Source organism: the organism of the source record quoted next, unplaced genomic scaffold (assembly GCF_019419815.1).
Source record: "Pyrus x bretschneideri cultivar Hongxiangsu unplaced genomic scaffold, Pyrus_bretschneideri_v1 Contig1, whole genome shotgun sequence".
Classification (NCBI taxonomy): Eukaryota; Viridiplantae; Streptophyta; class Magnoliopsida; order Rosales; family Rosaceae; genus Pyrus; species Pyrus x bretschneideri.
In genome coordinates, this window is record NW_025999390.1 from 16770380 (window position 1) to 16840624 (window position 70245).

The following is a 70245-nucleotide window of genomic DNA, read 5'->3' on the forward strand; positions in this document are numbered from 1 at the left end:
TCTACAAGGACTAATTAGAAAGAAAACATTATTATATTGGAATACGACATAAGTTGATAAAAGGACCCAAGAGGAGTCCAGCATAGCATAAGATAGTTATATTTTCATAGTACACCAGTGAAATATAACATAATACAAAATATATTAATTGTCCTCGTCATCGCTGCTTAAAATCTCAACGGTAACATTCTGCATATTTCGTGAGCTCAACTGTGGGACAGACAGACCTCTAGGACGAATTTGTGCTTGATAAGTGCGTGGTTCTTCAATACTAACGACATAATTGGTAGACTGTTCAGTTGTTGTTTCAGCAGAAACCAAATTGACAGGATATTGTTCTGTCCTACCTGGGTTTGCCCATGCTGGCAATACACGTCCTTGAGGTGCGCGTACGCATCCGTTATTGAAGGGTAATGCGTAGCCAAGGCGACCATCAACAAAAGTAGTAAGAATGTACTGATTATTAAAAGGACGAGGCATGCGCCCGGCATTAACAGGTTGTCGTGGACGTTGAACTGGAGGATTCGTTGTGGAATTTTCTGTTGTAATGTTGGAAGCAATATACGAATGTGATGCTGGAGATTCAGTTCCAATTCTAACTCCACGACGTCGCCTGTCCGCCATTGTCAATGATGTAGAACTTGCTCAAATTCAAAAGAAACATATGTGTATGAAGCAACCTTCTTAATTTCCATATACAAATTAGTAAGGGAGTGTGTGGACGTTTTATAGTAGAATAAAGGCACAAATCCATAATTGTGCCAACATATTCTTTTGCTATAGAGTATTTATTATTTATTAATATTTACTGGACACAATTTCTAACATTTGTGTCAGAAAAGAGGAATTTATAATTATTAAAATATATTCTCTATTTGAAGACCCAATGAGAAGTAGAGTGATTTATTATTTATTAATATTTAGTGGACACAATTTCTATCATTAGTGTCATAAAAAGGAATCTACAATTATTAACTCATTTGTCTATCTGAAGACCAACTAACTTTTGCACAGAGACCAACCCTAAGGGCACAATTGTTGGTTATGTGTCACTGCAGGTAGGACTTTAAAACCAAAAACCATATCACCAAGTATAAAAAACAAACCTGCAAGAAGATAACAATCCAAAAAGCAATTCAAAAAGATACGAATCTAACAAACATTCATTGCACCTGGAAATGATCCTTTGTAAATCTAAAACATGCCACTTAGTACTATGGTGTAGTGGTATTCTTCTTTACTTGTAAGTGAGAGATCTGAGGTTCAGCTTTCGGGAAAAACAAATTTGAACAACATTATTGCTAACTTATTTTGAGACTAAAATATTGCACGGTAATAAACAGCTTCATACCATTATTTACCACAATTTTATAAATTTTAATTATTGGTGTGCTAGTGGAGGTAAAGACAAACGAGAGAGAACATATAGTGCCTTTGACAAATAATTTTTATAGACACAAAATATTTTTTGTGCCCATTTTCAGTAAAAAAGTTGTCATGTGATCCCACTCGACACGATTTCCGTGCCCATTACTGTTTTGTGTCTGCTTTTTTTAACATTGGGCACAATAGATGGTGCCCTCTATGGAATGGGAATTGTTTAAGCTTTTTGGTGGTCAAATTGACACAAAATTCTCAATTGTGCCCTTTATTTTGTACCCAAAGCTCATTTTTCTTGTAGTGTGTTAACTTTTTAACTGGGATTGATGCATCTGATTGTCCAATGGCGATTGTTATATCACTGTGTTTCGACTTGGACCGGACACTACTGTGGGTTCCGTTCAGAACATGAACATGATTTGTCTTTTTCTGATCATGTTCTGACCGTTCAAAACTTCAGATATTTCTGCATAGTTTGGTCCCTTAATTTTATTTCTTCTAGTAAATAATTTCTTTGTACCAAATAATTGAAATTGTATTGTTTGTGAACTTCCAATCTGTGAATTTAATGGGCAGATGGAATGTTTTGATCATGCATGCCGATCGCCATGCAGTTTATAGAAGTCTCACGGGTGACGACATGGAGGGTTTCTGCTGGTCAAACTAGTATATAAATATACATATACTGTCAGGCTTAAATTCGTATTATCAACAGAGGGAAAATAAATTTAAAAAATGAAAAACAAAGTACATGGATTTGTGTAATTCCATTTTTATCTTTGTTTGTATGTTGTAAATTTTTGTAGCTTTATCACATGGTCGATATTCCTCTTGTGTTACAGCTTTGAATGGGTTCAGTTTTCTATAAGTTGCTACTGCAGAAAATATATCTAATATATCAGTCTAGCTACAAGTCAAGAAACTGGACGTGGGGATGACTGATGAGGAACAAATGTAGCCTCGTTGGGTTGAATATTGGAATGAAATTGATAAGTTACTATATTAAGATAAATTAAAGAAAAGAAAAAAAAAAGAAGAAAATAATGTGAGCAACTTGTTTGGATTAGATGGGAGAAGTTTATCAATTTCAATCTAGTTCGACAATCAAACAAGGCCTACATGTTTTAATTATCCCGTGCTAAATATCATTCAATGAAAGCTTTATGCTAATTTTCGTTTGACAAAAAATAAAGTTTTATGCTTATTTTATCAACCATCTGTTTAAAATTGAAACAATAGATAGATGAAGTGTTTAAATTACTTACGAATAGACCAATTAGTTCGTTGTTTGGAGGCGTGTCTCTTCCTAAAATTGGAAAGTGCCTCAAATTTGAGTTACAATATCCCTGTCCATTGATAAGAAAGAATGTGTGACAACCCAACCCTAATTTCACGATTTTATACATTTTAAAAGAGTGATTTACGAAAATGCCCTTAGAGGCGAGGATGTTTGACTTTTGTTGCCCGTCTTTTGTGACGTGTACAAGCTATTCTTTTTGCGAATTCTCAAAGTACTCGACGATACGAACACGTGGGCGCAAAAGGAACGCAATTTGGAGTTATAACGAAAGAGTTATAAATGAACAAATGTAGGGGCAAAATAGTCATTTTGCAATGAATTTGGAAGACTCTAGATTTGTGGGAGCCTTGTCTTGGTGGAAGGAAGCCACATGAGTGGTTGGGGATAAAAGAAAAGAAAAGAGAGAGGGTGAAGAAGGGTTTGCCTAATCAGAAGAAGGGAAAGGAGAAAAAAGAATGGAAGATGGACGAATCATAAGAGAGAACATGAGGGAAAAAAGAGGGAGGTTGGGCAAATGGGGAGAAAAGAAAAGGAGAAAGGGCAAATCAGGAAGGAGAATAGGGAGGGAAAGGAAGGAGTGGAGAGGCACATAACCAAGACCCTTTTCCTTTCACCCATTTCTAAACCGTGACCCAGCCTTCGAACCAGACCTCCCCGAGCCTTTTTTTGACGATCTCTGTTATTTTTCTGGTAATTCAGGACTCTTCAACACCTGCAAACATCACCACACCACTCCTCCTTCATTGATCATTAAAGATTCGACAGGATTAGGCTCGTTTCGTGGTGTACAACGGCGATGACATCATGAGGTTCTTAATGGCAATCCGCCAATTTTGAATGAAATTCCCTTCATCTACACCACCATTAGACTTTCCTTGAGCCCAGGAACAAACCCCAAACAACCTTGGAGGCGGCGGAGCACCGGAGAAGTTGAATTAAAGCCACCCATTTCTAGTGTTTTTGATGAGTTTGAGGGAAATTGGAGCTTTTCCTGGCCAAATTGAACTTGGTCAAAGGTATAAAACTTGCTCTACTCATTGAGATATTCATTTATGTGAAATTTGGTAATTTTTGGAAATAGTTGATTTTTTTGGCGAGTCGAGGTGGCCGACCATCGCGTGCGACGACGGGTGGGCCGAAACCTTGCCTGACCATCCTAGGCTAATTTGATGCTCCGATTCCATAATTGCATCCATTTAGTGAAATCCTAATGTTTTAGTATAGTTTCGTAGTAGACCACCTAGTTGGCCGCCACTTGGTTATTACATGAATGGACGATCCGACCGTTGGATCGGCACCAAACTTTAATGCATGATAGTACGTAATATTTGTGGATATTAGGAACTTACGGATTGGCAATCTGAATTATGGATCTTCCTAAATTGAATTTCTAAAGTTTGTAAAATCCAACTTTGCCCGTCACTTGAATTTGCGATTGGCGAAGATCCCACCGTTGGATCGTAAAGAAGTTTTATGTTCTTCTAGAAGCATAGTGTGGACTTTGCGAAGTTACAGATCGGAAATCCATGGACGGATGTTCCAGATTCACTTGTGTAGTGTTGTGGACCCTTCTTAGCATATTTCAACGAACTAATTCCAAATCCGTCGCCCGTTTTCTGAAATTCGACCGTTGTAGGATAGCTCCTTTATTATCCATACTTTATACAAAAATGCATAATTTCATCAAGATGTTATATTTACCTAAATGGTTTCTTTTCTAGGCAAAATGGATCGCAAAGACTCTCGATACTACAAGACAGGTTTGACTCGGCGACATGATCTGTGAGTGGGTATTTTCTTTATATATAATATATATAGGGTAGTTTCCATATGTACAAGCATTAATAAATTCTTTATGTGATTGCCATGATTAAATTAATGTTTATAAGAAATACCTTATTGTTGGGAAATGATGAAATAATCATACAGGATGCATAAGTAAGCTTACTATAAGGAGATGCCTTGATTATATTTATGGTCATGAATAGTACGATATTGATTAGAATTGTTGAATGGTTGTGGCATGACTATGTTGATGTTATTTGCTCATCGTTTGCTACACTGGTGTTGGTACTTGCCTGGGCTAGGGCCAGTCTTTCACGTGTATGTGCACATTGCACCGTACGCTCACTTTGGATCCATAGTAGGTGCCAGTCATGTTGTACAGGTTGTCATAGGCAACTCCGACTCTTATGTGCTGCGCATAACGTCAGTCTTCATGTGATTGTAGTACTAGAGCATATATCATTGTTACAACCAGTCATGTTCATGCTAGAATACTTCTGCATGAACTCGTGTGTCAGCATGTGTCGATGAGCATCCGATATGATATGTTACTTATGTGAGATTTTGTGATTATGGATGTCATGCCCTTATTTTTGAGGTATTGTGCTGTAATGAATTCTTGGGATTTTGCATACTACGGTAAGTATTTTCTTACTATACGTAGTATGCATATTTTGGAAACTATACTTGTTTTAGAGCAGAGGTTATTATGTTTTACAGCGAGAGCTTTTTTTTTTTTTTTTTTGGGAAAAGGTTTTACAAAGATTTGTTTCTAGGTCCACTTACCCTTGTTTTTCGCCCCTCCAGGTTTTATTGCTGAACTTACATGTCGACGAGGATTCTTGGCAAATCTTGGTGTAGACGACTACCTTCGATGGTATAATTCTCACTCTATCTTACTGTACTGTACTTATGTTCTGACATCAAGTGTGACATAGGTTCATTCCCACTCATAGTGCACTTTTATATTTAGGCACTTTCATGTTTAAATTTATTCACATTTTCCACTACACTACACATTATGGCTTTGTCACCTTCCAGGTGTCGGCCAGCACAGCTCGATTCAAAGTTCAAGTGGACATTCCGAATCAAGATGTGTTAGTTTGGTATCAGAGCATAAGTTTGTGCAATATTGCGTTCATCACATGCGTGATGTAAGAATTTTCGATTCTTGAGCCTAATTTTGAAACTTGCCACCTCGTCAAGTACGAAAAATGTGTTATCTTCTTCTAGGTTTTGAGTGACTTATTCGACTTATCGACCTTTTAAAAGAACATTTTGGGGACCGCCTTTGGATTTAAACAAAGAACCTTGTTGCCAAGGAAAATTCCATTTTGGAATGAGTTGATGGCCCTGAAATAGGCCTAACGTATCGATAAAAGTGTGCCACCAAAGATTTACCGATCAATCCCATCACTATTCTCCAGTCATCATTACCAAACCTTTTGAGATAGGAAACCAAGAATAGTTTTGATTCCTTGGCAGTACTCATAGTATTCCACCTATCAGAATTCCTACTAAGTTCTAGTTTTCGTCAAAATTTCCAGAAATGTCCCAAATGACAATGTGGTGCTAAAGGGGTAGTACTCGAAAGAAGAACTTCTGGGGGACAACCACTTTTGGTCCCCGATAACACTAATCTTCTTAAACGCACTAGTTATCATTTCGGATCTTCGAGAGGAAGATCGACTTTCGTTTAAGTTCGTTCTAAAGAAGATTAATAGCAAATTCCTTTTTCTGGTCTTAAGACGTTCTAACCAATACTAGTTTCCCGAATTTTTTTTGGTGATGTACTCATCAATTCGACCAGCGTATGCACAGGTGTATGAGTTGTTATACCTACTGTCAGTAGAAATCCCCGAAGTAGTAAGTATTTTCCGTAAATTAATTAAACCACCTCACCAGACCAGTTCCTTAACAATTGTCTGAAACCATCCACCCAAGCGGACTCTAATTTGTAATCAACCTATGGTGGCGCTACTAATTGACGATACTGTCCAATATCCATGAACCGTTAACCAATATTCAGGCGGTATGATTCCTGACACCGGACACATGTACTAGTATCTAAGAGTGATACCCTTATGCCAGAACACTGGTTCACAGCTTCAAGGTAGCGAACAATATCAAAATAACATATGTGCGTTAATTAGCGGTGCGACTAATGGACCGATTAACAGTGACTACATGAGCCGAAGAAACTTAGGAGCAAACTTTGTATTAGGACAATAAACTCATGGTTATTTTTACCTTATCACTTGTCTAGGTAAACAAAACCTCTTCGACTAGCCACCTTTTTAATCACTTTTACATGTAGACAGTAGAATCGAAGTGCGAGTTAATTTCCCATTGTCATAGTGAATTAAGTATCGAGAAAACTGTGAAGACCTTTTAATTCGTGTCGTAGAGTTGGGAAGTAGTATGGTATGTTTCGAGGACATACATCTAGGCGTCATATTCCAAAATCTTACCTAGATTATCACCAAATGGTGAAGTGAAGTACACCAACAATCCACTATCTCGTACTACATCAGTTTTCCTTGTGACTTTTCGAACAAGGCCTACATCATTGAGAAAACTTAGTTACAAAAGCTTACCGATTAGGAATTTATCCAACCAAACATTTTATCTAGGGAACTTAAACCTATCCATGAAGGCGAAATACTGAACCTTAAGATCATACCTAGATTTTAGCAACCTAATCGGGTGATGATTAAAACCGTTAATACCCATACTTCGAATTGATGGTCTACTCGACCAACTTTTTGAGTCTGAGTTTTCTTCCATAACCTAACGAATTCGTAGTGGTCTTACTGATAGTTTTCCCACTTATCCCAGCAACGAGATTAAATTCTCTAAATATCGGCAATCACCTTTATACCAAATTTCCACAAATGTTGGCCTTGTTTAAATGGGTACGTTTCTTGGGAGACGTGCTCTTAGTGGACGATATTCTTTTCATTTCCCAAAAAGGTTGTGAAATTCGATACATCCTTGGTCTTGTTGATTTCATCAATAATTTGTTAGCGATTTTTCGGCTATAGTGTTTTTCCTCACTTAACAACCAAGGACAGTTAGATTAGTTGTGATGTTGATTATGAATAAAGTTTCTGACAACTCAACTATTGTCTCACCTCACCTTTGTTTTATGCCTTTATGACATCAATCATTTCGAAATCCATGATGACGTGTTCTTTGGATGTTTCGGCTGTGTAGAGGTAGCATTGCAGAGTATTGCTTATATTTCCCAACGTGTAGAACCGTTCGAAATGAACCATCTTACCCATGACTTAAAGTTAGCAGTTATCATCTTTGCTTGAAAACCGGATGACACTTCTCTGTGGAGAAACGTGTCCATAATCTTTACCAACCTTAGATTTCTTAAATACATCTTCATTTGAGATAAGCTAAAATTTTTGATAGCGAGGATGGAAGAACCAAATCAACACCTACGATTGCACTATCGTGTATTACCCTGGTTGTGTAAACGTAATTACTGTTCACCGAAGTAAAAGATATATTTACCCTTAAACATTTCCAGCCTTTCCTATCCCATTCCAGCTGGAGTTCACAAACATTGATTTGACGTTATGTCCAAATTATCAAGAAATTATTTGAGTGGTATAATCACTTCCTGTATATGAATAAAGTTGGGAAAGATCATCATAAACTCCCGATACGAGGTTTCTCGTACATGTGGAGAATATGATGATGTTCGATGGTTACTGATCGACTTGACAAGTCAACTCACTTTCTGTTGTGACATAGGTTCATTCCTACTCACAGCGCACTTTTATATTTAGGCACTTTCAGGTTTAAATTTATTCACATTTTCCACTACACTACACTTTATGGCTTCGTCAACTTTCAGGTGTTGGCCAGCACAGCTTGATTCGGAGCCCAAGTGGACATTCCGAGTCGGGATGTGTCAGAATGAAAGTAATGTTTTATTAGGTTTATTTTAGAAATTAATTAGAGATTTGATTTATATTGTATTAGGGTATTTTTGGCATTAACGCATTAGGGTTTCTTAGGTTTATATCGCTATAAATATAGCTTGTAAGGTAGTTTGAGAGGTAAGTTAGTCAAAATGTAGTCTTTACGGGTTATGTAGCCTTCTTGTCACTTTCAATATTTTCAGTTAATAAAGTATTATTTTATATTCTGCTTATTCACTGCTTAGCCTAATTTTCAACTAGTAATACTTGTTGTTAGGCATTTCAATAGTACTTACACATCTAATATAACATGAGACAAAATTAAAAGGATAGTGCAAAAGGTAGAAGGAGGATAATAGAAATTACTAAAGAAATTTTATTCAGACTCATTTATTCTCTTTTTACATTTAATTTATTATTTTTTAAGGAGATTAGATTCACACACCCCAAATTACTTCTCTCACACCTTTTTAATTTTTTAATATTTTTTTTATCAAGTGTTAGTGGTGTGTAGAAAATGTTAAAAAATTAAAAAGGTGTGAGAGAAGTAAATTAGGGTGTATAAATATAATCTCTATTTTTTATCTTAAAATTCTGAATGTGTTCAACAATTCTCGCTTTACACCCAAAATGAAAAAAAAAACAGAAAATAAAAATAAAATTTCAGCATTAGAAAACTCCGACCATCCCATCTCTCCAAATCCCAACCACCCTCAATTTCTACCCCTCCCCAACCCTCCACCCCCACCTTCCCTATCACACACAACGGCTCCCTCTTCCACACAGTCCTTCTAACATCCCCGAATTCTTTGAAACTATTGACTGGTCGAATCTAACGCTTTACTAGAAGTAGGATTAGAAATTAAAAATTATAAGTTCAAAACTTCAAATCATGTGGTAATCCTAAAACATATAAACATTAAAACTCAATCGCGGAAAATTATTGACTATCATTTGAACAAGATTTGATAAGAAAAAGGATTAATCAACTAATCCCAATAAAACCCTAAAATAGTTGTAACCAATGAAAGGTTTATTCAGAGTCATCCCATGAATTATGCATTTGCCTACAAGCTATTAAGTATTGGTACAAATGCAAATAAAGGTCTATGTTGGAGCAGTTCTTGCATTTTGTATGGGAGAAATTAACCAAGTCTACACTCTTGTTGACTCACTCTCAAGTTCCTTAACATCTTCACTTGTGACAAGTTAGAGTGAGTGATGGCTGAGATCGTTGGGGTTTTCATTGTGCGTGGTAGCGGAGGTCACAAGGGGGGAGGGGGTTGGAGAGGGGTAAAAATTGGGGGTCGTTGGCGTATAGAGAGATGAGGTGGCCGGAGTTTCCTAGTGCTAGAATTTTAATTTTTAATTTTTGTTTTTTTCATTTTGGGTGTAGAAAGAGAATCGTTAGGCACATTCGGAACTTCAAGTTAAAATATGAAAAATTGGTGTAAAAAGAAGATAAATGGGTCTGAATAAAATTTCTCAAATCACTGTCGTAGCTAAAGAGCATCTCCAATGGGTATGTCAAATTTTTTTATTTTTTTGGTCAAATTCCTAATTGATGGTTAATGTGGCATTTTGAAGAATGATGTCAAATTTCTTTATATTCCAATTATTTTACTATAATATAGGGCCCAATTTAAAATAAAATAAATAGTAAAATTATTTTTAAAGCTTTATCTTGTAGTGGATGATGGGCCCCACCAATTAAAAATAAATAAAATAGAAATAAATGTAGCATCAAAATTGATGCTAAAGGTCTTGCTGTCATTCCAGGTTAGCTAAAAAACTGTTCAATTGAAGCAATATTTACTATCAAAAGTGATTAGTTGACATTCTACCTGATTTGGCATCTCATTTGAAGATGGTCTAGTATGTCAATTGACTTCACATTTACTGCTAGCAAGTTTTGATTTAACAACCTAATTTTACAAAGTCACGTGTTATAATATAACTAAGAAGACAATTTCGTATTCTCAAAAAGAAGACAATGTCGTTGATATGACATAAATTTGACTGTATATGTAATACTATTCCAATTAGGAGGTTTCACGTCTCTTCTAGTCAATGGTTGCATCATGATTGTAATGTAACATCCCATAGTTTAATCTAGGGTAAATTACAAAAAAACTACCTCAACTATTGGGTTATTAACAGTTTCATACCTTGTCTTCAAAAAATTTCAATGTCATACCTTATCTTGCGAATTTGTTGCAATGTCATACCTTCCGTTAGTTGACTGTCAGTTCTTCAGTTAAATGCTAACGTGGCGTGTAACGTGGCACACTTTCTATTAAAAAATTAATAAAATAATATTAAAAACTTAAAAAAAAATCATTTAATATTTTTTAAATATTAAAATAATAATTAATTTAAAAAAAAACCCCTCACCCCCTGCAACCCAAAAAGAAAGAAGAAGAAGAAAAAAAAAAAAAAAAAGCCCCAAGTTCGTCTTCCCACACCCCATTCTCCCTTCACCCCCTGCAGCCCAGAAAGAAAGAAAGAAAGAAAGAAAGAAGAAGAAGAAGGAAAAAAAAAAAAAAAAAAAACCAAGTTCGTCTTCCCCCCACCCTCTGCAACCCAAGTTCATCTTCCCCGACCCCCTTCCCTACAACCCACCCTTTTCTTCCCCCTCCTGTCTTCCCCTTCCCTCCTCCTCCGCACCCACTACCTGCAACCCAGAAAAAAAAAAAAAAAAAAAAAAAAACCATCTTCATCTTTCCCGACAGATCCCATCTTCCGTCGATTCCACGAGTGGAGAAATTGGGCACGGAGAAAATGGGGGGAATGGGTGTGGATTTAAGGAGTGTGGTGTGTAGAGGAGGGAAAAGGGTGGGTGTAGAGGGAGGGAGGGTGGGTGCGAGTACGAAGGTGGGTGTGGACGGAGGGTGGGTGCAGGTGCGATGGTGGGTGCGGGGGGAAAACGAATTGGGTTTTTTTATTTTTTTTTATTTTTTCTTCTTCTTCTTCTTTCTTTCTTTCTTTCTGGGTTGCAGGGGGTGAGGAGAAAATGGGGTGGTTCTTCTTCTTTCTTTCTGGGTTGCAGGGGGTGAGGGGTTTTTTTTTTTAATTAATTATATTTTAATATTTAAAAAATATTAAATGATTTTGTTTTAAGTTTTTAATATTATTTTATTAAATTTTTAATAGAAAGTGTGCCACGTCACACGCTACGTCAGCATTTAACTGAGGAACTGACAGTCAACTGACGGAAGATGTGACATTGCAACAAATTTGAAAGATAAGGTGTAACATTGAAACTTTTTAAAGTCGAGATATGAAACTGTTAATGGCCCAATAATTGAGGTAGTTTTTTGTAATTTACCCTTTAATTTAATCCAAATGAAATTTATAATTGCAAATGACATTTTGATTTGTGTATTTATTTATCAATACTACCCCGAAAACGCGACCGTCACACTAATTTTTTTTGTAATGCATTGTATCATCCTTTTAACTATTTTTTTTTTGTTTTTTTCTCAACGAGGTCCACTCTGCGTGTGCATGTTTACTCATGTCCTAGGTCTATTTCCATGACTACACAGAAACTCCAACCCGGGGGAAAAGGACGAGGAGAGAAGAATAATAGTTGGGCTTATGGGCTTAGGAGAGAAGAATAATAGTTGGGCTTTGGCCAAGAATTTAGCCCAGAAAATAATTTGGGCCGGCTATGGCTAACGTCTTGTTCACATTCTATGTACTCCTGTCTTCTCCCGCTAGCTCTTCCTCTAAACCCTAAACCCTAAATTACCAGAAGCTTTATCGGTCACCAAAACAACCCTGTTTCAGCTCACAAAGCAGAGCCAAAGCCGACGAAGAACAATGGAGCCCGCTACGCTGACGAACTCAATGGACCTGAAGATTGGGGAGCTCTTGAAGTAGGTCCAGCGCGACTATTCCCCTGCATTCACCAAGGCCGTGGACGACACCGATTCAGCCATCAAAGACGCCATGGACAAAATCCCAGAAGGGTTCAATGTTCGTTTTCTTTCCACAGACTAACATTCGGCAGTCGGATTCTTAAACCTCTGATTAGTTGCTTATATAATCTTTCATTTTAACCCGAATTTTTGGAATTTTTAAAAAATTTAAGAAGTGGGATTTTACGTTTTATTTTCTGATGAAATTTTGCTTTACCATTTACCTTGAACTCACTGGTGGTGGTTGGATTGAAAACCGGGCAAACGAAGCTCCAGGATTCATCAGAGACATAGAAGCTGACAAGGTCGAATTCACGTTTAAGAAGCCGAATTCTATTGAAATTGGTGGGAGCTATGCCATACAGTGCATTGTAAAACCTGAGGTCAATGTGGACCTTCTTGTTCAAATGCCCAAGGTATTTGAATTGCTAATTTTGTAATTGTAATAATGTTGTTGTTTCGATAATCAGAAGAAAAATGCGTTTCTTGTTGTATTATTGATGCCAATTAAATGTTAGATCTTAGAATAACATAAATCATTTTCTTTTCCTTCTAAAAATTGAATTTCGCTGTTTCAGGAGTGTTTCCATGAGAAGGACTATTTGAATTACCGGCGAAAAGGTGCCTGTACCTTTGTGTAATTAAAAGGTTTTTGAAGTCATCTTCATTAGTTTACATGGTTGAATGGTCCACCTTACAGAATGAAGCCCGGAAACCTGTATTGATTGTCTATCCAGGTTGGTTTCCTGTAGCAGCGTTTTCAAATTCTGTTTTTCTTCCATCAACTTGAAAAAGCGAATGTATTTGTTTCTTTAGTGCCTGGTAAATGCGACTTTTGAATTACAAATAAATTGGTTTTGCAGCCATAAAACTTGCTGAAGTCCCTGGGTTTTGCTTAAGGATAATTCCTACACCCTTTTCAGCATTCCAAAGTTGCACCTAGAACGGAATAATGTTCATGCTTTAAATCAAGGTAACATACGTTAGTGCTTTTGAGCTATTTGGTGATGTTTTCAATTTTCAGATGCTTATATATCTTTTTAACTATTTTTGAAGGGGGCATTCCACAGGCTACTCCGAAGTACAATAGTAGTATTTTGGAAGACATGCTTATGGAAGAAACTGAAGAAATTCTCAAGAAAACTTTCCTTGGATGGAAGGAATTACAAGAGGCATTATTTTTGCTGAAGGTATAAGGCCAGCATTCCATGGCCACTTAAAAAGTACTAATGCAATAGCTGTGTGACAATGGTTTTTCTTATTGATGTAGGTCTGGGCTCGTCGGAGGGCACCGATATATGCTTATGATTGCTTGAGTGGATATCTAATCTCTGTCATACTGTCATACCTAGATGATAGGAATTGTTTTAAAAAGTCAATGACGACAATGCACTTTTACTTTGAGCTTCCTTGGTATGATTCTTTTTTCCTTGGCCACAAGAGACTTACTTAAATGACATCAAACCTAGTTGTAGATTCAGGTTTATCTTACGCATGTCCCATTTTGACTTACATGGACTTTTATCCCTTATCACAATCTATTTAATAGTGGGGATTGATGAAAATTGAATGGTTTTATTACATTTACTGTTGAGCTTGAAACAGAAAAAGGAAGCCATCTGCTGCAAACTATATAATGTCACCTGCCATTTATATAAGCGTATTTATCAGACATGCTATTTAATGTGAATATTGTTATTAGCATTTATCACTAAAAAAAGTCATCATGCTCTCCTCCCTCTCTTATTTATTTCCCAAGGGAGGAGTGCAGGATGACTTTTTGGAGTGCCAATAGCAGCCCCTTTAATTTTACAGGATTTTGTTCGTTTTTTATACAAGGAAATCTTGATCTAAAACTAATTTTAATCACAAATACAGAACCGTGATAATGATTATACACACAATTGCCATTGCATGTGCAGCGAATTCAGAACTTTGGAAACATGGGCTCTACTTTACACCGAAAGACCAAAATGCTATACTAAAGGAGGTCTGCTGTTTACTGGATCTTAACGCCATCAATTATGTTTTTCACTAGCCTTTTGTCATTACTGTCCACATTCTAGAGTCATTCTTGGTTTTCTTGTTTTAAGACTCTATCTGTTTTCCTTTGATGATTACCTAAGAAAGTCTATGAAAGAGAAAGACAACATGGGTAGCGAGATGAAATGACTATGTATTTCTTATATATGAACTTCACATTAGCCATTATCCATTATTATAGTCAGCCTTGAGACTTGAAAAACTATGTGCTCATTGAGAAGTTTGTTTATGTCTCTAATCAGTGGTAGTAATTTGAGAAAGTGCTTTTTTTTTTATTTTTTATTTGGAATGAAGCTGTGCAATTATCGTTACAAGTATCCCTTGTTGCTTGGATATTACTTCAGTGTCTATTTTGAACTTGTACGAGATGCTTTCCCTCTGTTGCATTTTATTGATGTTAGTTAACCATGATTTCTGGGATTGTTCAGAATGCTCTCCCCTCTATTGCATTTTACTGATGTTAGTTAACCATGGTCTCTGGGATTGCAGAAAAGGTTGCCACTTATAGAATCATTTCCAGTTGTTATGTGTAGTCCATCTACAAACTTTAATTTGGCCTTCCAGATGACAAGGGCTGGATTCCTCGAGGTACTAATTGGCATTTAAATATTGCCCCTTAATAATGGTAAGTGGTGCACACTCAATTAACCTCTTAAAAATAATGCATTTCTCTTCCTTGCAGCTCCAAGATGAGTCTGGCTTGACACTAGCATGCATAGACAAATGTAGAGATGGTGGATTTGAAGAAATTTTTACGACCACGGTGGACTATCCTGTAAAATATGACCACATCATAAGGTGTATATATATTAGATATAGTATGGTTCTTATTGAAGTTGTCTTTTGTGTGTACAATGACCTTGCGTCAGCATTGAATGTGGTATTGCATTATACCTTCTTTTCTTTCCTGCTTGTGGTTTGATTTACCCGTTTTGTTTACATGTTTGCTCTTTTAGGTTGAACTTAAAGGGGAACAGTGTAGTTTATACATCAGGATTTTGCTTTGATGATGAATGTTGGAGATTGTATGAGCAGAAGGTGCAGAGTGTTTTAATTCAAGGGTTGAGTGACAGAGTGAAGAATGTACGTGTTACCTGGAGAAATATGTTATCAGACCACATCATAAAAAATGTACGTCATCAAGTGTTTTACTTTATCATATTTTATCAAACATATGTTTATGTAGCAGATCAATTTGTTTAAATTTGACTTGTGACTCCAGGGATTGTCAACCCTGAATGCAGAACCATTGCTTATTGGAATTACCGTGAGCTCTTTAGAGAAAGCTTTTAGGCTTGTTGATATTGGTCCAGATGCTGATAATAAAGAGGTGGTATATGAGTACCTGTTTGGAATCATATGTTGATTCTTCTTTTGATGCATGTAATTTACTATGTTCTGTGTAGGCTCTCAAATTCCGCAAGTTCTGGGGGGGAAAGTCAGAGCTCAGGAGATTTAAAGATGTTAAAATTGCCGAAAGCACAGGTTAGTCATTTGTTTTGGCTTTTTTCCTTCTTTTTTACTTGACCTTAGTTGTATCAGTATCATTTACGTGCTTTCCTTGCTCTTGCCAAAATCAATTGTCAGGATGACTAAAATGTTGACACTGTTTGCACATCCTTAGTTTGGGAAAGTGAGCAATGGAGAAGACATATTATCTTAAAAAGGATTTCCGAGTATGTGCTTCAGCAACATCTTTCTGTATCAAAAGGGAATATAATGCACATCGTGGATCAACTTGATTTCTCTTTGCTATATGGTGCTGGAGGTAAACTAGAATAATTCGTTACTGTCTTTCTATGTGATTTCAATATAATTCTCATCTTTGTTTTATTTTTTGCTTTATGGTAACATTTCAACTCTTTCAGTTCCTATATCATCTTCTGGGAATTTGCTTGGGGAATTTGAAATTCTATCGAAGCGCTTGCGGCTTCTTGAAGACATTCCACTGAAGGTTTCTACTGTGCAGCCCCTTGATTCAGGTATAATTGCATGGCTGGAAAAATCAATTTTAAATGCCCAGCTTCAATTGTCAATTCCAAATATTTGATTATCCGTTGTTTTTTCACTATTATATTATGAGATTTGTGGATTGTGATATTCTGTTTGTTTGGGATAAGAAAGTTTTTAAGCTCTGCTGCATTTTTCTTAGATCAGTTTGTTGTTAAATGTTGTGATTATTAAAATCGATCCTCTTGTTTTCATAATTTTACTTTGAAGTTTTTTTTCTTGAACGCACTCATTATCTTATCCCATTTCCTTCTCTGTATAACTCGTCAAAAGTTTTGAAAGGGTTAGATTAAGGTTTCTTTCACTACAAATAAGCACACACACACACACACATTATGCTGTAAAGTGTTGGGGTAAATTTGAAACCTTTTTTTTTTTTTTCCAGAAAAAAGTAATAACAGTCATAGGACTTGTAAAAGTCACTACTCATTAGTAATTTCTTTTGAAATGATAATATAATTTGATTTTCAAATGGATTTTCCATCACCCTGTTCCCCAATATGCAGCTTTCCAGTTTTCATCTGTCTTCCCACCTGAATCTCATCAGCTTGCTAATGATAAGGGTGCTTTTGTAAGACTACATAGGTTCACTCCTTCCTGCATTCATCCGCTGGAAGTTATGATCCAGGCACGTCACAATACCCAATAACCGTTAATTACTTTTTTGTTTATTATTTTTCGGTCAGTTAATGAAGCCTTATTACTTAATCTAATTTAGTTGGAAGGTTCTGGAAACTGGCCAATGGATGATGTAGCAATTGAGAAAACTAAATCTGCCTTCCTTCTCAAGATTGGAGAGAGGTGGGCAAACTGGGATTACTAATTCTCAATTTGATTTTACTTTCTATTGAACAGTTATCTGATGATACTATCATATGGCAGTCTCCAGAATAATTGGGGGATGACGTGTACAGCTATGGAGGATGATGTGGATGTTTTTGTTTCTGGATATGCATTTCGCCTGAAAATTTGGCATGAGAGAGGCCTCACTTTGTTGAGACGGGAAAGTAAGAACTCTTGACTCATGTATCATTACATATTCACCACTGGGATGTTAGATTCTTTTTCTCTTTTTGAGAAGGATGATGTCTTCTTTTGATGCTGACCCCTTCGACTTCTTACTGGCTACAGATGGAAATGATCAAGTGAAGCAGGTCTCTAATACAGACAGAGAACTTTATTTCCAGAGTCAACATATGATTAATGGATTACAGGGTTGTTACGCAGCATATGGGCCAGTTGTTAGGTGAGTTATAGCATTTGCATTCTCATTTATCTCTTATTGTTTTATCTGTTACTGCATATAACTTTTTTTAGTTTCATGTGAAGGCTTGCAAAGCGGTGGGTAGCTTCACATCTGTTTTCAGCTTGCTTGAGGGAGGAGGCAATTGAACTATTGGTTGCATACGTCTTTTTGAAGCCTTTACCATTCAATGCTCCATTCTCACGAATCACTGGATTTTTGAGGTTGATATTTATATAACTCATTTCCAGGGCATTTTGATAGTTCTCACCGACACTTCTGCTTTAAAAGATAGATTCTCTAAATGGCTTGATTTCACTTTTGAATTATTAACATCAAGCTACATAATTCCAAATTAACTGGCAATTAGATATACACTATGATGTAGCACATACACTCACATGCACACAATAATTATTGTCAAACTTTAATAGTGTATTTCACGCTCTCATATTCATGGTAATTCTGTCAACAGGTTCCTGCGATTACTTTCAGTTTATGACTGGAATTTTTCTGTACTAGTTGTTGACATAAACAATGATTTGACTCCAAAAGATATGAAAGAGATAAATGTAAGTTCTTCAGCTAAGTAATAAACTCTGATCCATGTCGATCTCTTTGCTTTCTTGATTTTATTATTTCCTTTTTTTGGTTACAATTTTATTATTTTCTTGACTGCTACTATTTGGCTTTCGATTTCAGGAGAATTTTATGTCAAGTAGAAAAACTAATGAAAATGTGCAAAGTGTAAAGCCAGCAATGTTCATGGCTACAACTTACGACAAGGCATCCGAGGCCTGGACCAGATTCTCACTAAACTCAATGGTTAGTTTAATTGGTGTCTTTTTCAACACTGTTAATTTTCTTTAGTAAATTCTTGACGCTCCCTCTAGTAATCAGGCCTGTGATACTTTTCCCCTGAGCCGATCCAGGTTTTTTAATTTTACTGGCATTTCAATGCATTCCTTTTCTATAAGAATGCATTCTCATTTCTTCAGTCATGTCAGAATATTAGTTTGAAACTCAGTTCCATGAAATTGTTAATTATGGACATAGAGGACTTTCTTTTGTTATTTTGATGATTGTAATAAAAATTAAGATTTGTTGATACCATTGGCCGACAGAACATTCAAACGAAAAATCTCCCATAGAATTTTTGATTGCTGGCACTCTAGAAATCCAAGTGCAGCAACTCCTTTTATAGATATGTTATTTAGTATTGCTTATACATTTTGATCTTGTTGAATACGTAGGAGTTAAAAAGGTTGATGGCTTATGCTGGAAGCAGTGCAAACTTGTTGACCAAACTGATTTTGGAGGATCATAATGATAATTATAGATGGGAGGTGAGCCTGATAAATTTTATTGATAGTGATCCGTGAATTGTTTTACCTTGATGTATATTTGATATATGCAAAATATTATTGTTTACTTTTTGATTTGCAGTGCCTTTTTCGAACTCCTTTGAACAATTACGATGCGGTTATTCTTCTCCACAGAGAAAAATTACCTTACCCCCAACATCTTCTCTTCCCATCTTACCCCAATGTTTGCATGTCCTCAGCATTATGTTGTTCTCTCTCCTTTTCTAACAATGCCATATTCAAATTTTAGTATATCTGCAGAGTTTTAATGAGCATATTTACACAGGCGCAGGGGTACATGTGGCACGTGGGAATGCGAGCAAGGTTTTCCACCCATTTCTGTTGCCTGGAGACATGAAGGGAAACTCGGAGGCACTACGAAATAAGCTATTGGTACACTTTGATCCACTGAGGTGCTTTGTTGGGGATCTAGAGGCAAGTATTATGTGATGCCTTAGTTTTGACCATTACGCCATTGCTTTCAGTTTTATGTTTCTTGTCACTGTCGTCTTTGCTTACATCCTTGTGTCTTGAATGTAGAAAGAGTACCCCAACACCTTCAAGCTGTGGTATGATTCTCTGGGTGGTGATGCTGTTGGCATAACGTGGGGGAGATATGGTTCAAAGGTATAATTGGATCCGTTCTAACTGAATAAATGTGCATTCTAAAACGACATTGAAAGCTTTAAAAAAATCGTTTGCTATCTAGAATTCCTAATCAGTTGTATTTTCGGATCCTAATATTTGCAGAAACGAGGGCGGGAAGGAGAAGCAAAGGAAGTAAAAGATCCAACTGATTTATTAAACGACGCCGGTAAAGTGGGAACAGGGTTTGTGAGGGGGGTTTATCTTCTCAAAGCCCCAAGGCTCACGAGTTGGCTCTGTTTATACTCTAAAATGCTCAAAGCTTCACGGGTGACAACACTTTTCTCCGTGAGCTACAGCTGCTTTTCGACATGAAGAGCAATCCTTGGGACGCCCCTACAATACTCGTAACAGAGATGACTTCCCCAGTTAAGGCATCTTGTTTGTAATATGTGTATTATTTGGTTGACTGGTAAATGCAATATTCGTAATGAAGGTAAAGAAAATTATTTGTATAGTTGTATGTCAGCCATGAGAATTTCACTATCTGAAACTGTATCACGTTACAATTAACGCCTTGAGAGCGGCATTTTTGTTGATGAGAAATTCGATTAAACTGTTCGTTTCAAAGTTTATACTCGTATTCTTATTCTGTTTTGAAAGAAGATATTACTATCTGAAATAATGTATGTTTTCTTTTGACTGAGTAAAGTTGAGAGAGCGTTTACACTAGCACTCGAGGTGGAAAGAGCGTTTACACTTGCACTCGAGGTGGGCTTTTTCACTTACAATTAACCATGATACTCAAGAGAAGAATGATATATAAAAAATGACCGGGTGAAGAGTTTTCGGAAATTGTAGATTCATCAGCAGCTGCCATGTTTCGAATAAGAACCGGATCACTGCTCCACAATAGTTAGACTGCTTCCTGAATGAGTTTTTCTGTGAGTTCTGTAGGCAATCCCATAACCGTGTCAATCGTCCCTATCTGCAGCAAACCAAATGAAGCACATTGCAAACAAATTTGGATGGACAGATCAAGACGCAACTGAGGTAAACTACTTTGATCGACAAAATGGCATATGCAGGCCAAAACTCGAGCATGTTTGGTTGCGAGTTCAATCTCGGAATAAGAAAGAAAATTTAGAACCCATTAGCAAAGCGAACAAGGCTGAAAGAAAAGGAAGAAACAAAGAGATAAAGACAACGAGTCTGTAAAGATGCATCAAGCGAATAGCAAGAGCGGACATGAAATAGAGAGATAAGAGAGAGCTAACCACTGCTTCTACAAACGGAGAAATCAATGGATGTTCCAGCATCAAACCACCAGCAACATTAAGCGTAATTCCCTCCTCCATCTGGCCGAACATCAGACTCATGAACCATATTCAACACAGAATAATAGTTCACAACGAAGTGCCTAAAGTGAATTTGTATCCAAAATTTACCAGGCTGTCGATCACCTCCTCTGGTATGACATGAAAATAAACCTGCATCATAAAATCATCAAATACATGCCACTATGCTTCCCAACCCAACCATAAATTAAACAGTACAATTATCGGTATTCTTTGTTAGTAAAACCTTGAACAAACGAATAAGAAAGACAAGAAGGTTGCTTCAGGACAGGACAGTTAAAGAATGAGCTTAAGCAGTGAAAGGGCCAGTACCTCCGCTCTGCGCCAAACGCCTTTCTTTTTCCAGTTTTAAGGTTGGTTTTAAGTACAGATCCTATAACTGCTGCTTGACCACCAGAATAGCCTGCAATCCATCCATAAACACTTGACCACTACACATCCATCTGAGACTTTAACAAAGGGAAAGTGGTGGACAGTTTCCTTTTAAGCAAACCTTTGATAAAATTCCATGCTTCACACACCACAACCTCAAAATCAATAAAGATTTTGCAGTGAGATATAACCTCAACTGCAAAGCACATTCCCCACAAGAGATATTCACTAAAAAAGCAAAACCGTTTCGGGTGTTTTTTACCGGTAACATGTTCTCTGGATAGTGAAAAGAGAGTTTTTATTGTCACTTCAAAATAGTCGTCTTGCACTTCACATTGTTTTGGAGTGCTAATTACGGCTCTTGAGTGAGAATACAAATTAGGAATAGGATTAATGAGAGTTATGGTTACATGGGTCCTCTATCATTTAGGCAATATTGTGTGATTTTCACAATGGATGAGGATGAGAAAGCATCACGTTTCGAGTTATCATACCGCATTAGGACTAAATTGTGCTTAATTAAGTTAGTTCGATTTCCAACAAAAAGTTGAAAAATGAACAAATATTACTTCTAAACACTTACTGTGTCTGCAGTAATCAACATTGTAGCGGGACCTTCCCCATCCAATTGTCCTTCACTTTGGAGCCTTGAAAGAATGGCATCTGCCTAACAAAAAATAAAAGCAAGGCACACCTAAATCAAAGTCAGAAAAATAAATTGACTTCTTTTAAGAAGAAAATCACATAGAAAAAAATTAACCCACTTATTTAAAAAGAAAAAACTAAAAATTAGTTTATGGGTGGTTCAGGTGGTCATGACACTTGCCGAGTCTGAATCCAGATTAGATTAGAGTAGTTTAAACTATGAGAACTTTAATAAAAAACTCTTGATATTATTTACTTTAACGAAAAATCATATTATTCACTTTAATAAAAAGCTCACGATATTATTTACTTTAACGAAAAACTCCGATTAGATTAGAGTAGTTTAAACTATGAGAACTCGTATCCTATATTCCTATCTCCGCCAGTATTTGCCGGCGCGCCGCCGACGCCGACCCGAGTATTATCTGTCGCAAAAAAGATCAGAAATTGCCGCTAATTTTCACTTCCTTTAAACACCGAATCTAACCGTTCAAGCTAGAATGGCGAAGGGGATTGTCATTTATTCGGGATTTAGCGACGAACCTGAAATGACATCTTTGTCTGTCTGTTTTCACTTTCTGCTTTCTCGGAGAGCGAAGAATTTGCAACAGTATTGGCTATGACTGTGCATTTTGCGTTTTGGGCCTAACGGGTTCATGTTGGCCCGATTCAATTCGAATCTTCCACCGAATATATCCTATCCTGCAGAAGAAACGACGTCGTTTTTATCCGTTGCTGCCTTTACATTCCGCCCCAAGTCCGCGTCAGTTTGGAGTCTTTACCTCCTTTTTAACCTTCTCCCACCTTTCCGCTCAGCCCCTTTGTGCTCCAAAAACCGCACCGACGTCGTTTTCAGGTTACCTAATTTTGAAATTAAGGGCGCCGATGAGTTCTTGTAGCAGGAAGAAGAATTTCGGGAGCGGCAGCTTCGTATCGAATTTGAGGGATCACATTCATGAATTTCTTCATGCTTCCATAGATGAGCACAGAACTTGCTTGAAAGAGACGGTGCGGAAGGTACGATTTTACACTCGCTCTCTCTTGTTTGCATTGCAATGGCAGATTCCTGTTTGTGAATGATTGGGCAATTTGGGAAATAAATTTGATTTTTGGGTTTTGGTCCAAAGCAGATGTTTGAAAGGGCAAAACTTTACAGAGAAAAGAGTGGCGGCGGACCAAACGAAGGAGAAAAGCCCCTGCCTTTGCAAACCACTACAGATTAGGAAGAATTTGCAAGCTTTTCTATTTTCTGGGTTGCAGAGAAAAAAGAGTACTGTAAGACAAATTTGATATCTTTATCTTTAGCATCTGTATAGGTTGTGTTTGAAACAATAGTTTGACGAATGACATTGAAATGCTAGCGTCAATTACTCACGCGTTGGAGTTTCATTGATGTGGGTCTCATATTGACTTCATATTTCAATCATTTGCTAGAAATTGTCCATGCTAATGTGAGTGACTGGAGCAAACTTTTTGATGACTCAAATAGTCGTTCGTTGGATGGCATTGAATTTGATTTAACCGGTTATTTACACCCTTATGATACTAGTGTTTCGTGTGAATCTAATTTATTGTATTTTTTTATTTTTTTGAGCAAAAATTTATTGTATTAAGTTAAGGATTTGGTAGCCACTAGCCAATTATAGTAATATGCTATTTAATGCTTCCTTTCTTTAATTTTTAACCTAAGATTTCTGCCCCCTAATCCCAACCCACCTTGTGCAACTGGAGCTAATGATCATGTGCTAATAGTAATACATGCTCTCTTTAATTAATGATGATTATAAATAAATAAATAAATAAATAAGCAATTGCATCTGCAGAGATTCTTACTTGTTACATGTGCAAACAAGACAAAGAAAAGTATGCTGCATGTAGAAGTTACGGGAAAAAAGTAGGAGGGAATGGGAAGGGAGTGGAGATATAGGTTAACTGCTAATTTGCTAGATCCACTTCAAGAGGAAATTGGTGCTGTGTCTACTGCTGGAGGGCTCCTTTATAGCTTTAGGGCCTTTAGCCTGTAGAAGGTAAATGGAAGTTATTATACAGGATGCTTATAATTTTTTCTGAATTAAGTGCTTTCTAGTGCTGAAAATTAATTATCATTAGGAACATATGATATGAGCGAGGGAGTATAGGAACAAATGATATGAGCGAGGGGTAAGCAGTGAGTAGCTGAATAATGTCATTGTCATGTACCTTCATCAAATCGAGAAATAGGTACTGGAATTGACATTATATTCATGCTATTCAAAATCATTGGTAGTGAGTTAATAATGCATGTTGATAGTGCAACTCCACCTATGAAAAGTGAGGGCAATGCAAAATGAAGAATGAGAAGGTTAGTATCAAATTGTAGCCTGAGAGGTTTATGACCAGAAATTATTATATTTATATTTTGAGTAGGGATTTAATACAGAAGTGAGCTTCACTGATTTTGTTGGTTATATATCTCGTGGACATGAATACCGTAAGGTCTATATATGGTCAATTAAGGACTTACGAACAGTAATTCTAGTCTTCATCTTGTCAAGTAATAAGGATAAAAAAGTGTATTACCTCTTTTCTTCACTGCTGATGCTGCTTTCTCCGACTTTCCTGTACTTAGGAAGGGGAACTTTGCCTGACTCAATGCGGTTGATGTCCGCTAGAAGGATCTCATACTGCCTCTTCACTTCCTCCTCAGTCGTCCCTCCAACAACCCTGGCAATATTATGCCAACGATCAGGGGTTTCCCTATCATATGTTGCCAGAGCGATTTCGAATGATTTGTTTTGTTTGGCTGTCCAAGTTGAATTGGAGTGTGGAGAAGAAAGCGTGCTAGGTGCCATTTTTATGAGATATTAGAGCAAGATTAGTAGGGTGGAGCTGGAAGTGACGAGAACCAAGTTTCGGTAGGATATTTAAGAGAGAACGAATTTGGGCGATGAAAGGAATCGAAGAAATTTAAAGGGAAAGCCGGAGGCAGAGAAAACAAATAGTGTAGAAAGTAAAATATGAATAAAGGTAGTATAGTACTCCAAGTCAAGCGATTAGCGAAGATGAGACCAAAGAATTACAGTTCATACAAATGAGATGATGCAAGTTGGCAGACAAGACTTAAGGATAGCATATTATAAAACTTTATATGCTTAGAATAAGCAGCAGAAACTAGGAACAGATAGATCTCTAAGGACGGTAATTTGCTTCCCTTTCAAGTTTTTACTTTTTTATGATTGGAAGTACGATGATCTAATATAAATATTATATAAGCATGTGTGATTTCGTAAGTAGAAAGAATCAGTAAACATTGTCAAAAGAAGTGAACCCTCTAACCTTTTGAGAATTCTTAGATGTCAGCGTGAAGCCTTTTTTTTAAGTGAAAAATGCAATCCTATATAGAAAACTTGACAGAATAAATGAAAGCTTATATTGAATCATTCTACTCTTAATCGTATCAAGGTCTTTTGTGATAAAACTCGACACTTGCAGGGATGTGCAGATGGTTAGGTTGGGATAATATCGGTGTTATTAGTAGTGGGTTGCTTGACTGACTGAAATCTTGAAATTCTTTCCTTAAATTTAAATCATTGCAAAACAGTGTTGGTTAGGAGAATTTGGATATACCTGCTTTGTTAATTTCTGATGTCTTAGTTTCCTAGGAAATGAATGTAGAGCTGTAAAATCCAGTTGTGTGTTCCAAACAACTTCTTTCTTGATATTTATTGATACAAAAGAAGCAACTGTTGTTATAAACATGTGTATGTGTGCATCCTTGAAGCATTTGTTTCCAAGACATTTCCACTTCTTAGCTCAAATCTTCTGCATGTTTATGTCATTAAATAACTTCTCCCTGGTTTTCTGGAAGTGGCAGGACCACATTGTGGTTACTTACAAGAATCAAATCACATCTTTTTCCTAGCTACTATATAAAATTTGATGCACTCTAGTCCTACCTAAACATGCATTCTAGTTTCAGTGGAGAAAGACTTTCGTGCAACAGGGGTACTATTGTAGCAGTAACCCCAAGTCCAAAAGGCATTGCCTTGTGGGAATGTTAAAACGCATGGCAGTCCATGATTGACTTGAATTATGGCATCTCCATTGCAGGTAAGTTCTATCCTCTTTGTCACTCTACAGCCTAGAATTTGGTTTTTTGATTCACCAATGAGATAAAAAAAAATATGTGGAAGTGGTCCAAAAACGGACACAAATAAAACTTAAGAAAAATGATGTTTCTTTGTCAAGCTGCAGGTTTATAATATATACTATTTGATTAAGTGTGGAACATATCTTTTAAACCCCATGTGAAGTTTAATCACATTTTGGCTAAACTTTTCTTGGCCACCTTCCAAATCGGCGGATTTGGTAAAGGAAGTACTTCCTTTGTGTTTTTAACTTGTTCTTATGAGGTATTTTTATCCTCTTTTGGAGCAAATCGATTAGTTTAATTAGTAAAAGATAATCATGTTAGAGAATTTTAATTAAAATTATGTGATATGTCCTTTTGTGCTTATCTTGGGGCAATTCCCCATGAAAGCATCTTTTGGCTTGACTAAACTCTAAACATGTTAAACTGTGTACCCTAGGCGTAGCCCTGAAGGAAACTAAAACCAAAAGTGATGATCTCCTTTGTAATTTACTTTCAGGCTTTAGACCAACTAGAAAGATACTTAATGCTTAAGAAATAGTCATTTGATAAGTTCAAACTAAACTCTATGAGAATGCATCAACATTTTCTAGCTCACAAGGACATTCAAAGGATGAAAAAGTAAGTGGGTCGTTTATCTCGTATCGATTCGCTTTTATTTTCACTCATTCTCATATCTATTCGATTCGCTTTTATTTTCACTTATTCTCATATCTATTCCTTTTTGTCCCCACCAAGTAAGAAAACATGCCCTTAATACCATGTGTTGGTAAACGCATGGGAAGTTAAAATTCTAAATACTTTTACGCTCATCTTCTTAAAGAAGGGTTTGTGTTCAAATAACTTTACAATAAAAACCCTAAATTATCCTTAATTTATAAAGACTAGTGCTATCCACACATCCATTTTTACTTCAAACATACCCCTTTTAATTTTCAGCTGCGGGATCGAATGAATTGAAGAAGATCAATGGCTACAATTAACAAGGGTGTGTGGGAGTTAAAAATTGGTGCATGAATAGAACTTTCCTTTATAAATTAAGGATAAATTAATAACTTTTAAGGCCTACAAATGGTGGATTGCTTTGGTAGATGGAGCGTTTCTCTTCATGTCTGGTTCGAACGCTCCTGTCTTAGTGTAATTTAGAGTAAAATATTGCTTGTATTAAAAAAAAGTTATGGCTTTAAAGAAGCAAACATAAGAAATACTAGTACCTGGACTAAGTTTGTACTTGTTAACTAATTGATATCATTCAATGCATAGCTAGTGTACACAAGAGCCTCCTGAAAGCCCGCAAATTATTCCAAATGCAACATCTTATTCAATCGACAAATGACGGAGAGATGCAAGGGTTTCTAAACTGGGAAGAGCCTCTAGCTTAGGGCAACGACTTATTTCCAGATGCTCAAGGCAAGTACAAGACTGAAGCCCGTCAACCGGTAAGCACCTCAAATTTTGACAGTCATGGATACACAGCGAGCGAAGAGAAGTACAAGATCATAGTCCGCTCAGCATGCTTGTGAATCCATGGCACTCTACAATGTTCACTCGATGGAGGGATGTGCAACCGTGCAAAGATAACTCCTCCTCGTCAGGAGATGTAGTTTGCAGATTCTTTGAACCATGCCAATTCGAAATATGCAACTCGCAGAGGGAAGGTAAGTTGCGAATTGAAAGGGATGTCAATCATCTCATCCCAAACGGAACCACACACTTGTGGAAATAAACATGTCGCAAGTTGATCAAAATTTCCAGCTCTATTGGAAACATTGAACTCTCGAGAGATCCCGTCGGTGTCAACACTCTTAACGTCTGGAGGTTTTAGAGCTTGCCAATAGATTTGGGAAGTACCCTGATTTTTGTTCTAGAAATGTTGAGATACCTCAAGTGTCTTAGGTCACCAATTGAAATGGGCAACTCCTTAAGATCATAACAGAATAGATTTAACATATGTAAAGCCTTGAAGCTTGAGAAGAAGTTCCCCATTTAAATAGGGAGCGCACCTTCTCAACGTTTCTTTTCTTTGTTGTATTGAAGGAATATGTGGCTCCTTTAGGAGGTTCAGTTCATCTTCTCGATCAGATTTTGACGCTAGTTCTGCAAGATCATGTACGAGATCATGCATCTTGCATCTGATGATAAACCCGTAGCGATCCTTCGTAACATCTTGAAAAAAAGGAGTTAATAGACAGTTGAAATATTCATTACCTATATCCTCCATCTCTCGACTACTTGGAGAGCGGAGCAATCCTTGAGCCATCCACAGTTGGATTGAATCATCCCTTTCAAAGTTAAAATCTTTTCGAATATGGAGCAATATATATGCAAAACATTGTTTCGAAGGTGGTGATTTCACATTATCAAATCTTAGCTTTTAAAATCGACACGATTCTCTCATCTCCTTCCGGTAATTCCCATATTTTACTTTTCTTGAATTGATAACCATTCATGTGCACTTTCTTTTAGAACGCATCATGCTTCCCAAAACCTGTTTGCACGAAAGTCTGAATTTTAATCAATAAAGATTATAACAAGGTGCATAAGCAACATATAATTAATAGGAGGAGTAAAAAGTTAGAGAATTATTCTTAGCACTCTAAAAATCTCATTTGGCATTCCAGGAGTGTCGAATGAGATTTTTGTAGTGCTAATAACATTTTCCAGAAGTTAATTGAAAGTGAATAATTAATCTGCTTTACCGAAACTATATTTAATTAGTGGTAATACATCGATCAGGGCATACCTAAAATTATGCATTTTCAACTCCAAAAAATCTAATTAATATTTTGCAACAAAAAACTAATAAATCAATAAAAAATTTCTAAAATTATGCATTTCCAACTCCAAAAAATCTAATTAATATTTTGCAACAAAAAACTAATATATCAACATAAATATATTTGTAAAATATTCTACCTTAATTCAAGTAACAAATATATGTTCGAAACCTACTGCTGGTGTAGAAGGTAAATTTGTGGCCAAAAAGGCTGAAATACCTTTATAAATCTTCATGGCACCTGAAAAGAGTAGATAAATGTAACTTGCCACCAATTGCCCCTTAAAAAAAAAAAAAACAAATATATGAAAATGCTACTAGTTTTCAAAATTAAAGGTTGAGTTTTCCCTTTTTGGAACGAAAGCAAAAGCCAATCCCAGTAGAGGAAAAAAATGTGGCGGAGGAGCTTTAGCAGCAGCAGCAGCACCGGCACCGCCGCCGCTACAACCGCGTTGAAGAACAAGAAATGGGACGCTCTGGTCATCGGAGGCGGCCACAACGGCCTCACAGCAGCCGCATACCTCGCACGCTCCGGCCTATCCGTCGCCGTCCTTGAGCGGCGGCACGTGATTGGCGGGGCCGCCGTTACCGAGGAGCTCGTTCCCGGGTTCAAGTTCTCTCGGTGTAGCTACCTCCAGAGCCTCCTCCGCCCCTCCATCATCAAGTAAAACACATTTGTTCATCTCTTCATTTGTCTATTTGTGCATTTGCATCGTAGAAATGTTCGAATAATTTAATTTTCTACCAAACTATGCCTTGCGCCTCCTTCTAACAGAGAATTAGAGCTGCCGCGGCACGGATTGAAGCTGCTGAAGGGGAGTCATTCGTCGTTTACACCCTGTTTGGATGGAAGATATCTTCTTTTGGGGCCAAACAAGGACCATAACCACTCTGAGATTTCCAAGTTCTCCAAAAGAGACGCCGATGCTTATCCAAGGTCTATACTTATACTATCTGTAGTCCGTATCCTGTATTTTGTGTTTTGTATTCTGCATTTGGTTTCGATTCGCTCTGGTTTGGTTTTGAATAAATTGATTGTACAGATATGGGAATCAGCTGGGGAATTTTTTTGAATTTATGGACCCCTTGTTGGATTCAGCTCCCCCTGAATCTTTGCAATGCCAGTCATCTTGCAGTGTTAGTGATCGGTTTAAGAATAAGATGCACAATTCGATGTTTTGGGCTCGGTGTCTAAGACAAGCGGCCGCCTTAGGCCAAAAGGACTTTGTGTAAGAATCATTAATTTTCCTAACAATGTTATAGCTAGAACCAGCATGAATTACTATGGTTATGGAGGTAGGCTAATTGATTTCGGTTTATGATTGTGTGATTATTGGGTTTGACAGGAAGTTTATGGACCTTTTGTTATCCCCGGCTTCCAAGGTTTTGAATAACTGGTTTGAGGTGATCAACTCATTTCTACATGAGAGTTATCATTTATGATTCGTCCAAAGTTCATACATTGTGAAGTTTTTGCATATTATTTTGTTGGTCTTCTCTCTAGTTGATTTTGCTGTTTGCAGTCAGATGTTCTGAAGGCAACCCTTGCAATGGATTCTGTAATAGGAACTACGGTAAGACTTCTCATGAATGGTGGGAGATTCGTTACTTCAAATTTTTTAATACTTGTCGTATATACTGGACATTTTGTGTGTGTTTTTTTTTCTTCTCAAAAGGACTTTCCTACTGTTGTTTAGTCATTTTTCCACGCTGTTTCTTATCTAGGGAAGTGTCCATACACCTGGGAGTGGATATGTTCTGCTACATCATGTGATGGGAGAAACTGATGGTGAGCGTGGAATTTGGTCGTAAGTTACTCTATTGCTTGCTTGACATATTTCTGCCCTTTTTTTTTTTTTTTTCCAAAATTAGTTTCACATGATACTTTGATAGAAATTCTTGAGATATTCTTTGTTCTTTTCTTGTCAGCTTTCATTTTCTACAATATCTTTCATTAAACATTTTTGGTTTATCCCTATTTAGACTTGCTCTTAGTATTGGAAACCCAATTTTCGCTATAGGTTTGTTGAAGGTGGGATGGGTTCAGTATCCTTGGCTATCGCTAATGCCGCTAAGGAAGCTGGGGCTCGTATTGTAACATGTGCAGAGGTATTTATGTCCAGAAAGGAGCTAGCTTTTGTTTATGCTTCAGTTCTCAAACTTTTTGCGTTTGACAATTCTTTTATATTGTCTCTCTGTATGACTTTATACATTATGCGGTTGTCTTGTCTATAGCTACCTTTAACTTTTCAATTTTTGTTGTTCAGGTTCAGCAATTGTTGATTAATGACTCTGGCACTGCGGACGGGGTTAGTTTCTTCTTGCTTCCTGAATGAGGTAGTCTTGAAACTTAAATCTAACTTTTTCAATAGTTTACATGTCTTGTTGTAGGTTTTGCTGACTGATGGCTCACAGGTGCATTCTTCAATTGTTTTATCAAATGCAACCCCTTACAAAACCTTCAAGGTAAAATACTAGGCCTGCATATGTAAATTCAAATATATAGAGAAGACTTGGGCTGTGAGAAATTAGATGGGAAATAACACCTGTGTAAACCTTCAAATTTTTTATAATAAATGCATTTTTAATCTATATACTATAGGTTTCCATTATATATGACACAGGAGTTGGTACCAGATAATGCTCTTCCTGATGGTTTCGTCCGTGCAATTAAGTATTCTGATTACAGCTCCGTAAGCTCCTTTTATTACTTCTTTTGCTGGGTCGTTCGTCTCAAATTTTCCATTTATAATCTTTCCCTTAACTTGAGGTTACTTACCTATCCGCAGGGAACTACAAAAATAAATTTAGCGGTTGATAAATTGCCCCTGTTCAAAAGTTGCAAGATAGGTCATCCAGATGCAGGTCCTCAGCATGTGGGCAGCATTCATATTGGTTCTGAGAGGTATGCTTTTATCTCACCATTATCATTTCCTTGATTCCACATGCTGTGCTTTCTCATTTTGTTTCCGTCTCTATTCTAAAGCATGGAGGAGTTTCACTTAGCCTGGCAAGATGCTGTCAATGGATTGCCATCGAACAGACCAGTTATTGAGATGACAATTCCCTCTGTACTCGACAAAACTATTTCTCCACCTGGTACATAAAACTTCTTTGCCTTGAACGTGTGTATCATATGTCTCGTTCCTCTAGAAAGCATTCTAGTTTTCATACGACATAATTCAACTCTTTGTAGGCAAGCATGTGATCAACTTGTTTACTCAATATACACCATATAGCCCCTCAGATGGCCACTGGGGAGATACTGTTTACAGAGTGAGTTTTTAATTTCTTTGCAAAGATGAGGGGGAAACTCTGTAAGATGTTGGAGAAGCGAAATATCTATCTTTTTCTTTCTAGATGAGGCAGCAACTCTTTTTGCTTTCTTTTTTGTGGCAACTTTACTTCTGATGGAATACTTTTGTGGTGACACAGAAATCTTGCTCTAGGCCTCTGACTAATTCTTTCAAAATGGCATGGTGCCTTTGCAGGAATCATTCGCACAAAAATGTTTTAGCTTGGTTGATGAATATGCGCCTGGGTTTAGTTCATCAATCATTGGTTACGACATGTTGACGCCGCCAGACCTTGAAAGGGAAATTGGTTTGACAGGTACTTCAAAACTCAAATCTTTGTAGAAATGTAAGCAGAAGGTTCAGCCAAATTTAGTTCACCATAAATGATATTAAGGGTTTTGGCTGGAAATGGCAGCCGTTGAACATCACAATACAGAGATGGGAAGTTTGTCAAACAAGCTTGATCTAACTCAAAATGTAGTTAAAGTGTGAAATGTTAAAATAGACCAAACATTTTCTTCTTTCTATGCATAATCGACGAGATGGCTCATCGTCTCAGCATGATTGCAGCACCGAAAAACTCACACTGACTTGTAAATGTTTTTTGACAGGAGGGAATATCTTCCATGGTGCTATGGGATTGGATTCGCTCTTCCTCATGCGACCTGTGAAGGGATGGTATATCTTATGACATCTGATTTTACCTTTGACAATCTTTCCTGCTATAGCGATGCCTCATGTTTCCTTGTGTAAAAAGTCTATCTGTTTATGTTAATTTGGCATACACGATCCAGGTCAAATTACAGAACGCCGCTGAAAGGGCTGTATTTGTGCGGGAGCGGAACCCACCCAGGGGGCGGTGTGATGGGTGCACCCGGGCGTAATGCTGCACGCGTAGTTCTTGAAGATGTGAACAAGCCATTAAAATGATTCTAATCTGACTGGTTTCAATTTGTAGCGGGTGTGCTCCGAAATTTCCAGGCATACGTGGTCGTGTTTGTATCTTGTATCTTCATCCAGCATAGAAAGCGAACAATATGAGACTGCATTATACCTGTTCGTGTTAATTATCTTTTGATCCCTCAAAATTCTTTGGTTTTCCTGCAAATCATGTTGACAAGAAATGGTAGTTTGAAATAAGGGCGGGCAATGGAGCCGAGAAAACCGAGCACACAACCATACTAAACCGACGCTCCGTTTTGGTGGCATATGCTGCCTCCTTGGACCGTACAAGGTGTCTCAAAGGCTCAAAACCGAAAAACACACATGCTCAACAGCTCAAGAAAACAGAATATATATAACACCGATAATTCAAGCTTGTCACGCGTTTCTTTTTCTTTTTTTCATGCAAGTATTAAGCCATCCATCAAGCATCCAAATATTCACAAACATCGCGCTAAAATTGCAAGTGCTCTGCAGTGATTCCTATCAAAGAAACTTGGAGGATCGGTGTGTGATCAAAAGACAAATGTTATAACGAATCACTCTAAACTGCAAACTATCGACTCCGCCAGGAGGAAACAGATTTTGGGACCAGTGAGATGGCATTTGAGGCAGATTCTAACCTGCACCAAAAGTTTAGTGAATCCGTTAACTTTTCAGATGAAAATAAGCAAGCAGACATTCAAAATAGTCAGCAAAAGAATATTGACAGATACAAGGGGAGAGGGGGCGGGAGGGAGAGACGAGAGAGCACCTTGAGATTTCTTCAACGGCCTTCATAACTTCAGTAGAACTTGTTTCCAGCACTTGACCTCCAAAAATGATCTCATCCAATACGGTATGCATCTGTGAAAGAAAATAGTTACCATAAACATATATTGACATTTGGTTTACATAAATGATCATTTTTCAGTAATGACGACATATTAATCATATATCGACGGCACAATGATGACATAATGACAATACAACGATGATATAATGACGACATAATAAACACTCATCACTTCTGCAACAAAATGTCAAAATATGTTTATTGTGGCTAATTGCCCAAAAAATAATTGAAGCACAGTTTGAGGGAAATGGTTTCACGAATCAAAGATCACAAACATTTTATTCAGCTACATCTCCTAAACAATAATGAAGTAATCTAACACCCACTCTTTTACTCGAAGTATCAAAGTACATGCAACAAATCACAAGTAAACAATAGTCACGCCAAAACAAAGGGAGCAATTTACCTTGCTGTAATTGAGGACCACATCAAGCTCGCATACATTTTTGAAGCATTTGTCCAATGTTTCCACAAAAACTGAAACAATGAGAATCGAAGTAAGCAAATCATTCAATCAAAGCACCCCGTAGCACAAGCATTAACTTTGAGAAATAAGCTAATCATTGCCATGTTCGGTTTTAATATAGGGAGGGCGTGAAAGCTTAGTCTATTGTTCAAGTCAGGACCATATACACAGTAATCCCCATTTCTCATCGAGTCGTGACAAATTAACTGTAACCATAAGGTTTCTGCAAGCAAATTCTCTCCTATTTCACACATTGCATTTCCAATTGGCAATAAACATCTCGAAATTTCAATTTCCAACACTAAAATGCTTTCCCAATGCCTTCTGATTTCAACTAAAATTGCAAGCAATCAATTTGAGAATTCTCTACTAGCCAAATGTACGGTAACTTGTAAATTCGAAACTTTGCAATTCGGTAGCAGCTCTATAAATAGGGATAACGCTAGGTACCTTGAATGAGGTCGAGCATGGCAAGCTCGTTTTCAGAACTATCGAATACAAAGACGAAGTACAAAGTTGCAAAGTGCTTGTACACAAGGCGAGTATCCTGCACAAGAACAAAAAATGATTCATACACAATTTGAGTAATCATTGAGAAAGGAGTAGGAAGAAACGGACTAACTGCTGCAATTCGGATCATACAGAAACATAAAAAGTAGGAAGAATTTGAGAATTTGAGGGAAGGTTAGCTAAAATACCGGGCCGAAAATAGACTCGGCGTCCACGAAATTGCTCACATTCTCAGCTCTACTGGATAACACTGCAGAAAAGGAAACCAAACATGTAACCCTAATTTGAATATAAAGATCACAACAAATTGCGTGTCAAGCTAACATCCACATGATTTGTGCAGTAAATGAAGCATAAATCACAGTAGAGCGAGAGAGAGAACCTCCATAGACGCTGCGTATAAGCTCCTGTTGCTTCTCCACAGGCTGACCTTAAACACTGTAAAGTCAGCCATTTTTATACAACGATCGTAAAAATAAAAAAATATAATTTTACAGAAAAAATAAAAAAATAAAAATTGAAAATTGGAAGGAGGAGGTGACCTGAAATTCGTAGAACTTGGCAAGGCGAGGCTTCCCCTGCGTGTTTATCACCATCACCGATCGTATCATCTTCTCCAGAAATAACAAGCAAAAAACCGTTTCTTTCTGTACTTTTAGTGAATTTCCACACTAGAAAAATGAGATTTGATTTGAGATCCATGCTGGTGCGGTCCCTTGTAATTATGTAAATAAGTAGGGGCCTACTCGTAAATTCGTATGCGGGGACGCATGGCAGGAGATCCAAATCCGCGCAAGTAGGCGGTTTAAAAAGTATAAATATCAAATAGTGCGCCAAACAGTCCCTACACCACCCTAGTCCAATTGAAGTCAAACCGCAACCAGAATCATCGGCGGCGCATCAATGGCGGATCAAGAAGGTGGTGATTCTGAAGACGATGCAATACTGATCCCCGAGACCGCAACGCTCCTTCCATTGACTCAACATTGCCTCCACTCCATCAACTCAGTCGTCTTTATCCGGGAGCTCCGGTCTCAAGGCCTCTCTTTCCAGCTCTGGCCGGCCGCCACCACGCTCCTCACTCTCCTCGACGGCCACCACGGTGACCCTAACACCAGTCCCCTGGGACCCACACTCTCGGCCTTGGACATGCGGAAGCGCCCTCTCAAAATCCTCGAGCTCGGCTCCGGAACCGGCCTCGTTGGAATCGCCGCCGCAGCCACGCTCGGGGCTACCGTCACGGTCACTGACCTCCCACACGTCATCCCTAACCTTTTATTCAACGTAGAAGCGAACGCCTCCGTATTGGAAGCCAACGGAGGGATTGTCCACGTGGCGGCGCTGGGGTGGGGGGAAGCGGCGGACGTGGAGGTGATTGGGCGGGAATTTGATCTTATTCTGGCGTCGGATGTGGTGTATCACGATCATCTCTACGAGCCGTTGCTCAAAACGTTGCGTTTGCTGATATTAGGTGAGGCGAAGGAGAATGAGGAGGGAAGGGTTTTTGTGATGGCCCACCTGAGGCGGTGGAAGAAGGAGTCGGCTTTCTTCAAGAAGGCCAGGAAGGCTTTTGAGGTGGAGGTCTTGCACGTGGACCCCCCGTGCCATGGCTCCAGGGTTGGAGTTACTGTTTTCCGTTTTACCGCGAAGAAGTCGGGTCGGAAAATGTTGAATTCTACTCACAATACCAATGTCATTGCCTAACCATCAAATTCCATCTTTATTATTCTTGCGTTTTGGCACTTTTTAAATTCGAAACCAGTCTAAATTACAGGAGGCGAATTGGCATTCAACCTCGGATGGAAAGTGACGGGAACACTGACGTTACTAACTCGCGTAACTCATTTTTGCTTGGGTTTATATTCTCAGTTGCCACAAATACAATGCATTTTTAATTTGATTCAAAACGACGACTATTTTTACATCTTACAATCGTTACAAAGAAAGCTATAAATAACCAACAAAGAAAGCTCACAACCTCACTCTCACACAATCTACCCTGAACCTCTGCCGAACATCGCTCACGGTGGCCACTTTGAGCAAAACAAGCGAAACCCGGAATGCTTGGAGTGCCCGGCAAAGTGCAGAGTTAAACCACCGCCTTAAAGCTGAGACTTGTGCATGAATTTCAGCATCTGCTAACCAAAAATGGAGGAAAGCGTTTATTTGAGCCACATATGAATGCTTGATTTTCATCGCTTCCATAGCGGCGATCCTCTGCCCACAGTTTTCATACTTTGCGAGTCTCTAAAGCACACAAAGTGCACTAATGTTTTCCCGTTTGGATACACGGCAAAGACACTTGTTCCTATTTTCTTCCTGCAAAGGGAGCACATGCTATCACTGGTGATCTTCACCACCCCTTTCCTTTGTTCATAGAGTTCATCCTTAACCTGTTTCAGATAATCATTTATTTATTAGTTCAGGTGAACTACGTTTAAAATCGTTGACATAAATAACTCGTTGGGGAATCTCAACCTCATCAAAGAGCATTTTAAATGAGCACTTTATGATGGGACTAAACAAACAAAAGGACATGCGCCAAGGAGAAAAGGAGACTAAAGTAGAACACAGAACTAGGAGTTGAGTATCATCTGCAACAAGATCAAGCCTAAGATACCTACTCACTGCCGAACTAGATTCCAATCACGATATATTCATACCTGCAGGTTCTCACTTTGCCTCAAACTCTTGATCACTGAAAGGTTCCTGTACGCTTCACTGGATTTTCTCAACAGAGGTCCCATAAATGGAAGCAAGTGCTGCAGATCAACATAGACAATCATGAACAAACCAGATTAAAGAGAAATCGAAACCAATGCGTTAATCGAATATTTAAAAAACAGAATTCAAATATTCATTTCCTCAAACTCTTGATCACTATTTGCAAACACATTGCGTTGTGGTCGATAAAATCATATTCTATGAGAATTAATATGATGAATACCTGTAGCTTAGTTTCCCTTGGCAAAAGTTTAAGTGCCTGAGCTCCATTAATTCTGTCCCACCTTTGGCTCAACAAATCGAGGACCTCATCAAGCATGATTGTTGACCCTCCTTCCTCGCTATATTCCTCTGCATCTCCATCACTCCTGCCACTGTCAGTGCTACTTTGACTGACTCTTATGTCAGGTGCCACCTCTATTGCAGCAATTTTTTTAGCACCACGACCTCCTTTACTTTTAACTGTATTTGCAGAACCAACCTTTGGTGTACCGATATTCTGAGGTGATACTAAATTTGTAATTCGTTTCTCAAAGTTCTTGGTTGTTTTCCTCGGATTAAGATAAATTTGTAATAGAGTTAGGTATATATTGCCGGAAGATCTTGAAGATGGTTGATGAATTAAGGAATCATACACGCGATCACAATAGGACAGTGCCAGCTCAGGAACATGAAGCTACAAAAGTCAAGAACTTAATCAACTCAAACAGGATTCACATAATATACATACATAGTCTTTCTAGGATGTGAACATATAGAAAATACCTTGTGAACATAGAGAGATAAGGCAAGCTCATGTTGGTTCATTTTTCCCAACAACATTGCACGCTCTTCGTATAAAGCATCCGCTGGAAGACGTTTCAACAAAGCCTCCGGACTATATCCTGAGATACTCTCTAAAGCAGACAATAATTTCTTTCTTGTTGAGGAGTAAGTTTGCTCATCCCATTTCTGCTGAGCGCTTAAATCTGCATACCAATCAAGTACTTCTGATAGATAGATATGTACCTGCCACATGCACTTAATCCATTAGAATGCAGTTTTGACTGGTAAATACCGGCATACTACTTGTATCACCAATTTACAGAAATTACAACAGAGTTGCTGAAATTGGCAGCAGATATTTTGTTTCTGACAAATCTACCTTTTGAGCTTCTTGGCGAATCCAAATGACCCTTAATCCCAACTTATAATTGGCCTTACCATTTACATTTTGTAGATTATATTTGTGAACCATGTGTACATCTTACCATTTCATTTTGCAGATTTCCAGAGACCCCGTTTTCATCCATTGCAAGCATAAGCTCTAAGTATGTGGCCTGCATGTTTGGAGCATGCTGCTTCAAGTAAGAGTTGACCAGGTCTGCTGGAATATTCCCATTCAAAAAGAGCTGAATTGTCTGTGTTGGACAACTTTCAAGAACAAGCATTGAATACTCCAGGACAAGCATGGGATCAGTCCCACACAGAGGCTGCACATAAGAAAACAGGTCATATCTATTTAGGTATTTTACGTATATTTTGGATCCTAATCCTAATAAAACAAGTAATCTGATCAAATAACCAAGTTCCTAAAACAAAACATTCTCCAAAAAAAAAAAAAAAATTATGCTGGATGCTAGGAAATGAAACTCCATCCGTTGTATGAAACATTAAAATATAGTTCTATACTTCTGAAATAAACCCTACATCACAAATTTCAGTTCTATATTCCAAAGTATATGGAAAAAACATCAGATGACAGTAATGCTGAAAAAAATTGTAGTGTCCAGTGATATGAAAAATTTTAAATGGTCAGGCAACTTGTGGTTGACTTGGCATTCATAATATATACACCACGAATTTCTGTAATCCTACCATCTGGTTCCAGAGTCCAAATTCCAGTTATTGATGAATGTAAATCTTTCAAATCACTAACATGCTCAAATTTCTAGAATATGACTAGCATATTCAAGATCAAAGTCATCAAACAGATTGAGAAAACCTACCTTGAGATATTCAACAATTGACTCAGGCTTTAACTTTTGGATCAGTTCAGTCTGCACTTGGTTAGATTTAGAATCTTCTACCAATTGATGCAAAAGTTTTAGAGCTTCATGGTGCATTGAATTGCACCTGTAAAGTTCTAACAAAGCAGCGTAATGATTATTTTCCTGGAGTATCTCCTTGCATATTTTTACATCACAGTAGTTAAGACCTTTCAGTAATTCCAAAGCCACTGAAGCCTGTCCAGTAAGAAGTAGAGCTTGGAGTAGTGCCGTATCCAGGATTGTAGCCATCTCCCTAGCACCAGAGGTAACTGGAATACTGCCACGCCCCTTACGTACCAAAGACAACGTGAGTTTGTTGATATCACAATTTAAATAAAAGGTAGTGACCATATCAATATACATAGAGATATTCAAGTTGTGAAGATTCGGACAGGAATGTACACACACAAGGTCATCAATATTGGTCAATTGAGAAAAAGTAACTGCTGACATTTGAGTTATGCATGTTTGCCAAAGGCTAATCTTATCTAATATAACAATGCATGGTTCCTTTTGATAACTATGTGCTTCATGAGTAACCAAGCTAACTTTATGTAAGTAACCAACGCATAGCTTTTTGTACTAAAAATCATAAAGAAACAGGGTGGTAAAAACATAAATCTTTTGCCCACCAAAAGAGAAAAAGAAAGAACCATTTCTTAGTTTGCAACCAAAAATGTCACAATATCTGAGTTCTGACAAACAAAATCTGGAATGCTGGATTTGGTGACACAAAATTCTCATCATATGTTCATAACCCATATGAAATTTGTGTATCAATACCAGATCAATTATTGAAATCACATATAAAACAAATATAACTAGTTTACCTTGTTTGATTTCTTAAACCTAGATTCATAGGACACAAAATTGTCTCCAACAGCATCTAAAACAACCTCTTCTGTCCCCTCAGCAGTGGCCTTTTCAATTATGCCATATCTTTTTTTCTGTAAGAACTTTACGAGAGCCATGAGAGTGTTATGGCTCATTTTCTTGGACTCGAGTGCTGCACTCTCCTCAGATTCCAGTACAGATGGAAGAGAGTGTTCCATATCATCTGATAAACCAGACGAACCTCTTGAGAGGTATGATGAATCCCCAGAAATATCCATTAGCTTCTCTGGCACAGCAACCATAGTTGTCTTAGGAAGAACCATAGATGGATACAAAGAAAGAACATAGGTTATGTCTACTTGAGATGCTAAAAAGTGCTCCATGGCATCTTCGTAGGCCCCATTATCAAAAAGATGATGAGCATATCTGTAAACAATAACAAAAAAATTTAACATATAAAAAGAAAAGGCATTAAACTAGCATGATTTATATGCATCAGCAAGTGATGAATTCTTTAAATCCACTGACTGGTTCGCACAATTAAAACGTTTTTAGTGCTTGGTAAACTTAAGATGAAAGTTTACCAAGCATACTAAAACCGCTGTAATTGTGCGAACCAGTCAGTGGATTTAAAGAATTCATCACTTGCTGATGCATATAAATCAAACTTAAGCATTACATTAGCATCCTCGAACATGTAAAATATAATACAAAGACATAAATTTATTGCAAGTTTGGCCCCAATACATCAGTTTATTCACATAAGCAGAAAGTATTCACCTCATATGAATTGAGGCCTCCTTTGCAGCTCTAAGACTTGCTTCTTCTGGAGGAAGCATCTTACATAACGCCAACGCTTCATCAAAATCACCAGATGCTGTTAATTGTACAATCTGCAAGGCAAACACACAATTCACACCTCCTTACCAAAGAAGATGGTGCATCTACAATATAAGCTGTAGTCAGCACAGCAAGAGCATCAGGAATACCTGGGCACCAACAGGAACAGGGAAGAGACCATAAACAGCATTCTCTAATGCAACAATTACAGCATTGTTGCTCTGTAGAATACGACAAGCATTTCTAAGAACAACCGTCTGTATCAAAGGATAGGGATCCCGGAGCGACCGAACCTGCAAAAGGCATATCTTCCCTGTGTCTTGTAAAATTTTAAAAGCAGAAATAAGTACTTCTTTCTTTAGGAATATGAGGCCCAACGTACCTCAACATATCTTGGTAATAAAGCAATTGCATATGGCTTCTGAATAACAACAACATTCGGGGGATCCGACCAACAAACCCTGCCTTCTTGACAAAGCTTCCCGTTTTGGTCCACAAAAACCCCAATGTTATCCTAGAACACGAGAACACGCTTATCACTAATCAGTATTGCTTTTAGGAACCCTTCTACTATACATCAATGTACATACAGCCTTAAATTCAGCAAAGTATGCCATATATTGATGTTCTCTAAATTTTTTGCGCTTTTATTCCAAAACGCAAACCAAATGGGACACACGGCAAAAGCAAGTACCTTTCCGAGAAGAAGCTCTCCGGAAGGAAGAGAAACCACCAGCGGCGGCGCTATTCTCCCCGAAGGAAACACCTCAGACAATGCACCATTTGTAGAATTCAGTATCATATACTCTCTTCTAATCCCTATGCATATATTTTCTCCACACCATGACATCGACTTCACCACATCTGGGACCCCAAATTCCTTCACTTCCACAAACCCTCGTCCACCTAAACACATTCAATTCCCAAATGATTTCAAAATTCGAGCATTTTCAACTTAAATTCCTAAACACAAAAATAATAAGAATTAAAATTCATGTGAATTACCGTCGTGCCGGAAAATACAGACCCGCTTCTGCCTCGCGAAGCAGAGGAATCCTCTGCGGTCGTCCCACGAGTAGACATTGGCGCCCTTCGCCTTCGTGATCACGGCGATGGTGCCCAGGTTCGGGAGGCCGTGAAACGCAATCGACTCCGAGAGGGAAAGGAGGAGCTCTCGGGATTCCAGGACCTCCATTGAAACCAAGGGCTTCTTTGAGAAACCGGCGACGTTCCTCTCAAGCGCGTACGGTTCCCTCTGGAGCTTGTGCGCGTGGTAATCAGAAGGCGGAGTGCGGTCGGAGCCGGAGGAGTCTGGAGCGTAGATTTTGAGAGATCCATCGGAGCAGCCGAGGAGGAGCTTCGGACCGTAGGATTCGATGGCTTCGATCTTCGTCGGGCAGTCACCGATGAGCTCGAAGGAATCATAGGCACTGTGTACCATGTCGTCGTTGTCCTTTGCTCGGAATATTATGTTGGCTGTTATAGTGCTAGTGAGTCGTCCGACGCCGTTTCAGTTGTGTACACTATAACAACTAACTTTCAAACGCAATCCAGTGAAAACTTCAGACAAGGACACATACGTACCAAAATAACAGAATATTAGCTGATTTCAATTTCGTCGTAAAATATTTAGAACATTCCAAATAATTATGTAATGTTTCATTGACAGCAAAGCAAACATGAACACGTACTTTATGGACCTCTAAATTTTCACTATCGGTCATTTTATCTAAGCTAAATTTTAAATTTGTAAATAATTATGCACATTATCACTTAATGCTAGTGATTTAATTTTTTAAATCTTAAATAGTTATTTAAAATATTTTAGAAAAATAAGAACTTATTTACAATTTCTCGTAAAAGTTAAATATTTATATGTACTGAACCCCAATATTTAGTTTAAATTTTTTTTTTTCTCAAATACATTTCTAACACCACATCTCCCATAAAATATATATATATTTCAACACCAAGTTTATTGTTTTAGTTGGTTATGCTTAACTGTCTCAGACACTGTAAGAGGGAATTGGCTTAGAAAAAAAAAATTAAATAAATTGCTTTCTAATCCATCATCTATGGACGTGATTTCCACCCAAATGGATATTACTTGGGTTTACCAAAGTTAGTAATCAAAGGCCAGGGGAGTTAGCTCAGTTAGTAAGGTCTCTGCTTTGTATGCCACCGCATCAAAGTTTGAGTTCTGTTGCTAGCAATTCTCGTTGATACACAATCTATAAATTTTTACTTAAATCCATATCGGTGGCAACTGGCAATTAAGTGTCACGCATAAGTTCTTCATACTCGAGGTTGTGAGTATGTGCCCTAACGCTAGTGGTGAGAGTAATTAATCTTCCTATAAACTTTATGTTACCCAAAAAAAAAAGGTTAGTAATCAAAGATACTTCAAAAAGGGACTGTGTGAAAATAGCAAAATCAATGTGGGGAAAATGTAAAAGGATCGTAATCAAAGATATTAGCATGTGAATGGAAGAAAACAAAGTTTAAAAATACTTCCAATAAAAAAAGGGACTGTGTGAAAATAGCAGAATAAATGTGGGGAAAAATATAAGAACAAAAAAATTGGTCCCGGCGGGGCTCGAACCCGCGACCTTCGGCTCATAAGACCAACGCTCTAACCAACTGAGCTACGGGACCATGATGTTAACTTTTTACACAATATCATTAATGTACGTTTTCTTTTGTTCTGGTCCTTCTTCCCGCCTATGGTAAATTACCAGAAATTTTCAAACTAAAAAATTAAAAATTAAAGAAAAACTAACGGAAAATTCAAAAAAACTTTAATTTTAATGAAAAATGACAAATAAAGGTGCAGTGAATAGTATCAAAGAAAGGTAAAAATATAGTTTTTCGTTAAAAATGAACAGTACCGGAGAGTGTTTCATTAAACTCTCGGTAATTAATAATAGAGCTAAGGTAAATGTCCAAATTTTCAAAGCTTTTAACTTAGCAAAGTTAATTCATGTATACGAGGGAGATTCTGCTGTATAACTGTTTTTTATTCTTTCACTTTTATTTGTTACTAATAACAATATTATAAACAAAGTGATATGAGAAATAAAAAAACAAAATAAATAACTGATTACATGCAAGATTTTGTTGATACTACAAAATAATTCTTACCAAATTTCCCACTTTTAGTCAAAAATTTTCTTCTTTACAGTACACGTGGTTTAGTTGTTATGTACAATGATACATTTTTATATTGAGAAGTGAAAAATGAATTAGTTATGAACTCGTCATTTACGAGATTCAACCCTAAGACTTCTTAAATGAATACCAATATTACTTAGAGAATAATAGAAGTAGCACACGTGACTTATATTTAATTGCTTCTTATTGAGAAATTTGGAAATATAATCATTTGGTAACCTAATTTTTCCAATTCTTATAAAACTAACTAAAATTGACATTCAAAAGACTTAATTAGCCTTGGACTAAAATTCTATTTTTCTCCTAATGTTGTGATTTTTTTTACTCCCAACCCCATTGAACCGCTAGGGTCCAAATACAACTGCAATGCTCTGTTATCTCTACTAAAAAATATTGAACCAAGAGAACAACGCACCAATCACTTGACCCCAAGAAATTAAGGCCCTCTACCGCACGATGAGTTTCATGATTGTTACCCGATTAGTAATACAGTAGTTATTGAGCGATGTAAGAGTTTGGGATAAGTATTTGAGACCTCGAGTAGTAAATTCAATCTTTATAATATTACTTACTTTTTTGAAAATTGTGGAATATAGCCATTTTAGAGAGCAAGCTTATTAAAATATGGCTTATTTTTTCTAAATCTTGTAAAACTAACCAAACTTGCAATTCAAAAGACTAAATTATTGTAAGACTAAAACTTTCTCTTCAAAAAATGAGGTCTCGAGTAATAATACAAAGATAAATAATAAAATCTCACCCACTTGAGCTCTTGACCAGGTAAGCTGTGAAGCATTGAAAAAACTTGGACCGCATACTGTAAAGGGGAGGAAGAAGAAGAAGAAGATGACGTTGGGTCTGATCAATGCGAACCCCGTGGTCCACGCTAAGAAGGAAAGGGTTGCTCGCACCGAAGATCTCCACGCCGACGACGCTGTCGATCCTCTCGATATCTATGATATCCTTTCCAATTCCATCTCTCACTGCCTTACTCTTTTTTTATTTTATTTAATTTATTTTCTGATTTAATTTTGTAAAAGCTTGGTTAAACTTTTTGCGATCCTTGACTGGAAATTGTAAATTTCGTGAGGGATATTAGAGATCCGGAGCACCCTATTCGTTAGAGCAGCTCAGCGTGCTTTCAGAGGAGTCCATCACAGTGGATGACAAGCTCGGTCGTATTCTGTGAGTATTATCATTTCTCAGTTTTCAGCTTCAATTTTACTTTTTTTTGCTGGTGATGTGGATTCTGGGTTTTTAAAGAAATCACTAAAGTTTGGATTTTTTTTTATAATTTTTTGCTTGAAGGATAACTTTTACGCCTACAATTCAGCATTGCAGTATGGCAACAGTGATAGGTCTGTGCCTGAGAGTTAAACTAAAACATTGCTTCCCTCCTCATTACAAGGTGAGTTTGCTTGCTATGTAAGAGATTTTGGTGTACTTAGCTAAGTACACCAAATTTTGATGGAGTTGGATTGAATTTTAGAGATTCCATGTAAAATTTTGAGTTAATTCGCTCAAGTTCTTGGTGAGATTTGACAATGCTGAAAATATACTACGAAATCTCTCAAATTTCCTCGAATTCCCCAACATTTTAAAATCCTTCAAAATCAATTTCTAATTGAATACACCTAGAATGTTATAAACTCCTTTAAAATCCTGATTGAATACACCTTGACTTAGAATCACTTAAAATCCTGATTGAACACGAATACACCTAAATTTGTAAAAATAATTAAAATCTCTCTAAATCCCAATTGAATACACCCACCCTTAATTTATCCAATGCCTTCTGATTTAGTTATGCGAAAATTCTATGGTGCCTTCGGATCCCTTAGTTTTTAGTTATGACTCTATCAATTTTGGTAGTTGCAATGGGGACCAAAATTTGATGCTCTTTAGTACAAACTCTCATGGTGCTAGATGAGACACATCATTCTCTATTTCTCTTGGATAGTTCTCACCCAATTATTTGCTAGTTGATTAATGTGTACTTGTTACATTTATATGACGGTTACAATCATCTGTTTTTTGGCACCTAATGCAATTAGAAAATGTCATTCCCTTGCACCACACGCTACGTGTTCACTCCATTTTTTTATCAGGGTTGGAGAAATCAATACTAGGGATCAGCACAAATTAGCCTCCCATGTGGGCTGTGACTGCCAACTTAGTTTTCCCCATTTGGAGTCACTAAACTATCTTTGGCGTGTTAAAAGTGTCCCAAGTTTTATCTTAATTGACAACCAATTTAATCCAGAACCAGTGCCAAAGCCGGGTTTTATTTTGGTAATTGGTGTATTTTGAGAAATAAGTTTGAAACGATAATGAGAAATAACATGCAAATAGACTTGTTCTGGCGTTAGTGTTTTCTGGTGATAGATATCTAGCTTTTCTTTTGTCAGAGATTTTAGATATATCATTGATCTGCTTTGCATTGTAATTGTTTAGCTATTGTCTTAACCATACATTTGATGATGCGTTGAAACAGGTTGACATTAAAGTATCTCCAGGGTCTCATGCAAGTGAAGAATCAGGTAATCTCTTTTCCCCTGTTTAGCCTCAAAAAATGACTAAGAAATCTTGTCACAATATCATCTTCAGGAAAGGGCTGTTGTAAGTAACTTGGCGTCCTGTCCTGGCTAGTTGTGTGGCATATTTGTAACTTTGTATTGTGCATAGGGAATTGTTGGACCACTCATTTCACTTAATATCTTTAGGCAAGAACAGAAATGATTGGGTTATATGTTTTATGAAAGCAGGGAAAATAAATCCTATATGCTTTAAGTAGTTTTGACAAATTTTACCACTGTACCAAACCGGTTTTTGGTGCTTCAAGATGTTTTTGCTTAGATACACATGATCCATCGATGACACATATCTTGGCTTCCACTGATAACATGTCAAGTATCAAGAATGCATCAAACATAGTTTGTGAATTTCCAGTGTGCGAGGAGTAACTTTTCTTCATTGCATTTTGACATCTTTCTTGTGAAAAAATATTCAAGACTCAGATTTGAAATTTGTTTCTTTCCATTTTTCTAGTTAACAAGCAGTTGAACGATAAAGAAAGAATCGCTGCTGCACTGGAGAATCCCAACCTTCGCCAACTTGTGGATGAGTGCCTGTATTCCAATGAACTCTGACCAAGTAAACTTCACAGCTCAAAACCGACTGTACAAAAGGAACCTCAGTAATGCATATGTTATAAGAACCTGTTTTGTTGTAATATTACTCGGCATGTTCGTCTCTATATAAAGGAGTTGCTTTGCAGTGAGTGGCCTTGTTATGTCTGCATGAAATTCAACTGCAAAGATATCAGGTAATATAGGAAACCAGAAGTTGCAATATCTAGTGACTCGTTTTGTAAGCTATGCACATTGTCTCTAGGTTGTGTTTGGATTTGTGTAATAATGTGCCTTGTTTGTCTTCCTTCAGAGGTCTTGCCTTGTATCATGGTTCATATTCATGGCAATCAGCAAGTAGAGCCTCTTAGGCGAATGGTTAGCTTTCGCAGTCGTAGTCTGAAAGTTCTCTAATACCGTCTTATGTAATATATCGGCGTAGAAGGAAATGAAATGAATGGCTGACTCAATATGCTATTTTCCTTCTTTGGTATCGGGGTGAGTGGGAAGAAACAAAGGATGCGAAAATAAATGCTCTTAACCATATGAATAAGACCTTCCGACCCGCTATGTCATACGTTGACGTTGCAACGTTGATATCGGGCGAGCCTTGTGACATTAAGTCACTGGTATGCTGTCAACAAGTGAAGTTTGCCTTTGTGATGGATGTGAAATATTGCAGCAATTGGAGTGTAGGGGAGTTGTTAAATCAAGTGAAAATATTATAGAAAAGTCCATTAAAAAATATAGAATGTCAGGAAAACAACACACAGGTTACGATTTCCCTCGTAATTAGCAGTTAAGCACAGTAGTTCAAATGCTTAATAACCCGCAGAGAGGAACTGAACCATGAATCCTCCCAGTCCTCATTCAGAATATAAAACAAGACAAATATAAGTAGGTTCAGCTTGTAGCCTTGTACTCATTGTATCTCTTTAAATTCTTACTGTACTTCACTGGGCGGGGCAGGGTTAATCAGCTAGCCGCAGGTGCGACGGGGAGAGGCTCCGGTGCCACCTCTGCTTCAGAATGCCCATTTGTTATATGGCAAGGCTTCTCGTCAAATCCCCAGAACTTGGCAGTTTTCACATCATCCTCCGCCATCATTCGTGAAAACTCCTCATGGTCATACTTGAGGGTGGCTTGTCCCCCAAGCTCGCTCGGAAGATTTTCAACATCAAAGAATGTCTTCATGAGCTCCACACTTTCCTTACCTTTAGGGTATACAAACTTCACCTTCTGAAAGGTCTTGGGATCCAGGAAGTACTTGACAGCCTACACAAATGAAAGGCAGCAGGAAGTTCATCAAATGACAGATATAGCTGTTAAGCGACAAATATTGTAGCGCTAAATATAAGTAAGTGAAGTCAAACTTTAATGAGATCTCACTAAGTCACGGCCCTGACAGTAATCCCAACGAAATCTCACTAAGTTGCCTTCCAGTGTTCTATTAACTAAACGTTTATATTCTGAAAAAAAAAAAAAATTGAAATATTGATACTTCAAATTAAGTTCGTACCTTCCAGAATGCCTGAAAAATTCTTGGTGGGTTATACAGGAATGCAACCGCAAGCCTCTCGGGGTAATGGTTCTGTAGAATGTTAATAATATCCCGGGCTGTCTTGACGGTGACATTGGTGTTGATTGAGAATCCAGTGAAGTCAACCAACCACGACATTTGTTCTTGACCTTCAGGAAGGTTGAGGATACCATTTTCTATAAGATAGACTAAATGGCGGATATTATCTTCGGGCGAGTTTGTGTTCTGAAAGAACAAACAAAAAACGAAAAAAGAAAGTCAACGAGTTAAATCTGTTCACTATAAGCCTACTGAAAGTGTAACCGTGTTTTGGAGGGTGGGGAGGATAGCCTACTACAGACCTGCTTTGCCGGCCTCAGTATAAGCACGCTCCTCCCAAGTCGATCATGGAAAGTAGCTCTAGATACTTTGCCAGTCTCACCTTCATGCGCTATTTCATGCTGAACAATGGCATGTTTCGATGGTAAGTACAAACTTAAATCAAACCCAAAAAGTGAATTGAAATTTATCATCAGTAAGTATGACGGACGATAACCTATGTGCAATGCACAGAAGTAAGTTGCAGAATAGGTAAGGGAATTAAATGAACAAATTCATACGCAATGTGGTTAGAGAACACCATCCGACTCCATATTAAGTTTTTACTCTGCCATATATTTGATGAAAACAAAATAACTTACCCAACGGGTTTCTTCTGGCTTATAAGTTGCCCTCCACCTCAGCGTCTCTTCAAGCATTTTCTTCGCCTTATCAAGGTTCCAGCTCCGAGCTTCCAAATATCTCCGAAGGCATCCATCGGTGCAGTACTTCAAATTACGTCCAGATAAGGGGCCAAGTGCAGCCCTGAGTTCTTTGACCTGATTGTACATTTGTGTCATTCAACATCAGATTTCTATAGCGCACACAGCTTTGTTTTTTTCAATAGAGATTGGAAGGTAAGGTTTAATTTTTCTAGCCGACTTGACAATTATGGTCATGTGTACGCCGGAGAGGCAGATCGATTTACTTGAGATACAAAACCCCTTTGGATTGCAAGTTGTACACTTTTGCTATTACTACAAACCAGAAACGTAATTGGATTCGTTACCTTTGCATCCTTTTGTGCAGAATCATCCTCAGGGGTTGGTTTTTGAGATTGTCTTCTCAAAAGATACATGTTGCTCACCAATTGACCTCACTTTTCACCCTACAGTAAATAACATAAATAATTAAAAAGTTCAAAAACAATATAACCAAAAAAATCCTCTTTCAAATGCAATTATACAACAAGTGAATCCAGAACAATGTATTAAAATAAAACCATTTGGGTTTCCCACTTCTCCAAAAATATGGGAAAATTACATGGTCTTCAAGTTCACCAAATATTTAACCGCACCACCTAGTTTCATATTTCGCCAACTCCCTCTTGGTTAAAGCAATCACACTAATTTCCAACACTAACATTTTACCAAAAAAAAATAAAAATCTCTAACACAATCAGTTAAAATCATTCAAGATCCATTCGGAGAAATGGAGAAAGGGGGTGTAGCTACAATTATTGGATCATCATTTGGGAGTGACAGATCTCCTAAAACATCACAGAAACATGATAAAATACAAAATAGCAAATTGAGTAAGTGTTGGGCAGCTGTGTAATTGCAAATACAGCCGAAAAATCTCATCTTTTTTGTTGGCGACAGAAGGAATTGAATAGCTTTGAACGTACCTTTGGTTTGATGAGAGGAGAGAGTGAAATGCAAGAGATCCCTCTGGGCAAGCAATTAAGGTAGAGCTTTGTGCTTGTACTTTTATGGCAATTAAAAATGTTTTAGAGAGAGAATGTGTTTGGCTTGATGACGCTGATTTTTGACCTTGAAGGGGGTGGCATTTGGTGAGATTTACCGGATGCGAGGATTGAGGTCGATGGGAAGAAGAAGGGAATAATGGTTGGGATTTATAATATACTGGCAAGTAATTGGTGTGCTGCTGTGTGTGAGTCGAGAGTCGAGGACACCAAAGTTGGCTAATTTTGTCAACTTAATTTAATTTCGGATAATAATAAAAAATTGGTTGAAAATATTGAAATGTAGTGTAAAGTGGAACACTATGGTTAGGTAATTATTGAAAAAAAAATACAATTTTTTATATTTTTAATTAGTTTTTTAATAATTTAAATTGTGACTTAGGTCAGCCTTGCGTCACATATGCAGGGCACTAGGCTAGGCAATTATTGTCTGACTTTTCCATCGGGTTAGCCTTGAGCCCAATTGCCCGAGCGGGCTGTAGTGTTTTGGGGAAGGGGGAAGTGGAATGGGTTGCCTATCCCTAAAGCAATAAGCAATGGTAGAGTTGTTCTAAATATAGGCACTATCTATGAGAAATAACACACACAAAATTTCTAAGCCTCTCTCCATTCCTCTGCTGCACCCTCTCTTCCTTCAATAAAATAGGTTACGAAAGTTATTATAAGTTCATTTATTGTTCGTGTGAATGTTACATTTATGATAATGATACGTTTATTTTCTCTTATATTTATTTAAGGCTTTTTTTTGCCAAAATGGTCACTAAGAGTAACATAACTCCTCACATTAGTCTCTGAGATTTAAAATTGATTGAAGTGGTCACTAAGTTTGTCCACCGTCAATCATTTTAGTTTTTCCGTGAAAAATATCTATTAAACAAGATCAAAATGAAAAAAACAAAAAACAAAAAAAAAAAAAACCCTCAAATTTTGTCAAATCATTTTGGCCCATTGTTTATTAAAGTGAGGGTATTTTTTGTCTTTTGGTCCTTATTCAACATAAATTTTTCACGAAATAATCAAAATGATTGATGGTGGACAAACTCAGAGACCACTTCTAATAATTTATTTTCCTTATAATAAGAACCATATAAGAATTCTTGGAAGTATTTCTATTGTATGGATTGCCGTTTATAATGGAGGGAAAACATTTTATATTCAAATTGCATTTAGATGCAAAAAGAAAGGGAATAAGATTCTCTTCTCTTCAATTCTCTCGTATTTGAACAATCACGATAAGTCATGTCAATATTTTTTATTAACTTCTTTATAAAGACAAAAATGAAACTGAGAAAAAACTCAAAAAAAAGAGAGAGGAAGAGAATTAGAAGGAAGAGAATCATATTCCAAAATACAGAGCATTTTTTCACCATGTTTTCTTCCATTCAACTTTCCTATCACCATTGTTCTTTCAATAGGTTATTGTACTTGTAAGACAATACAAAAAGTTACTAAATTATTGGATTTAAGAATTTGTCACCGAAAGTAATTATTTTTTCAATTAAAATATCATACAAAATTTTAAATATTTTTTCCAAAAGAAAAAGGTGTTTTGGACACCTTTATGTGTTGGAAGTGTGGCATGGTCCCCTCTCTCCTATTTGTTGCAAATTTGCAGTTAAGGCTGTTCCTTTACTTTTTAGAGATATGAAAAAGGGTTGTTTAGTGCTAAAAATAGTATTATATTTCACATATAATTGTGAGATCTTCGGTTTTAATGTCGTAGATGGTAGATGAAAAGTTTGATATCAATTTATTCTCTTTCTTTCTTAGTGTAAATATATAGTTATATCAAGACTCAAGAGAGAGATTGGAAAAATAAAAGTTTAGCCGTATTGAGAGTATAAATCTCACATTGGGGAAAGAAAAGATATTGCATGTGCTTATAAGTAATTGAGCTACTCCTCATATTACTAATTGGTTTTACAATGGAACCTTAACTTTCTTCATGATATCAGAGCAAGTTGTCCCACGTTTGAAACCCAACAACAACACGTGTTCCTCATCACCTAATTTGTGTTGTCCACATGCTAGACTTAAAAATTCGTCACATGTAATCAAAAGGGGTGTTGGAGGGAGCGAAAGGTGCAATCGCACAAGGCTCCAAATTTGAAAGGGCCCCCAAAATTTTGCCATCTAATATTATGTAATAATGTTCTATATTTAGAAAACGACTCTTGTTAGCATTTTAGAATCTCATTGCATTTTTTATAAGAGTATTTTTTTTTCTTTTTAAATATAAAAGGGTAATACTAGAAAGACTAAATTTGTAAACTAAATTATGTGTCACCAATAAGAAATGAGCACGTATATCAACTCATATGTCTAATTTACAAATTTTTGTCTACAAATTTAGTCTCCCTAGCATTACTCAATATAAAAATTTAGAGTACAATGAGATATTCTGATTGTCAATAATAACACCCCAAAAACCAATGGGTTTTTAATTTTTTTTATTTTTTATATAATAATGTCATATATTCAAGTGAAATTTTAAAGTTAGAGTTTTGAAGTTTTTTTGCATGTTTGGTTGTTTAAGATTGAACTGTTTTTTATTATTTAGTGAATGTTATGTTTGCAACTTTTTTAAGTATAATTAATGACATTTGTAAACTTGCAATTAGTGAGTGCTAAAGTTTGTTTTTATTTAAGTGATTGTTTTCTAAAATCAATACATTGTTTTACATTTAAAAAAAAACTATCTTAAGGAGGGACTCTTTTATAAATTTCACACAGAGCTCCCAAAATCTTAGAGATGGCCCTGCACATGAGGGGGTCGTGTTGAGAGTTTTCATATTGAGAAAAGAATGACCTTTCATGTAAATTATTCCCCATTCTATTAATTATTTTTATAATTGAACCTCAACTTTCTTCAGTTAGATCAGCTAGAGAAGTGTAAATTCTTCTCTAAACACAAGTTCGAATTTCCTTTCTATAATTTAAATAATTTAGTGTATATATTATATCCTACCGATTGTCAAAAAAGTTGAAAGTTACTACAAATAATTGTATAAGTTTATGCCATTGTTTATCAGGTTTCCGGTTTTATCTTTGTACTGGTTTGGTTCCATCTTAAATAATATAATATCGATGTTTTTCAAAAGTAAATGCTGTTATTAAAGAACAATCATATATATTTTTTTCTTTTCCGTGCAATGATTTTTTCATTAAGTTACATTAGAAGCATAGCGGGATTGAGACGTTGTCGCTAAAACTTAACTACTTAAGCAATCATTGAGAGTTGTTTATTTTTTGTAGTTTTTCTTTGTACTTATGATGCTTTAATAACGCATGAATCCCACTAAAAATCTTTGACCAACAGAAGTAAAAAAAACACTAAAAATCAACCATATATAAATTAAGACCTTACCTGCAATAGTATATTATTTAAGATTCTGATTAAAGATAACGGACGGGCCACCTGTGTTGAATATGTTCTTGGTTGTTAGAACGTTGTGACAAAAAAATGGGCGAAGAATTAAGAAAAAAAAGCGACTGGAAACCACTTTTTGTCAAGATGTAATTCAAGCCGAAAGCTTCGTGTGGGGGTTGGGGGGCTCTCAATGTTTTGAGTCCTCTCCTTTCAGAAAAAGCAGATGAACAGTTTTTTCGGTGTCAATTCAAGTAACATCCAATCATCCATGGTATTGGTTGGCATGAGGTCCATGTACCCATGCTTGTACAAGTCTTTTTTTGGCTGGGGTTTTTAATCCACACGGTGTGATCATAAAAAGCTACGAATAAACGAGTGTTCTTGAGTAGGGCTGCCGCATAGGAAAGTTTTTTAGAAGTGAATGGGGGCGCTATTTAGGTATAGGTAGCAAGAGAAAGATTTTTGTTTTTTTTTTTTTTTTTTAATGGGGATTAGTTCTTGGACCCACTTTATATTGAACTTTAACGATCCAAACCAACTATTTTTCAATGGGGAAATCCCTTTGGATAAGGGGCCTATTTAGGTATATATTAGTGTCACTTCACTACGAAAGTTGTCCCATGCTTACATATATGTAACATATGGTTGACTTAGTTGTAGTAGAATATGATTCTGTACTTAATTTTAAGTTTAGTAATACTAGAAAGACCGAACTTTTAAATCAGATTTGCAAACCAAATTATGTATCACTAATAAGAAATAAGCACGTTAATTAATGCTTAAGTAATAATCCAATCATCAACGACCACATCATTTGATTTTCAAATTTGATTAAAAAAATTTAGTCTTCCTAACATTATCTTTTAAGTTTACCGAATGTAATCTGGGATTGGTAGGGTTGGCACCAAAACTACCCGTTTAGCCAAAGGCAGTATAAATTTATACAAAACGGTGTCGTTTAATGGCGGGCAATTTTCTCACAACTCAACCGTGGTGTCAAGCCAAATCTTCTCTAGAAGATTTTGAACCTTCACAGAGTCGATTGACCCCCTTGACACACCGTTGATCCGCCAGTGGCTAGATTAACACACCACTTGCATTAATTTTGGCGAAGTGCAATTTTGAGGTACAGTTTAGATCACAGTTTGTGACCACATGTTCAACTTTCAACAATGGTGGCATTGAATACAGATTAAATAATTGATATGAAATCTTTCGTTTATCAGTTTCATATTTTAGTCAAAGTGATGTCTGAGTTTGGCATAACTCCTCACTTTGATCTCTAAGATTTGAAATCAATAGAAGCAGCCTCTGAATTTGTCCACTACCAATCATTTTGATCAATCTGTAAAAAAACTTCGTTAAATAAGAACCAAAATGACAAAAACACTCTCAATTTTTGTTAAATCATTTTGGCTCATTGTTTATTAAATTGGGGGTCTTTTTGTCATTTCGGTCCTTATTTAACAAAAAATTAACTGAATGACTAAGATGGTTAAGGGTGGATAAACTCATGAATTACTTCTATCGGCTTCAAATCTCAGGGACCAAAATAAGGAATTATGTCAATCTTAAAGACAATTTGGCTAAAAAGCTTTATTAAAATATTTAGATGGATTCCAAATAGAGATAGCCTTCATGAAAAAGATAGAGACTTACAAGGAATGGGAACCTCCTCTAATAAAAGCAACAAGCAAAAGTTTTCATGGAAAATAGAGACTTATATGGAATGGGAACGTCAAGAAGGCAGTGTCCTAAATGTATCATGCATAACTGTGTGTTTTTGTTAATCCCATATGATGTCTTATGATTAATTTGAAACACCGCAACTATAACGTCAGAGACAAGTAAACAAACACCAGAAATAGGCACCGATGTGCAGCCATGTGCAATTTTCAAATTCATGTTTTTAAGCAGATGGTGTTTTTGTTAATCCCATATGCTAGTCTTTCAAATTCGTAACTGTGTGTTTTTGTTAATCCCATATGCTAGTCTTTCAAATTCATGTTTTTAAGCAGATGGTGTTTTACCGCAGTGGCGGCGTGCAATCATGTCTATACATTATGGTACGGGTTCAATGCTAACCACTTCCCCTCCCCTTTTAACAACTAAACTAGTTAACCCATTAACGTTATTGTTTGTCAAAAAAGAAATTCATGTTTTGAACATTTTGCAGTGCATTTCTTACTAACGTAGCTTAAATTCTTGCAAGTGAGTGATCCATGGTCCAAACACACCATAGAGAAACATTCCCACAACACAAGAAGAAGAAACATTGCAAGACTCCCAACTTAAAACTAAGATCCCCCTTTCCTCCTTCGAGAATGGGACATGATCATAAACCGAAATGGGGACTTGAATAAGCATTGTTCAATGACGAAAAGAATTGGCGTCACATTGGCTAAAGTAGATACGCTCCCCGACGCTCGAGCTTTATTCTCATCCTTGCACCGATTTGTACAAAAAAGAAAATGGTAAACTCATGGCCGACTCTCTTCGTCTTGGTCCTTCTATCTTGTTATGAAGATGCAAACCAATCCTTTGTAATGCTCATTAAAAACAGATATCCAAAGACGGGCATAGAAGTAAACGACCTGGATTTGTTTCTATAGAAATCGTCAAACAATGTCAATTACTTTTCTTTGTCCCATATAAGCTACTCATACGACATACAAGAATTGGCCCAAAAGAACCCTAGCTTTCGATTTGTAGTGTACCTCATGCAATTGCTAAGAGCATAAGTGCATTTTACATTTTTTGTTAGTCGAAAAGCTGTTCAAAAGTTTTGGTTGTAAACTGTAAAGGAGTAATTGCGATAAATGTGGCTTTGCATCTCTCCATTGAAGATACTCAACAAAGAAATACACTTTCAATACGACAAAACTTTGGCTCCTTCCTTTGAGAAACAGAAATATTCTCGCTCCTCTGCCATTCATTGTACCTAAAATCCAAATGTTGAAATTGTGTAACGGATAGATTAAATCGAACCTACCAACAACTTAAGATGGTGAGCAAACATGCATACCCTAGAAATAGGTACTCCTATCTTCCAACAAATAACAATTGGACACGCATGAAAAAAATAGTATCTTTTTTTGTATTTTAGATAATTACTTGTTCATGTGGTGTAAAGTGTAATTTAAAAGAAAAAAAAAGTAGAGAGCTACTAGACTCATCCTATTGTCTAATTTTCCCACCCACATTATAAACCCACCCACCTTAAAAAGTTAAAAAATTAAAATACTATTTCACCGCCCACTATTATTCCTAAAATAACCATTAACATATACATACATATGAAATTATAAAACCCTCTCTTAAAAAAATATAAATAAATAATATATAAAACTAAAATTAAGAAACTGAAACCTGCACATCTCAGAGTAAAAGATACATCTGGAGGATGTGGTGCTGGCTTTGCCATTGAGTTTTGTGTTTCTCAGAGCTGTCAAGCATATGTTGCCATTCATGATACTTTTTTTTTTTCTTCCAACATGCAAATGAAAATACGGATATGTTGGCCAAATTCTTTTGCTGTCTTGAAGTCACAAGTATACAAAGTCAAATAGAAAACCACAGAGCTATCTAAATTCAAAAGAAAATTTTCAACAATAACAAATTGAAATATATGATGCGGCAAATTCAAATAATCCACACAACATATTATTCTTTTACCTCTTCAATGGAAAAATAAAGCGTCATCTTTTACTTCTTCAATGAAAAAAAAGTCATCTTTTAAATCTAATATTTTTTTTTTTTTTTTTGGCTTTCCCTGAATATAAGGAGATCAAAAGATGAGTTAGGATTTAAGGTAAACTAGGCTTGGAACCCAACCATTTTTAAAACGCAAAAGAGGATAATGAATGTCCTTATCAGTCATTTTACACATGGACAAATTTGTAATTAGAAGGGAGCTTTATATATAGAGACAAAAAAATTCACTATATTTCAAAAAACTCCACTAGTTTTTAAACATGTCAATGAGAGATAAAAACATAAAAACAACTAAAGCCCAACTCAAAAATATGGAAACAATATTTTAAAATACCAATCACGCCCTTAAGGCTTTAGAGTTATTAATAAACTTATTCTTCACAACTCCAACAAAATTAATGTGTCATCAGCTAAACTCATCCTCGACTATTTTTGCAGAATCAGTTCAATTGGTCCCCAACCATTTATGTATAATCAGTTCAACCCGACTTCGATCATTTATGCAGAATTGGTTCAATCCATCCTCGACCATTTTTGCAAATTAGTTCCTTGTCCTCAACCATTTTTGCATAATCAGTTCAACACGTCCTCAATGATTTATGCAGAATCAATTCAACCTGTCGTCGACCATTTTTCCAGAATCAGTTTCAACTCATCCTCAACCATTTTTGCAGAATCAATTTCAAATAATTTGACCCTAGTAAAAGTTAACTCAATAACACAGCTATTCTAATTTAGGTAAATAGTGAACAAAGTAAGATACTTAAATCCAAAGTAGAAGTATCGTTCCATCATAAAAACCTTACAAAAAGAACAACAAATGCTATCTTAATTTTTCTAGTACTATGAACAACAAAAATGAACAGGAGGAAAATACAAAAATCAGTTATTTTTCCATTAAGTTGTAAAAAAATAATAATATTGTTTGGTTTGTTTTACCAAGTCAGGGCCGGTGACAAAGAAATGTACTCAAATAAGTTTGCAATATTCATAAGCATAGATACTTTGCATCCATTCAAGGACAAAAACATTTCAATTTTTTTTTTAATATTTCGTATTCTAATTGGCATAGCAATATAGGATTAAACTTAACTACAAAGCCAGTGACCTTGGAGACGATGGTGATCTTGCTAGCGCAAGATCAGTTTTCACCGAAGCTTGTTCGTTCTGTAATTGAACAAACAACGAATCGTCAACCAAAAAAACTCCATGATTCAGAGAAAATCAACCAAAAATTTAAAAATTTCTTATCACTTTCAATGAGCTTGAAAATCGCAAAGCTTACCGTAGCGATCAATTTGGATAGACGTATGAAAGGACTTTACCATTGTAAAAGGAGAGCAACAGATGAATTGAGATAGAAGTATGAAAAGACTTTACCATTGTAAAAATGTATTTTCGTAAGTTAAACCACACATAAGAAAAAGCCAGTAATGCCATCTTTCACATTTAATAACTTTTGTCTCTCATTAAAATGTTTAAAATGTGTTGTCTCAATATGTAATTCAGTATCAAAAGTATACCCTATGTGTAATTTTCCTAATTAAAAAATCCAATAAAATAAGACAATCCTACCACGTCCCCTAACAAGAAAGGGAGGAGCGAACATAAATGCGGACTCATTGGAAAACAAAGCAGCCCATAAAAAATAATTTAAAGGCTCAGCCCACCATGGCCGGACAACTTCGTAATCAAAAGAATAGCAGATCTGGGTAGATTCGAACCACCAACCTCCCAAAGCCCAGCAAAGGACTCCGAGCGCTCTACCATTTTTGAGCTTACAGATCTTTCATTTCAAACATGTCTCGTATTTCAATTTAAGCAACCGACAAAGCAAAATGATTCAGGCAGGCACGGTCGCCTTGAAAACAGTTTAGACGCCCTTCATCCAGCATTTTGACGTTAAATCCGTCCACAATGAATCATTAGGGTTGTTTTTCAGGCATTCCTAGAGCAGCACTCGTTCAAAACAAATCTGAATATAATTTAATGTTACTTTATGCCGAACAACTTAGTCTTTAACTTTATTTTTTATTATATTATAGAGTAGAATTAACCTTACAATAAGCCATCAATTAATGTAGTTCAATACCACCCAAGTATTAAATAGCAAGTAGCTTATTTAAGCTTCATGCGTGTACATCTCAAAAATTCTTAAAGGGTTAAAAACCACACCATTGAAGTTTCAAAAGAGGGGAAAGAGATCCTCTACACATCCTTTTCTACTAATCCACCAAGTCCAGACCATTGAAATTTTAATCAAACAACCCAAGTTTTTATAATTTTAAAACAAACCTCTCTTTGTATCCGTTAGATCATATTTCAATAGCTCGAATCCCCAAACTTGAGGGATTAGAAGGTACAGATCTGAAGATAATCCCTTTCCAAAGAGATGCTTCTTCAAACCAACATGGTGAACTTTTTAGGAGTACACTTACTATAGTTAGATACTGCTTTTTTGTACCGCTGTGTTCTGAATTTGCTGAAAAATCTCTCCTAAATTGGAGTGAAACAAAAATTTTACATGGTCAAATCATATCAGCCAGAAATAAATACATATTTTTATGGTCAATTCATATGGGATTAAACGAATATACCAAACTGGTTCTCCATCCATCCTTCCCAAAATCAATATACCACAACAAGGATTGAATTTATATATAGCAACTGTTGGATAATAACATTGCTTTTCAGTTAATTCTTTATTCACTTTTTTAAGCAAACTAAAAACCACCCACCAAATAATAAGTCAATTCCTCAAGCTTTCAACAAGATAAAAACCCAAAAACTGACCCATTGTAAATATCAAAACCGCTTGAATGCAACTAAAATGGAAATAAGACTAAAAAAAATATGGTTGTAATACTACTCGAACACCCACATCGCATAATGAGTTAAGACCGTAACTTGTAAATTAAAAACATTATCTCTACGTATGCAAGTAATTGTTGAAATGGCAATAGAAAGCAAAACTCGTTTCGTTGTTCACCTCAAAATCCCCGAATCCAGATTGCAGACGGGATTAGATAATCCCCACAAACGAACAGCACATAATTCGATTATCTTGCAATTGAAGAAACATTCGGGCTTCAGTCTTCGCAGATGAGAGAGTACCGGTTAGTCCGGTTGCCAAAATCCTTGGTGCCATCTAATGGTAATACAATCTTCAAATATTGAAGCAATAGCAGCCAAAGGCAACAAAATTACAGAGTATTACAAGGGATCCACATAATATCATCTCCAAGAATACATTATTAACTTGAATTGTAATCAATACCCACAAAAAATTCAGCGTACAACACAAAACTTAAATTCCAACTTCAAGACTGGTAATAAAATTTTCAGCTCATTCAACATAATGTCGTAAAGAAGGCACGAGGCAATATTTGGAAAGGATTATAAGCATATTGTAAATATGAATTCCAAAAACAACGTAGGTTACATTGAATGAGTGCACAAGGACGGGAGTTTCGTACATATAAATGGGGTACAATTGATTATTGATGCAAGTGTATCGAATCCAATAACAAATGCCTTGAGGCAAGTCAACACATACTTTACAATCCAGGATAATTTGGAAAGATATTTCTGTTAAGTAGAGAAAATAATTCGAGGATAACATTGTAACCATATATAGAAGTAATGCAAGGTGGACCAAATTTTTAGATTTGGTTCACAATAATACTTCACTTGTAATTGATAGGTCATAAGTTCAATTTTCGCGTAAAGCAAATTTTAACCTGCTTAAGCCCATTCACCAATCCGATAGTATCGTTTGTTCAAAAAAAAATAATAAAAAAACCTAAAATAAGGACTCCAGTAATAATCCAATCATCAACAACCACATCATATGGTTTAAAAACTTTAGTCTAAATAGTTGGTCTTCCAGGCATTTTCTATATACAGTTAGGGTTGCATTAACTCCCTTTACCTTGGAATCAAGTGAAGTAGTTTGAATAACATAATTCAGCTAACTGACAAAAAACATTATCATGCATGTCTACCAATCCTCATGTACCCGGTTATATTGGATTACATCAATCTTTAATATTAACCCAGATTAGATAATTGGACTACAAATACGATTAAACCCACATTAATTTGAAGTAAATTGAGCATGAGGCGAACTAATGGTGCATAATAATTACGGGTTTTCTGTGTAACTGGAGCTAATATAGTATCAGATGCATATCAATGGAAATAGGCAGTCAGATAATACCTTTGGCGGTGAGTTATGCCGTCGTTGATGTGCTGAATCCGTGTTTGAATGCGCAGGCAGTAGAGCGGAAAATAAAACACAGCACAAAAGGAAGGGACACACACCACACACCGGAGGGGAGACCCTGGGCCAAAAAAACCCCATGCTGTCTCCCCTCAAAACCAAAAATCTTTATTTTTTTTATTCAGATTTTTTGACCTGCCATGCAAGCGCACCTGCCATGGCAAAGGCCGGATGACAAAGATCGGCCAAGGACTCAGCTCTTCCACCGAGCCTTTCGTCCCGACATCTCTTACATCCGTGCAAACCCAAATCCACCCAAAAATACCACAGCTTTCACCTTCCAAATCATCATATTACAGTTATAGCTTTCGATTAACCAATATACATGAGTTTGCACCCTTCAGCCGCAAGGAGAAATCAGATCTGCAGATGTTGAAACGATGTCGATCGAATTGATCTCGGAAACATCAAGGCTTCGAACCTCCATCAGTGTAAGAGGTCGGTAGATGCATCTGATCGAAAACAATATAAATAAATAAAAACCAATCAGAAGCTGTATCAAGCTGAAATACGCTGCAGATCTATTAAATTCAACCAAATAATTAATATCTAGATAACCAAATCGAGTCGAAAACACATACGAACCTTTAAAATCTGAATCAAAGTACACAAGCACAAGCTGGTCAAACCAGCAAAACTCCAAAAGCATCTCAAACCATCTTCACAACCACAAGCCACCATCAACGGGTAGATCCCAAGCGGATCTACACGAATCCGGAAGAATCAGACGAAGATAATAATCCATGCAGAGAAGATCTGCAGAAATAGAGGAACTATAGAGTTGTGGAGAGAGAAAGAGAACATAAGGTAGCGTTGAAACCTGAATGGTTTAGAGCCATCCACCCTAACGTAACTTTTATAATGGGATAAGGGTTGCGATGGACGGTTAAGATTGATTTCGCATCTTTGAAATCGACGACTAGTATGGGATGTCGTGTTTGGTGGTTTATGACCTGGACGTTACCATCCAAGACACGTTATTTTGCCGCTTAGTGGGGGAGGACAAGTGGTGGGACCAGGGCTTTTCTTCTTTGTTTGGGAATCTGACACATGTTTAGAGCACGTTTATTAATCCGTAATCAAATTGAGAGGAATTGAATTAAGGATGAATTGGATTGAGGAGAAATTGAAATGAGGTGAAATCAGAATCAGATTCCTATTAAGGTTGTTTACTAAAACTGTCTAAAAACAGGGTAGGAATGATATTGAGTTCATATAAGTTGTTTACTAATTGTCATGAATCGGAATGAAAACTAATGTCATTACTAAAATGCCCATATTCTAAATAATCTATATTATATGCTAATCTTTTTTATCTTTAATAAAAAAATTATTTTATTTTTAATTTCTGTGAGAAAGGCTTTTTAAGTCCTTTTAAATCCAATCTGATTAGTCTTTTTCGTTCTATGATTTGCTGACAAAACGCCTCCTCCTCACCTTCTCACTCACGCTCGACCGCGACTACCCTCCCTGCGACTCCGACCATTCTTTGCTTTCCCTCCCTACCTCACCATCAAGGATTCAAGGTAAGCCTTCTATGTAAATTTTTATTTTTGGTTGATTTGATTATGCTCTGCCCTGACCTTCCCTATGCGGCTCTGCGTAATGATTCAAGCTAACATGTTATTGAATGGTTGATCTTTCAAGTGTTTTAAGGATGCCCAATTGCAATCTTTATCCCCTATAAATTCTAACGAGAGTCTGAATTTGTAGTCTTTGGAATTAGAATCGACAGCCGAGCCCCAAATCGAAAGAGTTCAACACGGCAATGCATGGGGTGCAGAGAGGAGGCGGTGGAGAAGCACAAAGTTGTTGGAGATGATGGTGGAGGACAATGAGAAGATGGAAGGGAGTGTTGACAGGTGAAGGGTGCTTTGGGAAGAAAAGTTTGATTCTGGATGAAGCCTTCTCCCCGGAATCCAAATACTACCTCTGTGTAAGTAATCCAATTTCGTCAATATTAGGAATTGAACTCCTGATTTTACATAAGTCCTGGAACACTGTGCATTCTGGTTGAATCGGTAAACAGAGGAATAATCATGAATGGGGAATGACTCTCATTCCGCCATTTCCTTTCCCCATATGTAAACACGCCATTATAGTTGTTTACTAGAATTAGGTTTACCTTCCCAATTTCTTAATTAATTGCATCTAGAATCTCATTATTTGACCAGAAAAGCCCAGATTGGTATTTAGATGATATGGCCATACTCAAACAAGCCCAGATTGGGGTTGAACTTTCGGCCTAACTTTATGTTACACTTCACGACCCCGATTGCTAGACGGTCTTAGTTGGAATTGTCTTAGGCCATTTTTAACCGTGTTGGCTGTAGGGTTATAGGCCAAATGATAAGTTTTTTTTTTACACAAAACTCATCTCTAAAGGAGGTTTAGTGTGACAGCCCGTCCCAAATTATTTGTATCGATGGCGTAAAATGTTTATTTTACCCTTGGATGTTGTGTAGTGTCGTGTGGTTTTACTTTGGATGTGGACCATTTATGTTAAGTCCCTAATATTTTGGAACCAATTAGGAACTTAGACTTAGGTTTTATTTTCTTTTGTTTTTGTTGGCTGCCATCTAGACCACACACACGCGCACACACCCAAACCCTTTCCCATTGACCCTCTCTCTCGGATTTTCTAGCATTTCCATACAATCCGTACGGATAAACCTTCAACCAACCAATTCAGGCACGGATCAAGGTTTTAAAGTTAACATTCAAACTCCTTGCAAGCCTACGAGTTGATCTATACCTTTGTTTGGACTTAAAACCTTCGAAAACCCTAGTTTCTCGCAAGCTCCGATTTGAATATTGTTCATGCAATCGTGATCGTGAAGTTTTTAGAAGTTTTTAAGTTGCTAGGGAGCTTTAGAACGTTTTCATGAAGCTCGGAGAAGAAAAACGAAGTGTTTTGGATGTCGGGAAGTTGAGTTTGGCTAGTTTCAAGTTTGGCCAGATTTGCGTGGGTTTTTCCAACAAGACTCCGTTGGATTTAAGTCCTAAAAGTGAAACCGGCGAAAATTCAAGTTGCAGACGGTGGCGACCGGCCAGGCTCGCCGGAGAAGGAAACTAATATTTCATCAGAGTTGACGGAATATTCTAACGGCGTCAGATAACGCCGTTAACTTCTGTTAAGGTTTTAACAGAATATTCCTAACTGGCGTTAACTGTTCCGTTAGGGTTGGCCGCGAGTGGAGGCGCGTCTGGCCGTGCCTTGGCCTGAGCGTAGGTGGTCGGAAAATTTTTCTAAAAATATAGGGATGTTTGTGGTGTTGAGTAGATAACGTTGGTATATTCAAACACCCCATTTAAGCAATATATGAGAAGTTATTAGCTAGTTTCGTTTATGTGCTTTAAATTAACGTTTATATAGTTGTTTCGCATATACGTGAGACCTATCCTCAGGACGAGCGCAGTCAATCGAGGTTTGGGGGCTACGACCCTTCCACATACCAGTGAGTGGGCTTCTGGTTTTCCGTATATACCTACATACTTGAGATTTTTCCTAGAAAATCGATTTGAATGAAATTATGTTGAAATGTCATGCCTATTGATTTATGCTTAGACTATGAATTTATATGATATGTGCATATTGTGATTTGACGCGGTGAACGCTCAGGTAAGTATCAGGTGAGTTATAGACTGTTTATGTAAATTGATGATTATGTGAGATGTGTTGAAAGCTCATAAACCTGCACCCCAGTTTTAGTGCTCTTGCCCAAAGTTAGGGCACAGTCCTTCATGTGATGTTCACCTCTCGCACCATACGCTCACCTTGGATCCAAGTTAGGTGCACATTCCTCTCGTACAAACCACTTTAGTGGTTCCGACTCGTAGGTGACCAGCGATTATTCACACAGTCTTCACATGATCGTAACACTTGAGCGTATTTATTTACACGCAGTCCTGTCGTACAGACCACTTTAGGTGGTTCCGACTCGTGTGCAAGTATAGTTGTTGAGATGTGGATTTGAGCCATACAGGTCACTTTAGGTGACTCTGGCTAGATGGATGATCTCTAGATTCAGCCGTACAGGTCACGTTAGGTGACTCCGGCTGATATATCATTTGCATTGATTTATATCACTTGACTTATATATTTTTATGCTGAGATATTCGACATGGCATATTTGTGAATTTTGGCTATTCTGAGCATGGTTGTGGTATATATATATATATTCTATTTTCTGGGAAATTATACAGGTTTTACGGCGAGGGGTTAGAACTTTTGAGAAATGAAATGATTTTGAAAAGCTTTGTTTTTGCCCACTCACACTTTCTGTGTTGCGCCCCTCCAGGTTCTAGTTAGGAGTGCTTTTTGGTGGCTTGCAAGGAATCCACGGTAGCTTTGACAGATTATCACCATTGTATGGTCACCCTTGGGTGTTGTATAATTAGTTTTCGTCCTGCTAGACTGCACTTAGGCTACTTATGCTCTGATTGTGAATTCATACTTATTTCAGTCTTGCCCTTATCTTTTAGTGCTCTAGTTAGTTTGGTTTTTATTCATTCGCATTTCTTATATTAATATTGCTTCCGCATTGTGCACATACCTACATCACCTTCATGTAACGGCCAGCATGCCTTGATTTCGGTCGGGGTGTGTCATTTAGGCCAAAAAACCTTGGGACCTATCAAGCCAAAATCTAGTCGTATGGCCAGCGGACTGGGTATCCTTAGCCAGCCAGTTCAATTAGGACCAACTGGGTTTTTTTTTTTTAAGGTGAAATTAAAAATTCTAATTTTTTTTTCCTATAAATACCTAAGAAATTTTTACACCATTTCTCACATCTTTTTCACCATTTCATACTATCTTACCTCATTCTGTTTCAATTCTTCACATTCTATTCACCTTAAACACTCTTTTAATACACACCCATCTCTTACCTCTTCCAATAATCTTTCCTTTAATTTTTTTTTTTTAATAATTTTCAAATGGCAACATCTTCAAGTGGCACTCAAAATATGCCTGGAAGCTTAGTCATTTAGCGACAAGTGGTATTCAATATATCCAGAAACCTTATTTTAATATAGTAGTTTAATTTAATGGAAATTGTTATTAGCACTCCAAAAATCTCATTTGGCACTCCAAACTTTCTATAATTAGAAAGAAAAATACACTTGTGAGGAGTGTAGAATGAGATTTTTTTAGTGCTAATAACAGTTCCCAATTCAATTAGCCAATAAAATTATGGAACAAATTTAAAAAAATAAGAACCCGTTTGGTATCTTACTTGAGAACTGAACTCAAAATTTTCTTTTCTTCTAAAAACTCATGTTTTGATTTAAAAATTTTAAATCCAAAACCTTGTTTGGTATGCAATTTCTGTGTCTCAAACTAATCAAAATTTCTACCATGCTTTTTCAAAAAAGAAACAAATTTGAACACCTAGGGACAACATTGATGAACTCATTGTTATCATCTATCTCACTCCAACCTTCATGCATATACGAAATTTTGATCTAAAAACTGGGTTATTTCGTACTGAAATTGATTGACTAAGAAGAAAAATGGGACCTACTACTTTCGAGCGAAAGCTTCCAAGTGGGTTCGGAAAATGGTATGATGCTCATTCATGAGATCAGTTCTGATCTTGGCAACATTCTCGCCCAACAGATGATATTGGTCTTGCAAATAAAGGATGGTTTTGGGTTGGATTCCAGGACTTGGTAATCGAAATCAATGGTGGAGATTCTCCATGCAGGTTCTGATGTTCGACGTGGATGGGCCTAGGGCTGGATCGGTATGGGATCTCATCCCGAAAATGGGATCCCGAAACCCAAACCGATCCTTTTTGGGATGAAAATCTGAATCCCGATCCCAAACCGAAATTTCGGTATTCTCGAATTTCGGGATTTCGGTATGGTTTCGGTTTTCAATTCAATAAAATTTGACTTCTTGTTAATGGAAGAAGCTAATAAATTCAATTCAAACCTGCAGATCGAGCATGCAAAGCAGAAAAGAAATCAAACATGCAAAGCAAAAATCGACCATAGAAACCCAGAAATCCAAATCAACCAAATCCACATAAAATTAATCCAGAAATCCTCATAAAATTAATCAAGAAATCCAAATCCAAATCCAAATCCAAATCCAAACAATCAAAAGCTCTGAATCGTAAATCCCTAATTTATAAATCCTCATTCGAACCCTAATTTAGAGGAAGCTTCAAAGAGGATAGAAAAAGAGATGGGTCGAGCTTCGAAGATTTGAGAGAGCTTTCGGCCCCTAATCAACCTAATTGTTATACTAAAACCTTGTTTGTTTACATATTTTGATCAAGGTCCTTAACATCATTTAAGATATTTAATTCATGCATTTATGATTTAATGTCCCACAAATTATGAAATTTAAACAAATTCAAAAATATTTTTAAAATGACACACCCCAACCGAAATCAAGGTGTGCTGGCCGTCACGTGAGGGTGACATAGCCATGTGCACAGTGTGGAAGTAATGATAATATAAGAAATGCGAATATATCAAAACCAAACTAACTAGAGCACTAACTAAGATAAGGTGCAAGACGAAAATATGTGTGAATTCACAACCAGAGCATAAGTAGCCTAAGTGTAATCCAGCAGGACAATTACAAATTATACAACACCAACGGTAATCCTACAATGGTGATAATCTGTCAGAGCTGTCGTGGATTCCTCGCAAGCCACCAAAAGCACTCCTAAATAGAACCTGGACAGGCGCAAAACAGAAAGTGTGAGTGGGCAAAAACAAAGTTTTTCAAAATCATTTCAATTATCAAAGGTAGTAACCCCTCACCGTAAAACATGTATAATTTCCCAGAAAATAGAATATATACGTATATCGAAACCATACTCATATTAGCGAAATCCACATATACGCCATGTCAAATATCTCAGCATAAAATATGTAAGCCAAGTGATATAAATCAATGCAAATGATGTGTCAGCCGGAGTCACCTAAGGTGACCTTTACGGCTAAATCTAGAGTTCATCCATCTAACCAGAGTCATCTAACATGACATGTACGACTCAAATCCACATCTCAACAAATATACTTGCACACGAGTCAAAATCACCTAAAGTGGTATGTACGACAGGACTAGGTGTAAACAAGTACGTTCTAGTGCTACGATCATGTGAAGACTATGCGAATAATTGCGGGTCACCTAAAAGTTGGAACCACCTAAAGTGGTCTGTATGACAGAATTGTGCACCTAACTTGGATCCAAGGTGAGCGTATGGTGCGGAAGGTGAACATCACGTGAATGACTGTGCTCTAACTCTGGACGGGAGCACTAACACCGGAGTACAGATTTATGAGCTCTCAATATATCTCACATATCATCAATCTCACAACCACAATCTATAAACTGACCTGGCACTTACCTGTGCGTCCGCAGCACCAATCATAAATATATGCAACTACTAATGCATGAGTAAAATAGGCAGATACTTTGCATGGCATTTCAAACATAATTCATTTAAATCGATTTTCTGGGAAAAATCTCAAGTATATAGGTATATACGGAAAACCAAAAACTCATTCACTGGTATATGGAAGGATTGTAACCCCCAAGCCTCGATTGACTACGCTTGTCCTCATGATAGGTCTCATCTATATGCGAAACAACTATATAAACGTTAATTTAAAGCACATACACCAAACTAGCTAATAACTTCTCATACATTGCTCAAATGGGGTGTTTGAATATACCACCGTGATCTACTCAACACCATGAACATCCCCATATTTTTAGAAAAAATTTCCGACCACCCACGCGCAGGCACGTGCCTGGCACATGTACAGAAACCCTAATGGCATTAGGGAATATTCCATCCAAAAATGGAATATACTGTTAAATATACCTGACGCTGTTAGTATATTCCGTCAGAGTTGACGGAATATTCTTCGTCTTCTCCGGTGTTCCTCACCGGAGCCGTCGCC

General features: G+C 36.9%; 7 protein-coding genes, 2 long non-coding RNA genes, 1 other non-coding gene and 2 pseudogenes across 12 annotated transcripts; 5 read left to right on the forward strand and 7 right to left on the reverse strand.

Annotated features, from left to right (window-relative positions):
• The first annotated feature begins 12052 nt into the window (after nt 1-12052).
• Nucleotides 12053-20206, forward strand: LOC103960835 (annotated as a pseudogene).
• Nucleotides 20207-20333: 127 nt separating this feature from the next.
• On the reverse strand, nt 20334-21905 carry LOC103960867 (annotated as a pseudogene).
• A 589-nt stretch (nt 21906-22494) lies between these two features.
• On the forward strand, nt 22495-23320 carry LOC103960833. Its single transcript, XR_001954315.2, has 2 exons — nt 22495-22963; nt 23077-23320. It is a non-coding gene; the product is annotated as an uncharacterized LOC103960833 (long non-coding RNA).
• Nucleotides 23321-23522: 202 nt separating this feature from the next.
• On the reverse strand, nt 23523-24781 carry LOC103960834 (protein RADIALIS-like 4). Its single transcript, XM_009373324.3, has 2 exons — nt 24506-24781; nt 23523-23964 (listed from the first exon to the last, which is right to left on the reverse strand). Exons 1-2 carry the CDS (start codon nt 24775-24777, stop codon nt 23943-23945), a joined length of 294 nt encoding a protein of 97 aa, XP_009371599.1. The 5' UTR covers nt 24778-24781; the 3' UTR covers nt 23523-23942.
• A 4392-nt stretch (nt 24782-29173) lies between these two features.
• Nucleotides 29174-33235, forward strand: LOC103960866 (pyridine nucleotide-disulfide oxidoreductase domain-containing protein 2-like). The gene is made up of 16 exons (XM_048589350.1): nt 29174-29515; nt 29627-29788; nt 29895-30080; nt 30198-30255; nt 30375-30425; nt 30577-30659; nt 30873-30960; nt 31119-31160; nt 31243-31317; nt 31476-31544; nt 31641-31756; nt 31838-31950; nt 32048-32127; nt 32343-32463; nt 32759-32825; nt 32942-33235. Exons 1-16 carry the CDS (start codon nt 29244-29246, stop codon nt 33075-33077), a joined length of 1719 nt encoding a protein of 572 aa, XP_048445307.1. The 5' UTR covers nt 29174-29243; the 3' UTR covers nt 33078-33235.
• A 190-nt stretch (nt 33236-33425) lies between these two features.
• LOC103960832 (AP-3 complex subunit sigma-like) lies at nt 33426-35602 on the reverse strand. The gene is made up of 7 exons (XM_009373322.3): nt 35443-35602; nt 35283-35325; nt 35089-35150; nt 34841-34937; nt 34331-34401; nt 33844-33935; nt 33426-33712 (listed from the first exon to the last, which is right to left on the reverse strand). Exons 1-7 carry the CDS (start codon nt 35509-35511, stop codon nt 33646-33648), a joined length of 501 nt encoding a protein of 166 aa, XP_009371597.1. The 5' UTR covers nt 35512-35602; the 3' UTR covers nt 33426-33645.
• Nucleotides 35603-35666: 64 nt separating this feature from the next.
• On the forward strand, nt 35667-36807 carry LOC103960831 (protein N-lysine methyltransferase METTL21A). Of its 2 annotated transcripts, XM_048589360.1 has the most exons (2): nt 35667-36592; nt 36675-36807. In XM_048589360.1, the coding sequence occupies exons 1-2, from the start codon at nt 35804-35806 to the stop codon at nt 36708-36710; spliced, it is 825 nt and encodes a 274-aa protein (XP_048445317.1). In that variant the 5' UTR covers nt 35667-35803; the 3' UTR covers nt 36711-36807. The 2 variants fall into 2 exon arrangements, with proteins under 2 accessions (XP_048445317.1, XP_009371596.1); XM_009373321.3 differs by lacking the exon at nt 36675-36807 and having other exon boundaries at nt 35668-36632.
• LOC103960830 (vacuolar sorting protein 39) lies at nt 36770-42882 on the reverse strand. The gene is made up of 12 exons (XM_048589342.1): nt 42334-42882; nt 42023-42234; nt 41711-41842; nt 41478-41621; nt 41269-41381; nt 40485-40914; nt 39613-39942; nt 38875-39096; nt 38390-38632; nt 37848-38300; nt 37564-37662; nt 36770-37293 (listed from the first exon to the last, which is right to left on the reverse strand). The coding sequence occupies exons 1-12, from the start codon at nt 42767-42769 to the stop codon at nt 37093-37095; spliced, it is 3015 nt and encodes a 1004-aa protein (XP_048445299.1). The 5' UTR covers nt 42770-42882; the 3' UTR covers nt 36770-37092.
• Nucleotides 42883-43909: 1027 nt separating this feature from the next.
• Nucleotides 43910-43983, reverse strand: TRNAI-UAU. Its single transcript has one exon. It is a non-coding gene; the product is annotated as a tRNA-Ile (tRNA).
• A 1276-nt stretch (nt 43984-45259) lies between these two features.
• LOC103960829 (protein AE7-like 1) lies at nt 45260-47934 on the forward strand. Its single transcript, XM_009373319.3, is given in 6 exon segments — nt 45260-45457; nt 45580-45609; nt 45612-45684; nt 45808-45907; nt 46994-47039; nt 47548-47934. Coding segments are annotated over 6 exon segments (462 nt in total). The 5' UTR covers nt 45260-45345; the 3' UTR covers nt 47649-47934.
• A 402-nt stretch (nt 47935-48336) lies between these two features.
• On the reverse strand, nt 48337-51109 carry LOC103960828 (phosphatidylinositol transfer protein 3-like). Of its 2 annotated transcripts, none has more exons than XM_048589388.1 (6): nt 50873-51109; nt 50255-50344; nt 49848-50024; nt 49509-49607; nt 49147-49392; nt 48337-48902 (listed from the first exon to the last, which is right to left on the reverse strand). In XM_048589388.1, the coding sequence occupies exons 2-6, from the start codon at nt 50321-50323 to the stop codon at nt 48603-48605; spliced, it is 891 nt and encodes a 296-aa protein (XP_048445345.1). In that variant the 5' UTR covers nt 50324-50344; nt 50873-51109; the 3' UTR covers nt 48337-48602. The 2 variants fall into 2 exon arrangements, with proteins under 2 accessions (XP_048445345.1, XP_009371592.1); XM_009373317.3 differs by having other exon boundaries at nt 50255-50353.
• A 9745-nt stretch (nt 51110-60854) lies between these two features.
• On the reverse strand, nt 60855-63243 carry LOC103960826. The gene is made up of 2 exons (XR_669326.3): nt 62902-63243; nt 60855-62768 (listed from the first exon to the last, which is right to left on the reverse strand). It is a non-coding gene; the product is annotated as an uncharacterized LOC103960826 (long non-coding RNA).
• Nucleotides 63244-70245: the final 7002 nt, after the last annotated feature.

Bases quoted from the DNA above. Each gene is read 5' to 3' on its own strand.
- LOC103960834 (XM_009373324.3), bottom strand. From the start codon at position 24,777: ATGGCACCTAGCACGCTTTCTTCTCCACACTCCAATTCAACTTGGACA. The intron at 23,965-24,505 runs GTAATACACTTT...TACCTTCTACAG, and splicing joins ATCAGCAGTGAAGAAAAGAG to GCTAAAGGCCCTAAAGCTAT.
- LOC103960866 (XM_048589350.1), top strand. From the start codon at position 29,244: ATGTGGCGGAGGAGCTTTAGCAGCAGCAGCAGCACCGGCACCGCCGCC. The intron at 31,951-32,047 runs GTACATAAAACT...AACTCTTTGTAG, and splicing joins CAAAACTATTTCTCCACCTG to GCAAGCATGTGATCAACTTG. The intron at 32,128-32,342 runs GTGAGTTTTTAA...GTGCCTTTGCAG, and splicing joins GGGGAGATACTGTTTACAGA to GAATCATTCGCACAAAAATG.
- LOC103960832 (XM_009373322.3), bottom strand. From the start codon at position 35,511: ATGATACGATCGGTGATGGTGATAAACACGCAGGGGAAGCCTCGCCTT. The intron at 34,402-34,840 runs GTACCTAGCGTT...TCATTGTTTCAG, and splicing joins CATGCTCGACCTCATTCAAG to TTTTTGTGGAAACATTGGAC. The intron at 33,936-34,330 runs GTAAATTGCTCC...TTTCTTTCACAG, and splicing joins TGGTCCTCAATTACAGCAAG to ATGCATACCGTATTGGATGA.
- LOC103960831 (XM_048589360.1), top strand. From the start codon at position 35,804: ATGGCGGATCAAGAAGGTGGTGATTCTGAAGACGATGCAATACTGATC. The intron at 36,593-36,674 runs GTCATTGCCTAA...TCTAAATTACAG, and splicing joins ATTCTACTCACAATACCAAT to GAGGCGAATTGGCATTCAAC.
- LOC103960830 (XM_048589342.1), bottom strand. From the start codon at position 42,769: ATGGTACACAGTGCCTATGATTCCTTCGAGCTCATCGGTGACTGCCCG. The intron at 42,235-42,333 runs GTAATTCACATG...GAATGTGTTTAG, and splicing joins CTGTATTTTCCGGCACGACG to GTGGACGAGGGTTTGTGGAA. The intron at 37,663-37,847 runs GTATTCATCATA...GTTGATCTGCAG, and splicing joins CAAGGGAAACTAAGCTACAG to CACTTGCTTCCATTTATGGG.
- LOC103960828 (XM_048589388.1), bottom strand. From the start codon at position 50,323: ATGTATCTTTTGAGAAGACAATCTCAAAAACCAACCCCTGAGGATGAT. The intron at 50,025-50,254 runs GTAACGAATCCA...ATGTACAATCAG, and splicing joins CTGCACAAAAGGATGCAAAG to GTCAAAGAACTCAGGGCTGC. The intron at 49,608-49,847 runs GTAAGTTATTTT...GCCATTGTTCAG, and splicing joins AGCCAGAAGAAACCCGTTGG to CATGAAATAGCGCATGAAGG.